Source organism: Electrona antarctica (assembly GCF_951216825.1).
Source record: "Electrona antarctica genome assembly, chromosome: 18".
Classification (NCBI taxonomy): Eukaryota; Metazoa; Chordata; class Actinopteri; order Myctophiformes; family Myctophidae; genus Electrona; species Electrona antarctica.
The window spans coordinates 10,061,232-10,133,320 of record NC_136799.1 but is presented as its reverse complement, the minus strand read 5'-3'; the positions used below and the strand labels follow the sequence as shown (position 1 = coordinate 10,133,320).

Sequence of the window (72,089 nt, the reverse complement as noted above, 5' to 3'; positions counted from 1 at the left end):
TTCATAGCTAAAATGTATTTAATATAATTTGCTTCCGTGTTGGAAATAGCGCACACAAAGTATTGACAATACATATATTGCCTTTGCATGCCTTGCCTTTCATTTATTCCGTCATTAGAAATCCAACTGTTGTCTGCTTTTGACGGAATTCTCCGTCAATTAATGTACTTTATCAATATGCAACTGTCTCGCTGAAAATCAACTTTCAACTTTGACTAGACGACTCCCAGCACAAGGAAACGTACGCACGCATCCCATAGGGTCCGGGTGAAGTAAACATTGAAGATGCTTTGTGTTGTGATATTAGCCCATGCACAGTACATCTTAGTCTATGTACTTGAAATACAGTGTACTTGATATGTATTGTGTACTGCCGGTACTGTAGCATTCTTTATAGATAGGCTACGAGAGACATCTAGGCGACAGCAAGGTCAGCCTTGCTGCAGTAGGCACGTTCTTCTGTCTCATATCTTATTGTTACGTCATTATGATCCAGCACTATATATGTTTCATGTTTGTGTAATAAACTTTGTGAACCTTAGCGTGATACTGTCTCGTGTCTCGTTAATTTGTTCTCCCGGGTACCCGCCGGCCGCCGCCGCAGTCGCCGTACCAAAGTAATACTTCAACAGGATTGTCACACACCACCCAGCCTGCACACACTACCTGTCTGTCAACCCAGACGAGGGTCCCGTATTTAGATTACAACACTTTGCTACAAGCAGAATCTGCTAGAGCTACTTACAGGTGTTGCAAGATCCTCCTCTTTGGTAATCCTCGGTGGATGGATGGTCTGAGCGTTACGAGTACCAGCTGTCAGGGTCATCAGCTGGGAGCCATCCTTCCTTGATGGAAGGATGGCTCCCAGCTGATGACCCTGCTGTCCGTGGTGATCATCATCCATCCGAGGTTCGGATGTGATTTTTTTTATCGCATCGCTCCCGACATATTAACGTTTCCGGACGAAAGATAAACATCGTGAGCTACTGCTAACACAAGCCGTTTCTTACAATGGAGGTTTGTCTCATGGCACACCAGTGCGCCTCAGCACACCGTTTCTTACAATGGAGGTTTGTCTCATGACACCAGTGCGCCTCAGCACACCGTTTCTTACAATGGAGGTTTGTCTCATGGCACCAGTGCGCCTCGGCACACCGTTTCGCAACCATACTGTATTAGAGAAAAGCTAGCAGCAGCAGCATGCACAACAGTCTTGCATTCCCAGACCATGTATTTTATGACCACCATGTAGGTAAGGTGACCTTGTTTTACTTCCCTTGTACCATGCCGTAGTTGTGCTATAGTGTGGTGCTATAGTAGTAACAAGACTGCTAAAAGAAATACGGGTGAACTGGTGCATGCCCCTACTTATCTTCATTTCAAAATCTTACAAAGAAGTGGAGTATATTTTAATTAATCCCTGGAGCGTGAGCAATCCCAGGAATCTTTTTCCTGGGATCTCTGCCAGCCCCATCTCCACACTACATTTTATCACTATTCAGTGATAAAATGTAGTGTGGAGATGGGGACAGAGAGAGAAAGAGAGAGAGAGTCAAACAGTGCTGTATAAAAGTAGCGAAGGAGAGAGAGAAACCGGTTTCCAATTCCAGCCATCTTTGTGTGAGTAGCGTTATTCTCTGACAAACTGCAACTCAGTTCACTTGGAAATGGACTGAGGTCCACCAAAGTATATGGATCAACTTACGTACGCCTTTAAGGAATAATACAAAAACGTTTTAAAAAAGGCCTACTGCTTCTTCTAGTATCAAATTTGATGGCCTCCCATTTACAGGTCAAGTCTGATACCTGAAAATGATGGCCTCCCATTTACAGGTCAAGTCTGATACCTGAAAATGATGGCCTCCCATTTACAGGTCAAGTCTGATACCTGAAAATGATGGCCTCCCATTTACAGGTCAAGTCTGATACCTGAAAATGATGGCCTCCCATTTCTGTTCATGTCTATTATATCAGAGCTCTGATAGACCCAACAGTTTTACTTTTCATTTACCTTCTATCAATAGCTCTCATAATTTATTCATGATACTAAAACAATGACAGTTGGCAGAGTTTTGATAGGTAGGAACTAGGAATATGAAAATCCCATTAAAGACATACTACTGTGGCTGTACAAAAACTGTCCTCCTGTCAGGCATAGACCTCTTTTCTCCACTTGATCATTATCATATTTCATATTACACCATCCAAGTATTCTGGTAGTAGAACACTTGAATGAACATTATTGTGATGATTGGAATGGAATGTCTGTCAGTTTAGGAGTGTGTGCTGCCCTGTCAGCCTTGACATCACATGAAAGTGTAAGGAATTACTTTATGTCTGGCTCCAGAGATATTATTATATTTTTAAAATAAATAATAATAATAATAAAATGGTAAGCAGTGCATGTGAAGTGGATAAGACCGATGTGAGTGATCAGCAGGGCTAGATCTAGTGATCATTTTCTTAGCGATTATTATATCAATTACTTTTTTGATGAATCAAATAATCTTGAAGCTTGTTCTATTGGTGTCCGTCCGTCCATCCATAATCGACTACATTGATTAGTCTGATTAAATACCTATTTTATTACTTCAGCGTTACAATGATGTTATGCAAAAATCAGATCACATTGCAACATTGGCTATCCTACATTAGGCTAATGGCAGGGCGGGAAGGAATGCGGACATAACCATAAACAAACCAGATTCGCCCATAATACCCTATTGTCCAGAGCCACAGATCCGACCGCTATGGTCATGCGCATATATGGGACCGACCGACTTCAAACTCGGCACGTGCAATGACACAATTAAGGGGCTGAAGGGAGTCCGGTATCCAGCTGTCCAGAACCTCCGATCCAACACACACACACACACACCCAGCCCTGCCAATCGAGCTCAACCCTATTGGCACGACAGGTTGCGCGTTGGTCTGGCGAGTGGGAGGCCCGGGTTCAATCCCCGCAATGCTACAATCTGGCGTAGTCGGCAGGACGTGGAGTGTGATATCCTTGCGTGAGGGACATGAGGGACATCGTGTGCGGCGGTCCGCGGTGTGAAGTGAGAAGCGCGAGGACGCGCTTCAAAGACTGGGGGTGATTATAGCCCCAAGCCAAGATCCAGCCCGCAACAGCCTTGCCAATCGGGCTCAGCCCTATTGGCACGGTAAGTTCCGCGTTGGTCTGGCGAGTGGGAGCCCCGGGTTCAATCCCCGCTTCTGCGTAATGCTACACCTGCTAACTAGACTTGCACCTCCCACAGGTTTTTTTTGGATGTGCAGGAGTCCCCTTTTTTGTCTCACACACACACACACACACACATAAACACAAAATGGACACAGGACGGGTACAATGGCGGAGTGGCGGTGCAATGTATAGTTTGTTGCTGCGTGGTGCGATGTAGATGTGAGGGCCCCATAGCCACCAAAACCTCTAACGTCATCTATTTTTAAAACAAAATTATTTATATTAAATTGATTAGTTCAATAACTGTTATACTTATACCCCTAGTGATCAGTGTATGACCCAAGCTGTCTCTTCAGGGGAAAATAACTATACGAGATCAGTCCTATTTATCATGATAGTGAGTTACGCAAGTCATTTGTTTCAGCCTGTGGTTTGGCCAGGTATTCAGTAAACTGCTGCCAAAATGTTTGGTGGCTATTAATATTGATGAGGGAGGGTGAGAAACTAGATTTCGATCGGTGCAGTCAGTGGGCCACAGCGCACACTTTCTGTGGCCTTTTTCTCTGTCCCATTAGATATTTGATTGTTGTCAGAGGAGACAGACAAAGGTGTATCTAATCTCCTTTGTTTTTGTTTAGTCTTTTCATAATGAAGTCAGTGGTTCTGCTTCGCGGACTGCTTTATGTGCTCTACCTTGCCTTTAAAGCACCCAGCGATGCATAACCAAACAAAGACAGGCGTAACGCCAGAGCCACCATTTTAATTAAATCTGCGCTGGATCTCTGTTCTTTTGTTACCACATTAAGTGAATTGCGAAATGGAGAGCCATGTAAGACAAACGTCCCGCTCGCCGTTTACGGCTGTTTACGGCCATTATCTCCCGCGCCCCCTCCAGCGTGCACCTGCAGGAACACACCGACAGATGATCTGAAAGCGATTCTCCACATGTTCCCCTCGCTGCGTGGAAATGTACAACCGCAGTGATGTGTGGATAGTAAAAAAGGAAGGAGGGAAAAAAAGCGAGTGGCTGGCTATGTAGTCACCACCCTGAAGCTTGAGTTACCCAGACATTAAAAATGATGAGGAGGCAGGTAGGGAAAGCGCAGAGGACCCATGTGCTTTCTCCCCTGTCTCCCTGATGTGTTTATCAGGTGCTGTCGTGGAGCAAAACTCTGAATCAATAAAGCAATTAGCGCATCCCGGGACCCGACTCTCACTGAGGAAAATTTATCGGTTGCGACAGTTGCCAGGACGTTACAGGGACCTCATCACTTCCAAGTGGCTGGCTGGATACTGCCATTTGGGGGGGGCTGCTTGATAGCATCAGCTGCAGCACCCAAGGGGGGTCAGGGAGCATAGGGTTTATTCTCTCTTTACATGTCAACCAATGTCTGATGTCGTGGCAGCTTATTTTTAACTATTAGTGATTTGTTGCCATCATTCCTGCAAATTTATATTCTATCTATTCCCTCTCTCTCCAGGTGATATCGGGGGTGTCCACTGCCATGAAGTGCAGTGAGTTTAATGTTCTTCGCTGATGCATGGTTTCTGTCTGGAAATACAGATTTGTGGACATCATTCTGGAGCGGAATACCTTTTTTTCCCCCACCACCTTCCCAGGCTGTGCATCATTATTGTAATGGATCAAAATTCAGACTTAGAAAAAATTATTAACTCATTTTGGGCGGGAACCCCTTTTGGTGTTAGCATTATGTTATGCTTTAGCTATTGAAAAATAGCAGATCTACAAGCTCATAGCGCGCCACCGAGTGGCGCGCTATGAACTTGTAGGTCTGCTATTTTTGAAAATCGAAGAACGACTGACATAGAAACATAGCTTTTTCAGAAAACTCTCAGGATGTAGAAGACATTTTTAGAATCTGATCTCAGGTCAAAATGTATTAAATAAATGTGTCCTTCATGAAAACAGTGGCATACAACATACATACTAATGGCACTATAGTCGCCGCCTACCAACACCTGATGATATCTAAAAGCAGTTGTGTTTATGCAATGTAGTTGCTAAAACAGTGGTGAGAACGGACGCTAACAAACATACGCCTACTGCTTTTGTATTTATTTATTTATGTATTTTATTTATTTTTTTACTCTGTAATCGTTTTGACACAAGGCTGGGATATTGTCAGCAGTCTCTATTTAATGGAAGCGATTAATAAACTTGCGAGTCTACTAAGAGGTCCCTGGTGTGTTTGCTGCATGAGAGAAGTGTACATACCGTCTCAGCACATGACAAAGAAAAAGGAGACAGGAAATTAATGGAACAAAAGAAGTCAAGCAGACCCCGAGTGAATAAAGAACTGAGAACCCAAGAAGGCTCATTGTAATTCCAATCAGACGTTATGGAGAAAAAGAAAAGGGAGAAAAACATCATCTACTGGCTTTGTTTGACAAAACTTTCTGCTTTAACGTTCATTAAACCCCTAACAGCATGCAGCACTGTACCTGGAAACCCATGCAGCCCTAAATCTCTATACTCTCCCCTGCTCCCTTATCCCACTCCTTAACTGCACCTGCCAGCAAGCCATGGGCATACAATGCCAAATTCAGGACACTCATGGACGAAGTGCAAAGGCAGCTTTGCAAAATCGTCATTAAAATGTACAGTACATGCCATAAGGCTGAATTGGCCACACTGCTGCGCAGTGCGCTTCAACATATTCATGCTTGTCTTGTTTCATGTTCAAGGGGTTATAGGCCATCAGTGGCTTGCAAGTCTTTTTTATATCATTTCATTAGAAGACCGTCGCTTCAATCAAGTTTAGATACAAAGTGCAGATGGTCTTTAATGGCTGTGAGCTTGGCAGAAGATGATGGCATGCACCTGAGGATTATTGGATGATGAATTAATGGGGAACTACACTATTGACTCCTTGGAGAAATCACCACTAATGACAAACACAGAGTCAGGCATCTTTAATTAAGGCCGCAGAACATAACACGTGTTGGCGTCTGACCCTTGAGAGATCCATGCCCATGCAGGGATCATTAATGTCATCTTTCTTTTGAAGCACTGTGCATGCGCAACTTCTCAAGGGTTCCTCAATTAACTGATATAATGCACTGCTTCATAATATTGTACATTGAATATGCAGGATGTAGGCCTGGGCCGTGGCTCAGCGGTCCAGGCACCTTGGCTGGTAATCCAGTCTGGCAGTGTGCCGCGGGTTCGACTCCCGATCCCGACGGCCTTCACTGCATGTCAACCCCCATCTCTCTCCCCATTTCCTGTCAGCCTACTGTCTGTCCCTCCATAAACAATGTAAAATAAAAGGCGAAAGCCACAAAAAAAACATTTAAAAAAGAATATGCAGGATGTTCATTGAAATGGAGGCAAGTAAAGTCACTATAGTAAATTCAGAACATTCTATATACCCATCTGGCTTCTATATGTTAGCAGGACTTGAGTATACTGACTTCTCTTTTGTTTCCTCATAGCAACAAGAGGTGGCCATCGCTCCCCTGTCTAAAGGCTGCTATTGAAAGCTTAACAACACAGTGACGAAGGCCCGTAAATACCCAGCTGCAATTGAAAAAGCCCATGACTCACTGGCTCTGTGGCGGTAAATAGGAGCACATACGCACATGCCTCTGGGCAGGGCTGTGCCCCGTTATGTTTGTACATGGTAGTGACTGCTGTTGTACAGCAAATAGCATGGCCATTTGTCCATGCCTACAAGGCTGTGACGTGCAATACTAAGTAAAGAATTCGGCTATTTTCGGTGTAGAGGACAAAAAGAAGACACTAATGGCCCCAGTCAACTAAGTATATAAGTTTTAAGTTGAACTAAAAATGTAAACATACAAATCATTTCCATATTGTAAGATATTCCTGTTTAAAAGAAATTACTGTATACTGTATCTGAGACAGTGTTTACTAACTTTGCTTGTAGCCTTACTATAGTAACAGGACTTAACTGTGTGTTCACAGCAAACGTGAAGCACATGTTTTGCCCGGTGCAAGACATGAAAAGACAATGCAAGTCAATGCAAAGACACAAAGACAATTAAAATCAATGCAAATGGGGAAACTAACTCTTCTAGAATAGACAATGTAAGTCAATGCAAAGATAATAGCACACATTGCTCGAATGGGACTAGTGTAGTTAAGTACAAAAAAATCGTTATAAATTGGTGTGTCTAACTGGAAGCACAGGACTACAGGAAAATAGTCTTAGTATCTACAAGCTCACATCGCGTCGCATTGTGAGCTAGATCTTACTGAGGGGTGCTAGCCCCTCCTATGTCCAGCTCAAACATTGTCCTAACACAAACCTTGAATGCCATTGACAATGAATGGCCAGCTTTGAACGTTTATGTTTACACAAACATTGAATGCCACTGACAATGAATGGCCAGCTTTGAGTGTTTGTGTACACAAACATTGAAGACAAAAGTGAGAACACAAATTGTGATTGGCCAGAATGAGAAGATGTACATTATGATGATGTATCCTCACTTGTTTTTTCTTTTCTTCACCATAGTCCGTTTTATGACGGAGTATAAATTCCTCTGTCATATTTTGGTTCTCATTATAATCCAAAACGCACCCATAGCCCCACCCTCCACAATTGTCCTCCATAAATCATGATAAAGTAATGCCTGCGTATTAGTGTCACCTTTATCCGATTATCTCCCAATCTTCAGACTCTGCTTCTTTGCGGGTATTTCTCAACCATTATCAAACCAAACTGGATTAAACAGGTCTCGGGGCACTGCAGAGCGGAGGAGACAGCTTGGTCCCATTTAACCAAGCCATGATTTCTAGCATTTCTTACTGCTTGTGGAACCATGAACACAGATGCAGGGAGGAGACAAATCATTACATTTCAAACAAATCCCGAGGAGCAGCATCTTTACATACATTGTAGAAGCGATCCTCACTGTTTTGTATGTCTATTTATTATTATTATTATTATCACAATTGTTGTAGCTATTTGGCATTATTGGGCATTGGTTTGATGGGTTGTAATTTAATTATTGTTTGGATAACAGGGGCACGCCTCCCCAGGCCTAATTGCTTGACAGAGGGTATAAGTAGGCCTGGGTGATTGGGGAGCAGCATGCACCTGGTGGACAAACAGTTTTTACCAGATAGACAACACAGAAGATACAATGCCAGAATGAGCTATTTGTAATGTACTATCACTGCACTTTAATGGAAGTAAATGCAACCAAAAACGACTTTCAAACTGTGGACATTGATTCCTTTATTCTGCGTACATCCAAAGTCTCTGGGTGCATCAGTGGGTTTGTTGGCTAAGGTGGAAATATTTGGAACCAACAAAAGAGCCACAACATATATAACATAACATAAATATCCAATTCCAATGTGACTTATGTGACAACTTGGCATTATGTCTATAAGATACTCAACCAACATTGTTATGAACAATTGGGCCTATAATATTTAGGGCTAACTACCAAACAGATTAAAGGCCAGACAAAAGCTCATGGTAACCTCATATTCATGAATATTTGCGTGCCAGGTTGTCTGGCAGTCCACACCATAGATATATATAAACTCTAGATAGCTCACCCGCGCTGTTGGCCAATGGAGAGCGACGTCGTTACGTGGCGGCCATCTTACCTCGGGCCACATAACATTGTGTCTATGTACTCTTAAATGACCATAACTTGCTCAATTTTCAACCGATTTTCAAACGGTTTGGTTTGTTATAAACGTCAGAGACGTCCGCATACTTATATGCTTTTATACGACGTTCATATATTTAAAAGGAAAATTAAGCAGATAAGCGTCCTGAATCATAGCCACGTTGACAACGTTTGTAATAAACCAACCCGTACTGTAGCCCCGAAGTAAGATGGCTGCCGGGTGAACGACGTCAGAAACTCCGCCTTGAGCCATCTAGAGTTTATATATATCTATGGTCCACACTGCGAAGGAGATACGATTCAATGTTCTTTACTGTGTATCATGCTACTGTAGATTACAGGGAGGCCCTCTGTCTCATATATCAAAGATTTGGTCGGCCATCCTATGACCTCTCCAGGTCCCGCGAGTGCCACACTGAATCAATTGTGAGGGGCACATAACAGATTACAGTACATGCAGGCTATAACCTCTCTGTTGTTTGTCACACAGAGCAGGCTTGAAGCTTTGCAATGGCCAGAGGAAGGGCAGAGACTGCATGACGATGTATAAAATCAATAGTGGGACATCATTGTGAGTGCTTGGCATCAGAGTCAATGCATTAAAAAACTGACCATTACCCTATTGCAGGAAGAGGGGTTCCTGTCTTGAAAGGTAAAAACCCCAAAAGGGGTTCCAGTCCTAAATAAGTTAAGGCATATTCATCACCAGCTCAGTGGCCTTGTGGTTAGAGTGTCCGCCCTGAGACTGGGAGGTCGGTGTTCAATCCCCGGCCGGGTCATACCAAAGACTGTAAAAATGGGACCCAGTGCCTCCCTGCTAGACATTTAGCATCAAGGGTTGGATTGGGGGTAAGTCCCTGCGACATACTAGCGTCATGTCCAGGGGGTGTACTTCAAGCTGCCTCACGCTACAGAAACAGGAGATAGGCTCCTGCCCTATGGGCCCCATGGCTCGGCAAGGCTACTTATATTCATCTTATTAGCCTTATTAGATCCTTTCAAGACTCGCCAGCATATTTTACCCATTCCCCCCTGCAGCCTCCGGACAACTTAAACCCAAACAACCCTCTGTAAGCCACCCGGCTTGGCGGGAAGAAAGACTGTTGGTTTTGTTAGTGCTAGTTTTGTCTTGTGGTGAGACTGAAATGAAAAGTGAAAGCTTGACATAAATGCAAACAAGATATGTTATTGCAGCACGCCTGCTGCATTTACAATGAGATATAATGAAATATCTCATTGTACAAAAGGAGGCTATGCACAATACCTCATTTTGTTATCTAGGATGGTACTGTGTTTGACCCTCTCTGTCGGAAGACAAGCGACTGTGCATCGCCATAATATTTGGTACGTGACAGTATAGACTACTTTACTTATACATTTTTCATGTGCCGGGAGAGTTTTAATGTCATGAAACAGATGGATTTTCCAACATTATGTCACTTTGCATTATTTCCTCTTTCCCTGCAACAATGTTAGGCCAGTTCTGGTCTCAAAGCAGTGGACAAGTGCAATCTTATTCCGAGCAGAACAAGGGATTTCCTGGGCCGTCGCCAAAACAGAATAAGTGTTCAAGGCATTTTACGACCCATTTTAATTGGAAGGTAATGGACTGCAGGGACCTCATCTGCTCATGTCCAGAGAAGCATGAGATGAATAATATGTCTGGAATCGGGCACCCATGAATCGTCCACAAAACGCATGCAGTGATTGAAAGCAGCGTGACACTGATCTGTGAAGCACTGCCTCTCATTTAACCCTGTGATGAGCTGCCATGGCTTTCATTCACATTCCAGGTTCCTGGTGTCAATAATAAACTTATGCCTGATTTATACTGTACATCAGGGGTCTTCAATGTTTCTCAGGCCAAGGAGGAGTGCTTATAGGCGAATGTAAATTAAGAAATCCTCCATAAAGATGTGTTGCCCCTAGGAACTCTGAGTACCCCTAGGGGTCCTGGACCCCCTGTTGAAGACCCCTGCTGTAGGCCTACATTATATCATGCACCGAAAATAGATGATCCACTGCAAGCTCACATTGTCTACTTTCTGGTCTACTTTTTTCACAAGACTGAAATGAAAATTATGTCAATGCATTGATTTTTACTGGGATCAATTAAGCCTTGGTATAACACAAAGGGCTAAGTACAGCACAGAGGAGATGATACATTTAGCCTACTAAATATGTCATACTACAACCAAGCAAGGTTTTAAATAAGTTTGTAAACTAAAATGTCCCACTCCTGGGAAATCTTGCAACTCCAAATTGAGCTGGCCTGACGACCATTCCATTGTGATCAGCCACCCGGCTCACCCACCAAATTGACTTTGTCTGAAACACATCAGTGGCTCGAACTGTGGAAATTGGGGCTTAAGCAGACCAAATAGCCATGTTATTACGACGGGGACCGTTTCCCCGTCCTCCCCAAAATGCATATCATCCTGTCTTCCAGGTTCGAACACCTCTCTCTCCGCCTGCCATTCCCCGCAGGCCAGGAATCCAATTTAATGGATGTATTCACACAAACCCATTTGCCAGATCTGGGGATGGGGTGGCAGTGATGTAAGGAAAAGGAGGCCCTCTCCCCATTTTAATGAAGATCTCAAATTCCTTCAGGTGCAGGTGGGAGGGGACGGCACTGCCTGCCAACAATCTTGAGCACAACAACGCGGATCAGCATCGAGTGCGGAGGCAATTATTGCGGTCTTCACTGGAGCATAACCCATGGATCTCATTTAACGAGTCCAAATCTCCACGTTTGTGAAATCAGCACGGCAAATTCCAAGCATGTAACAGGTACGATGTTTCTCCTGTTGGATCAAGGGGTTGCATTCCCCTGAGATGGCTACTGAGTGCAGCGAAGACGGTGTCAACTGGAACCGAAACTGGTTCTTCAGAGAAATGTTTTTGCCAAAACACTAGGCAGTATTATGCGTGTCTTAAGTACCAGGACCTGGAGGCATGATCAATGCCATTTGGCTATTCTGAGTGGCCAAACAGCATTGACCACGCCTCCAGGTCTTAAGTTAAGTCATAAGACCTGGTACTTAAGACACGCATAATACTGCCCTAGGGCAGTATTTGCGACCATAGGTCGCATTTACTATGAAAACCTGCATCTCCCCTCCATCTGTCCGTTAGTCACCCACGCCTCCATATAATATATGGAGGCGTGGGTGACTTGACATGATGTCATCATGTCATCATATATGGAGACATCATGTCTCCATATATGGTCACGCCTCGTGACATCACATCTCCATATATGGTCATGCCTCGTGACATCAAGTGACATCACGAAGACCCTTAGATCTCCATATATGGTTGTCAGTCCATCACGCCTCGTGACATCACGCCTCGTGACACGCTCCATATCATGTCAATCTGACATCATTAAACCCTCTACTGGATAACCATACATGCATAGCGAAGACTGGATCATCACCTAGATCTGCATATATGGAGCCGGCCAGCAACTCTACCTCTGACCTCAAACCCTTAGATCTCCATATATGGAACTGACCTGTTCTAACATTCCATATGTTGATCCACCCCCACCCGTCCTTCCTGTTCTGACATTCCATATGATGATCTGACCTCATCAAACCATGTACACTCAAGAAACGCTCCATATGGCCAGTACAGAATTCCATATGTTGATCTGACCCCTCATGCCAAAGTGCCAGCGCTCGGCCAGCATTCTGCCGTCACCCAGGCGGATGCGTGCACGCAACCTTGTCACTTCTCTCCCTCAGGGCGTCTTACTGGTAGTCTAATCGAAAAGAAACAACCTACAAACTCACAACGCATTCATCGTGACATATTGTGAGCTCGTAGATCTGCTACCCCCATTAAAAAATAAAAAATAAAAAAAAACATTTAAGATTTTTGACATATTATTAAACATCTTTAAAAATGTTCCAATGGCATTTTTGATTCTTCCCAATTGACCGACCTTGACCAGCTGTGACACACACGGCACAATCCCTCCCCCCCCCCCACACACACACACACACACACAACACACAAGTTTGTAGCCTCCTCAGGCTCCTTTTCATTAAGGTGGGGACTGGGGAGAAGCATGTTGATTGGGATTAGGGGTGAAGGGTGGGGGGGGGGGGGGGAGGGAAGGGGTGAATGGCAGCCATGCAAAAAGAAGAAATAATGACGCTGTCATTTTAGCACCACGGTCAGCGACAATGGAGAGGATGAGCATTGGAATTGACTGTGCATAAAATCTCACACATCTCCCTGCCTCAGTGCACAACCCTTCAGTGATTAGAAGTGACAAGAGGACTTTTTAGGGAACCTTCTGCCTGGGCTCTCTCTCTTTCTTCTGGGATCTGAACAAATGGCTGTTGTCCCCCTAAGGAGGAGTTATGTCCGTGGTGATCACAGAATGTCCCTTCAAATGTAGCTTGATTTGTCACTTTTAACAAGGCACAAAGTTGTTCATCTCTCGCAAATGAATGAGCGACCGTTGACAGCAGCATGCAGGACACTCTACAGACAGGCTGGTAGAAGAAAGAGAAAGGCAGCCAACCTTGTTGTGTTGTGGCTCTCAAGTTGAATGATGCCTTTAACTGTGTTGTTGTGTAATGCCAGCGGCAACATTAAAGCACAACTCCCGCGCGAGGCGCGAGCATACGACAGCAGTCGAAGGAGAGAGAGAGAGAGAGAGAGAGAGAGAGAGAGCGCCAACAGCTATAACATTGCCCACCATAGACGTAAAATAAAAGTCGTAATGAAAAGTAAAACCTGCAGTTCTCTAGCCCTATAGCAGAGCTCATTCAGAATCATAATAAAACATGTAGGCCCGCCTAAACACAACAATAGCAACAGAGGAGGGGTTGTTAGGGTAGCTCTGGTCCATATCCTTACTGCTCTTGCTGGCGTTGCATTAAGCATTAGAGCTATGGACCAGAGCTAGGGTTAGGGGTAGATAAACAAAAAAATACACAAAGCCAGCTGAATAAACGAAAATGTATTCCTACCAATTTGAAGTTCATTGAAGTTCATTCTGCGTCTGCGTCTCCAAACTCTTGCAGAAAGGCCTCCGCAAATGCAACCATTTATACCCTTCCTTCAGCCGTCCACTAGTCTCTCTGTCGTGGTTTGGTTTTGTCATTGTTTGGACCCAATGTTTTATACATTTGTGTCAATAAAGTAACTAACTAACTAAAGGTCACATTTTAGGCACACGTGACGCAACATACCGAACTATTTACATCACTGTCAAGCGGAAAATAAAATAACTTTTGTTTTATTTAAAGTTTACGCCTTGCGGTACCAAAATTAACAGACTTAATTGGTCGCAGCTGAGCTGTTTCTTTTGCACAGCAGTGTCGCGGCATTGTGTGGCATTTTCGAGCCAACGTCGTTTAAGCATGCAATTAAGCGCCCGGGAAATTTGAACCTGTCCTGCAACAATGATGACATAATAATTAAAGGTTGTGGTTTAAATTGATAGGTATTTGTCAGGACCCCCACCAAGCATTTAGACAAATGGATAAATTAATCTTCTCTGAGTTATCATAATGTGGGTCCTGGAAATGTCAAACCACTTAAAGTAAACCCTGGCTAATTGATTGGTTCACAAAATGCTTACTTATTTTTGAAAACAATGTATTTTTAAATTAATTATTTAATTAAACATTTTCACATATAATGATAATCTACTTAATGTTATACCCAAAAATATATGCTTCATGCTATACATTATACAGATCTACATCGATCTACAGCGAGCTTGTAGATCTTTTGAATCCCCCAAGGATCGCAACATGAGCAATGACGTGACAATCTAAGGACCCTTGAAAATAGCTCAAAAAAGAAGGGGGGAAAAGAAAAGAAAAGAAATTACTGCATTAAAAAGTAATCAACAAACTATAGCCTACTATAAAATACTGGTCAAACATTAGCCAAATTGTGAAATAATATAAGAAAGAGGCAAACATTGTGAATCAACTGCTACTCCTCCAAGTGATATGATTACATTGGGCGGTATGTATGTATGTATGTATGTATGTATGTATGTATGTATGTATGTATGTATGTATGTATGTATGTATGTATGTATGTATGTATGTATGTATGTATGTATCAGATACAGTAGGCTAATATAGGCTAATGAAATCCTAATGTCAACTGAACTCCAAGCTGCATGGGCCCAGGATATTGAGCTGCCACCAAAAGATACATTAACACAATATTTTACATTATTTTCGGTTCTTTATAGTGCTCTGTCACCAACAAGACAAAACAAGCCTTCAACAGTGCTTCTCGGAAAGCACCCCTCGCTTCAAACCCAATAACGTGTGAACCATTAAGTGGGTTATCATTCCTAATTTACGGGTTGTTATGGTTTAATATGTTTTGCCGCCTCAAGACATGTTTTATAGCTTTTATGATCTATGGACTTCTCCACCGTTGTGTTGGCCTCCATGCTGCTGGAATAGAATTTAAACTATTGTGGATTTTGTATTGACCTCGAATTATGGTACATGCTTGTATATCATTTGGAGAATCGGAAATACATGTTGTACTAATCAATTCTTTCTGCCACAGGCCTGGTGTATTTTCTTCACCATAATCATTGATTTTTGTAAGGCATTCATAACCTTAGTGTTGCCATAATTGTCATTTGTCACAAGTAGTGTGCATCTTAATGATAACCCTTAATACAATTCATTTTCATTAAAGTGTTTTCATGACGCAGCATAGGTTACATATCTGCAAGCCTGTGGATTGCCTGAAAGTGAGTTGGAGAGAGAGAGAGAGTGTGTGTGCGTGCATGCGTGCGTGCGTGCGTGCACAAATTATTTTCTGTGAAAGCCTTAAGGATGCAGGGTTTAAGTCGCTAATAAAATGAGCCTCTGCCTCAAGCTCTCATATGGCAAAATGAGTTTAAATGACATGTTGTCTGTTGCCGCATGCATGCACTTGAGACAAATATTTGACCTCTCAAATTGAAGGCTACATTCTAGTATCCAAACTCTAGACAGACCTTTTTCCCATAATGCCCAAAATAGGGAAGTCAACAGGTTGAAAGTGGTTATAATCATGGTCACCCATACCCACGCTCCCCACTGTGGTAACGTTCTATTGTCCAGCACAAGATAACTCTAACTGACTTTGGCTGAACGGCTTTTGCAAGGAACTGCATCCCTGCAAAACGTACCTAAACCGATTGGTATAGGTGCACTTAAACCACAGTATGGAAAATCTCCCCCTACCACTATTATGTCAGTCAGTTACTACGCAACTGTACGCAAATGTTCCTTCATACATTGCATACAGTTGGCTAAAAACTATAATATAATTAAGGCCCAATCTGGGAGCCCATTCTGTGTAAAAAAAGCCTCTGGGTGTGTGCCTCGAAACCAAACAAATCTGCCGTTGCAAAAATGGCCCTCGGCATATTTTGGGTGCGTTCGGATATACTGTAGTCACACTGAGCGCACTGCCAATACAAATTAACTAATAGGCGAGTGTGCTCCCGGAGTAGCCTGGCTAATAAGACAGACTAATATCACACTTTGCCAAAGGCTGATTCGGTCTGGCTTATAGACGCTTATCAGACGACGTCACACTGATAAGAAACAGCATGCGCGCATAAAGGCAGCAGAAGAACACCACCTCTCATATAAAAGATGCAATGGAAAAGTTCTAACTGCACTAAAAAATGCCCCATCAAACTTTCAGATGCTGTTTTTCTCCCAGTGTGGAAGAAGAATGATTAGGATTTTTATTGTGATCTCTCGCCCTTGAAATATATAAGCCTTGGTTTCTGTTGTGTTTGAACAATAATAGCAATTCAAAACAGTTGTCCTCAAAACCACACCTCCAGTCGCTGTCATAAGAACGGGAGGTGCGCTCATGAACACAGCAGAGCCTGTTTGTGCACGACTGCACAAGCACCTGCAGTCCATCAAGTATAATTTATGCTTCGTCCCGCGATGGTGTCGCGCACGCAGACCTCTACGCTCACAACAGTCGCATCTGCGATGCGATGTGAGCTTGTATATCAGCTGTTCTCTGTGCGCAATACTGTTGGGCTTTGAAGTATAAATGTCTCCTAGGGTGCACCTCACTAGCCAACTCACAAGAGGAGGTTGAATGGACTGAAACCAGCGCTCCCCAAAACAACAGGTTTGGAGATCTGTTGGGAATTGATTACATGAAACAGTCACCCGTGCGCCCAGTCCCAATGTTTGTAAACAAATAATTGGTCTATTAGCCAGGCTACTCCCGGAGCGCATTTCCGAACGCACCCTTGGTCTGGCAGCACAGTTGTGATTGGATTTCACTCCCTCCAAAGTAGTGAGGGACCAATCAGGAACCAGCATGCAAATATGGGGCATGCAGGTTTATCACCATTTTTTTAATTCACCCCTATTGGAAATGCAGGTTCCACTCAGAGATTTTCCAGACTAATATCTAGTACGGAGTGGTCTGGCCATGCCAGGCAATAGGCACCACATGTCCTAAACACTACATGTTTATAGGGCAGTGGTGCTTAGTTTTAACCTGCCACGGGTTAGTTTTAACCTGCCGCCCATGTCGGGAGCGACGGTGTTGTCGGACTAATGCCTGTCGGAATGTTAGTATGTCTAACAAACGCATGCACCCCATTTCGCACCACTTTATTGAAATGAGTTGTATAGGCCAATAAATCACACCCGGGCAGAGTTAGAAAGCTAGAACTGCTTGATGCACACACAGGCTACAGTTAGGCTGTTAATTGGAATGTCAGGTGATTGTTTCGGGCAAAGTTTAATGGGATAAATTCTATGGTATGGTATGGTATGGTATGGTATGGTATGGTATGGTATGGTATGGTATGGTATGGTATGGTATTTGTATGGTATGGTATGGTATGGTATGGTATGGTATGGTATGGTATGGTATGTGGTATGGTATGGTATGGTATGGTATGGTATATGGTATGGTATGGTATGGTATGGTATGGTATGGTATGGTATGTGGTATGGTATGGTATGGTATGGTATGGTATGGTATGGTATGGTATGGTATGGTATTGGTATTGGTGTGGTATGGTATGGTATGGTATGGTATGGTATGGTATGGTATGGTATTGGTATTGGTGTGGTATGGTATGGTATATGGTATGGTATGGTATGGTATGGTATGGTATGGTATGGTATGGTATGGTATGTGGTATGGTATGGTATGGTATGGTATGGTATGGTATTGGTATTGGTGTGGTATGGTATGGTATATGGTATGGTATGGTATGGTATGGTATGGTATGGTATGGTATGGTATGGTATGGTATGGTATGTGGTATGGTATGGTATGGTATGTGGTATGGTATGGTATGGTATGGTATGGTATGGTATGGTATGTGGTATGGTATGGTATGGTATGGTATGGTATGGTATGGTATGTGGTATGGTATGGTATGGTATGGTATGGTATGGTATGGTATGGTATGGTATGGTATGGTATGCATAGAGCGTCAAATAATTTCCCATGCATATTTCCCATAGACATTTCAAAAAAGTATTTATTTAAAGATATGTAAGCTTCGAACAAAGCCAACTCCGATCGTGAACAAAGAAGAACAAAGAAGAAAAACAACAACAAAAGTGTTGTACCCTGCCCTTTTTTTCTTCCAATTTTGTGTTCGGCCCAAAACGTTGTGTTTGTTGTCATGATTTGTCACGATCCGAGTTGGCTTTGTCCGAGGCTTGAAAGGTCTTTAAATAAATACTTTTTGAAATGTCTATGGGAAAAAGGCATGGAGAATTATTTCCTGGGCCTGTCGTTGTCATGAAAGGGGGCGGGACTGCGACGCTCTACATGCATGCATATATAGGCCTACAGTATACATTGCATACATTATATACATTGCATTTATTTATTTACTTACAGTACTCGTGTTTTGCCCATTCCTCCTTTACATGGTGACCTATAGCGGTTTATATACCTGTGTGTGTGTGTGTGTGTGTGTGTGTGTGTGTGTGTGTGTGTGTGTGTGTGTGTGTGTGTGTGTGTGTGTGTGTGTGTGTGTGTGTGTGTGTGTGAGAGAGAGAGAGAGAGAGAGACAGAGAGAGAGAGAGAGAGAAACGGTATATACAGTACTACAGTGAATTTCCCCCTCTATTGGTACCCCTTGCAAATGCATGTAGCATATCCCCCATAGCTTTAGCCCATTAGGGTAAATGGGCACAGTAAGACACACTGCTCACTCAGGGCCAATACCATTTAGCCAAAAGCCCCTTGAAGGCATGCCATGCACCTTATTAAGCTGATACCTTTTGATTTGCATGCCACATCTGGCACGCACGCACGCACGCACGCACGCACGCACGCACACACACACACACACACACACACACACACACACACACACACACACACACACACACACCATTTCTTCCCGAGGGGTTTGGTGTATTAGAGATCCACTCACAGAGAGCGGGGCTCAGTCAGGGGGTATACACTGATATGCATAATCCTCATGGCAGTGGTTTATTGTAGTTGAGGTATTTTCCCTCAGAGAAGAGGTGTCTAATGGCACGTTAACATGGGCTTTGTGATACAATGTTTTAATGATACCTCATTTGCCTTTCATCAAAGACAAATGAGCAGTATATCCCTGAGATTAACCAGTTGTGCAGCTTTGCTTGAGTTTCAGTAAATAACAGGTTAGTTAGTTGAAGTGAAGCTTTCACTGATTTAATTTTAAACCTCTGATGATTTTATATATAATATATATATTATTGTTTTGCACTAAATGCTGCAAGTTGTAGCAGCAATGGCGTGGCTCCATGTGGAATCTAAGACTTCATGTGGCCAGTCTACGATGTCAGTCATATACTGTATGACATGATGTATGACTACATATTTGGGCAAACTTCCATTTAGTAAACAGACTGCCGGGCCAATTATTTCACTTTTTAATCATCCTAAGTAACAGCCCTCTGCTTTGTTCATTTCCCTCGAGTCGCACATGCAAATTAATTTATTATCCCTACTGGTTAGGCTTGTTATAGCCGGGCATCAGTTGTGATGCTACTTCAGCATCTTTGCAATGAGTCAGACCGTTCAAAATGTTCTCTTGGCCAGATGTAGTAAAAGTGGCTTGTTTTGAGTGACTGTAGAGGTACAGTCTAAAGAGATGATACACAAGCATGCACTAAAAATGATGCCAGTATCCTAAAGGTCCTGCAGCAAACATGCATTCACAAAGCTCTGCATGGGCACAGGTAACATGTGGGCCATGTTAATCACTTGAACCCTATATACCAGGGGTGCCCAAAAGGTAGATCGTGATCTACCAGTAGATCACAAAGGCTGTGCAGGTAGATTACATGACATGCCCCTAAAAATATATATAATTTAAGTATAAAAATGTATTTTTGCACCTGCCACTTGAATTAAGGTGACTTGATTGATTGACATCAAAAAGTGCCTGTCAGCTCAAACCCACAATGCAAGTCTTTGTTTCCAAGTGTGTTGCGCACAGATGTCTGTAGCAATATACAGTTATATATTTTTAAACCCTACCAGTTACTACAACCTATCTCAAACCCTCACCCTAAACCTATCCTCCCACGGGGCAGCACACCTAAACCTAACCTTAACCCATGTCTAACCAATGACTAGTCTAAACTAAGTATGCACCCCGTTCCATTTCCTCCCCTCCTCCCCTCTATTCCTCAAGTGCGCCGCTAGGTACATTTAAAAAAGAAGTCAGCAATGGGATAATACTGTTTTTTGGCGGCTAGATCTTGTTGAGCTCGTCATTTTGAAAGTAGCTCGCAAGTCAAAAAAAGTGTGGGCACCCCTGCTATATACTAAGGATCCCTATTCTAAGGGCAATGAATAGTATGCAACATGTTCCTTTCCTGCAAGTAATAGCCTTTCTCATATCCTAAAATTAAAAGAGAGGTTTAAAAAGGGCTTTCAAACAGCACAGTGACTTAATCACACCCAGAACACCTGCTTATTTTCTAGTTAGAGCCAAAGTGAAGAGCCAAGTTCCCTTCATCTCATTGACACTTCCACTTGAGCAGCACCCATAACAGCACCCTAACAGTGGCAGGCTTGGCAACACTGCAAAGCCCTGAAGCATCAAGCATCTGTCTGTGACAAACTGAGGCCTGAACAGAATACCTGACCAGGGGAGAGAGAGAGAGAGAGAGAGAGAGACAGAGAGACACAGAGAGACAGAGAGAGAGAGACGTGAAGCACAATGAGCCTCCAGTGGATGATCATTGGTGTGTAAATGGTGTCTGAGCCTGTGTCTCTGGGTCTGGGTCCAGATTCAGAAGACCGTCACAAACTTTCTGTCGAGGTGTGACCTCCTTACCAGGGCCAGTGTTGACTATGCTGAGCGAGTTTCAAGCGCCACAGAACACACAAGGACAAGTTTGTGAAATGCATGCATGTATGAACACAACACACAGACACGGTAAAGCCCAAACAAATACACTACAGTATACTATACAGTATGCACTGTGCACAGATACATATCTACAGACACATTTTGACAGAAGTGTGTTGCACCCCAAAACACACACATGCTCACACTCACGCATGGCACGCACGCACGCACGCACGCACGCACGCACGCACGCACGCGCACACACACACACACACACACACACACACTGCATAACCATTATAAAACATGTATGCACATATATATTTTCAGTTTGAGAGCAACACAATATTTCTTGTCTGTACCATTGTGTAAACGGAAGGGAGTATAGGCTGGACCTATTGGTGTTCTGTATCATACTGTAGAGCTTCTGTCATTTACTGTAAGAAACGTTCCTAGTTCTACAGTACTTATCTCACCTACACCTACAGCAATGTCAGATTCGTGAGGAAAAAACAACAACATTAACATACATACAACATTAAGGCTAATGCTAACTCGAACGCCGGACAGACTTCTTCTAAACCCCCAAAATTACTGTAATCTACTGTAACAATTATTTACCTCCTTCAAAGCTATCCGAGGAACAAACAAGACATTTCACAGACATTTGAAAGAACTGTCAGAAACACGGAAAGAACACAGAGAGCCGTTTTTGCTGAGAAGCTGCCAAATTGGCTGAATACGCGGACAGGGATAGACAGTTGAATTTATGCACAATGACATAAATGGGGATCCTCCAAGTGGAATTTCCAGGAGGTGACGATGTCTGGATTTGTACTAGTGAGCTCACATGGGTTGCTGGCACCATTCAATACTTGTATCATTATGTTTCCTGAGATGTTAGCAAAAATGCATGGGAGAACCTTAAATTGGAGATGCGAGTTGAAAGGGTAATAAAGCTTCTACCAGAATTTCTCAAAGGCTATACAAAAGGTCAACGCCAGTCCTTCCTGGAGTGAAAAGGATTGCTTCATTCAGCAAAGGTCTTGTTGGCATTGGGTAGCCTGCTGAGCTATCCTTCACTGTGCTTGGAGGTTACTGTAATCATGTTTTTGTTGTTTTTGTTGAGCCGAGGAAGGCCTTGCAGTGTATCAAAAACATTTCCTTGGATCGGGGTCTGTTTATATATGGTTAGTGAACCAGTTTTAAACCTCCACCTGCGGTGAATACTGAATTACACTGTAAGACAATTGGGCAGTGGCTGTATTGATTTACAAGCTGCTTCACCGGTAGAGTTTTTTTTAGTTCAAGCCAATTGATCTTTGTTTTCTTTCTTTTGCCTGTGAACTGTGATGTTGGGGAGGGAGGGGTTTTTGTTACCGGTAATTTCATTTAGCTTATTCACTGTGGTCTGTATGTGTAATATGTATGCACCTCTACACCTCTACCTCTTCCCGAGGCTCTCACCCAGCCTGCGTGCTTATCGCGTGTGTGTGTGTGTGTGTGTGTGTGTGCGTGATGCGTGCGTGCGTGCGTGCGTGCGTGCGTGCGTGCCTGCCTGCCTGCCTGCCTGCCTGTCTGGCTGTCTGGCTGTCTGTCTGTCTGTCTGTCTGTCTGTCTGTCTGTCTGTCTGTCTGTCTGTCTGTCTGTCTGTCTGTCTGGTCACAATGTACTTATGCACTGGTATCATAATAAGTAAGTAAGTATATGGTTTCAGTGCCACAGCTGAGAGTGCTGCAGACATAGTCATGTTCACTAAGTGATATGCCTGAGTAGCGGTCATTGCAGCAGGACTTGGCGCTTGTTCAGCAGTCTAATTAGGAGCATAACAAAATGCAGCGTCCTTCGGGTTTTGTCTGAGTAGCCTAGCAGTGGAATGTTGAATTAGTTGGAGCCACTCTATCTATAGACCTCTTGCGGAGGCAAGTAAAGAGTGCAATTGCAGTAATAAAAGCATGAATTGAACGTTTCTAGTGTAACAGGGTGGTATGGGGAGGACTGGTAGCCAACTATACACCATATAGGGCGTTTGTACGATGACATGACCACAACATATTATGTGCAGGTGATGCCGGAAGGAGCGAGTGCATTCTCCGGCAGCGGCGTCAGGCGCGGCACAACTGCCGATAACTCCCGTCATGCGTGGCCGGTTAAGACACATACGTGGCCGGTTAAGACTCACCCGTGGCTTCCGCATGCGATTAGCGTACTCGCTCTTCCTCTGTGATGATGCTTAAACAGCAATATGGAGATGCATTCATTTAAACAAGAAAGCAACAAAGAAGCACATCCGAAAGTTTAGGTGTAGCATTATTAAAGATTCCACTGGAGACATTCAAGCTGCTAATACGTGCAGTAGCTTAGCTTGGCTAATCAAATCCATAAATATCAATTCAGCCTTCATAACTTCAAGGTAATGTGTACAGATTATACCACTAGAGAAAACACATTTCTATAGAAAGATCCTGATGTGTTGATGAAATAAGGGCCACAAACAAAAACCGCACGAATGATGAACTGTTCAGCTCATTGCCAAACAGGGATTTAGTCATTAGTATGCATGTTCCATGTCGCTGTGCATTTGGGAGGGAAATGTCTGCTAATGACCAGAAATAAACTTCAGGGGACTCTGTGGTGATTTATAATGGCTTCCTGTTCCTAAACACAAAATGTGCCTTCAATTTACAAGCACATGGGATACTTTCAGAATAATGAATATAGAATTACAGGTTTTAGTAGGCTATGAAATGGACTGGTAGGCACTAGGCAGGAGGGGGGAGGGGGGTGTAATGTTATGGGTTTTGTGAGCAAAAAATCTAAATAATAAGACTGACTGCAACTTAAGTAAAAAAAAAAAGAAAGAAAAAAAAAGAAAAGAAAGAAAGTTTGAAAGACCTCAAGGCAACAGTTAGCATTCTCCAGTCTCCTCATTTAAGTCAGTGCACCTTTTAAATTGTTCAGGGAGGATAACATGTTAGCACGGCTTTGTTCATGAAACAGTCCTTTGGGCATTTCATGTGAAGGTTCCTCTCTCTCTCTCTCTCTCTCTCTCTCTCTCTCTCTCTCTCTCTCTCTCTCTCTCCCTCTCTCTCTCTCCCCCTCTCTCTCTCTCCCCCCCCCCTCTCTCTCTCTCTCTCTCCCTCCCTCTCCTCCAACATGGGAGACGGTTAGTATTTTATTTTGGTTATTATTTCTCCTCCAGCTTACTCATCCAAAGCACCTGCAGCATAATGCGGGAGCTGGTGAACCCCTCTGGGAGCTCAGATTACCTGCAGCAGTATGATGGAGCAGGCTGGGGGACGAAGTGAAGGAGAGCGATGCATGCAGCCCTAGAGCAGTGGTTCTCAAACTTTTCAGGTCACGACCCCCCAAAACAATCTGAACTGGGGACCCTGACAAACACTTGGACTCAGGGGTTGAGGCATTTAATTTAGGTTGACTCGGTTCCACAGATAAATATTGTGAAAATAGCCGATTGAAAAGAGAATTTTCACAATTTGTAGTCTGAAAAATAGCTCGACTAATGCTGGTTATTTAGTTAGGACCCATTACAGTGGTGTTCGATACGAACTTAACCGGGATATGGAAACCTCCAATGAAAAGCTCTATAATTTGCTTGGCCAGATATTCCGTCCTATCCAACTGACTCAGGCCAAAGATATTAGAAGATATTCTGCCCCCTTAAGTCTCTGACTGTAATCCCTTTATACCTCTTAGTTATATGTGTGTCATAATGACAATGCTATCCAATCGCATATGACGATGACACACGTGTATATCCCTATATGGGGTTCCCATATTAATCTGATGTCAGCATTGGATATTTCCATTATCTCCACATATGGGCTATAAATTATCCTCATATGTTTGAGAGCCTTCGCAACAGCCACCCCCCGATTTCCCATGGAAATATGTAAAATATCAAGAAGGCTTGAACAGTTCGCCCATTGCAAGCGTACCTGGCCCTTGGGCCACCCCATCGAAAGCGTACCTGGCCTTTGGGCCACCCCATCGAAGGCGTACCTGGCTGGCCCTTGGGCCACCCCATCGAAAGCGTACCTGGCCCTTGGGCCACCCCATCGAAGGCGTACGTGGCTCTTCGAGCCACCGCATCAAGAGCGTACCTGGCCCTTGGGCCACCCCATCGAAGGCGTACCTGACTCTTCGAGCCACCGCATCAAGATCGTACCTGGCCCTTGGGCCACCCCATCGAAGGCGTACCTGGCTCTTCGAGCCACCGCATCAAGGCCCTTGCGGTGCTACTACCGTACCATGCCTGATGACTGTTCGTCTCCGGTTATGCTCATGGTCATTTCTGCAAGAGTTACCGTCCAGCCTCCTTGCTGGACTACTTCGGTCCCTATGAACCTGGACTTCTGGTCTGTCAGCTTGCACTTTCATCTCGATATCCTATCGGTGAACAAAGCCTCTGCCGTCCTCCGACTGCTCCAACATCTATGGGAAGGTTGATATAGCTCCAATGCCCTTGCATCATCATGCTGTCCATACAATGCTCTCATGATGTCCACTAGAGCGTTCCGCCTCGTTACATTGCCATCATCTATGGGAGGGTTGATATAGCTCCGATGCCCTTGCATCATCATGCTGTCCAGACGATGCTCTCATGATATCCACCAGAGCCTTCTGGCCCTAATGACACATGAAGCTCTAGGTGAAAGCCTTCGTTAAGCTCTAGGTGAAAGCCTTCGTTACATTCATTGCCACCCCCAGATTTCCCATGGAAATCTGTACCATATCAAGAAGGCTTGAACAGTAGACCCCTCAGGCCACCCCAATACAAGCATACTGAGGCTTGAACAGCAAACGTCAGCCATTCTTCTTCTTCTTCTTCTTCTTGTAGGTTTCCAGCAGACTGGATGCCTTATTGGCACATTGCTGCCCCCCGTGCTCATCACAGCGTGTTCCCATTTCCCACACCACAGTCAATTATTCTTTTACTGTCCGTTCTCGTTTTCTATGTCTGAGTCGGTGCAACGCCCTCTCTGAGCATGACATCTAGTTCCTCTTCCGTAATTTCATCAACATCCAGGAACCTCCTAGCAGCATCTAGCACCATTTTGATGCGTTCCGATTTCCTCGGGATTTCAACGGCACAGTTTATGACCATCGCAATAAATGCGAGGAATCGTTTCTTGTCAATGCAGATGCTATTTTGCCCCGTTTTCTCCACCACATCCTCTTTCTCTGCCCCGCTTTCTTTCTTCTCCAGGTTCTTGACCACGTCCGCATATGACAGACCTCCCTGCGGTCCTCAACTGCTTCACCTCCCCTTCCTTCTTCCTTCTTGCACATTTTGCCGACCCTGCGTTATGTTCTCCTCCGCAGAGTATTCACACTTTGGTTCGATTCCCTCTTCTTCACATTTCCTCTCTTCTTCACACTCCGCCCTGCACACAGCAGCAACGTGTCCATAGCCTTGACAGCGGTAGCACCTGAGCGGTGCTACTTCGAACGGCCGGACTTTGTAGCTCACGTAGTCTAGGTACACCCTCTCTGGTAGTTCACCCAGAATGTCGAATGTCAGACAAATTGACCCACTTCCCTCGAAATTTCCGTCTCTCCGCCTCATCATCCTCTTTGCCTCGCACACCCCTTCAACCTTCTCAAACAATCCTGGAAAAACTGACTTTGGTACGCTGCTGATCACTCCCTTCTTCCTTGTTTTCTCTCCGAGTTGAAAACACTTCACCCTTGTCGTTGCCGTTCCGTCATCCCACTCGTCCATTCTCAAAAGCTTCTTAATTTGCCCCTTCGTTCTGCACTCAATTATGACCATTCCACTCCGTGTTACCCTCACTGATCCGATTTCCCCAACTTTTCCCACCAATATCTTCCCCACTTCATGTGGGTCGCTGAACACTCCGTCTCTCCAAGATACCGTTATCATGCCAACCACATTATCTTTCGTTAGCGTTTCACTTCCCGAGCTGGATTCATCCCTTCTCCTCCTTTTGTTCTTGTCTGTTCCTCTCTTATCTTCTTCCATTCGTATCTCGCGCTCCGTCTCCGACTCCGTCCTCCGACTCGTCGCCATCTCAGCTGTCCCCGTTTCAACGTCAGCCATTCAGGCCACCCCATTGAGGGCATCCAAGCTTCCCGCTTTCTTCCTTTGAGGTTACGGTGGGTCATAAAAACCTCAAGATCAAATCACATGCCACCCATTAAGGGCGTTCCCTGTCAATGGGTCAGCCAACACATGCAGTTCCAGTTTGAAGTAACGCCCTCTTGACCGTATCAAGGGTGGTCCACAACTTCGGACCCATGCTTCTACAGCACCACGCCACCACCTCGACCCTGGCGTCTACAACACGACACCATCACGTCAACCCTGGCGTCTACAACACGACGCCATCACGTCAACCCTGGCGTCTACAACACGACGCCATCACTTCAACCCTGGCGTCTACAACACGACACCATCACGTCAACCCTGGCGTCTTTCAGGGAGGTGATCATGTCCAGTGCTCTCTCTCTCTCTCCTGCACATCACCAGTGCTCTCTCTCTCCTGCACATCACCAGTGCTCTCTCTCTCCTGCACATCACCAGTGCTCTCTCTCTCCTGCACATCACCAGTGCTCTCTCTCTCCAGCACATCACCAGTGCTCTCTGGCACTTGGGCCACCCCATTGAAAGCGTCTCGCCAGACCTTCACCAACTGTGTCTTCCTGGTGAACGAGACCCTCGTCGGATGTTGTATCTTGCTGGTGAACGAGACCCTCGTCGGATGTTGTATCTTCCTGGTGAACGAGACCCTCGTCGGGTGTTGTATCTTGCTGGTGAACGAGACCCTCGTCGGATGCTGTGTCTTCCTGGTGAGCTGGATCCTTGTTGGATGCTGTGTCTTCCTGGTGAGCTGGACCCTCGTCGGATGCTGTGTCTTCCTGGTGAGCTGGACCCTCGTCGGATGCTGTGTCTTCCTGGTGAGCTGGACCCTCGTCGGATGCTGTGTCTTCCTGGTGAGCTGGACCCTCGTCGGATGCTGTGTCTTCCTCGTGAGCTGGACCCTCGTCGGATGCTGTGTCTTCCTGGTGAGCTGGACCCTCGTCGGATGCTGTGTCTTCCTGGTGAGCTGGACCCTCGTCGGATGCTGTATCTTCATGCTCCTCGTCGGCTGCTGTATCTTCCTGCTCCTCGTCGGCTGCTGTATCTTCCTGCTCCTCTTCGGCTGCTGTATCTTCCTGCTCCTCGTCGGCTGCTGTATCTTCCTGCTCCTCTTCGTCCTCGGTAGATTCTGCCATCGGTGGTATATCCATCGTAGTCTTGATGTCCGAGCCTGCTCTGCTGTCCAAAGAATCGATTCCCATGCCGTTTTGAAGATGAACTCTCCTGTCTTACGCCGGGTCCTTCAATCTCTGCTGGACATGGAAATCCCACAACGTCGGGTCCCTGGCATCCAACCAACTGATGCCCAGAACCTCCGGAGCCCACCTGCTCCGAAGGCGAAGTGTGTCCCACCACTTCGGATCCCTGCCATCTAACCAACTGATGTCCAGAACCTCCGGAGCCCACCTGCTCCGAAGGCGAAGTGTGTCCCACCACTTCGGGTCCCTGGCATCTAACCAACTGATGTCCAGAACCTCCGGAGCCCACCTGCTCCGAAGGCGAAGTGTGTCCCACCACTTCGGATCCAAGGCGAAGTGTGTCCCACCACTTCGGATCCCTGGCATCTAACCAACTGATGTCCAGAACCTCCGGAGCCCACCTGCTCCGAAGGCGAAGTGTGTCCCACCACTTCGGTTCCCGGACATCTAACCAACTGTTGTCCAGAACCTCCGGAGCCCACCTGCTCCGAAGGCGAAGTGTGTCCCACCACTTCGGGTCCATGGCATCTAACCAACTGATGCCCAGGACCTCCGGAGCCCACCTGCTCCAAAGGCGAAGTGTGTCCCACCACTTCGGATCCCTGGCATCTAACCAACTGATGCCCAGAACCTCCGGAGCCCACCTGCTCCGAATGCGAAGTGTGTCCCACCACTTCGGGTCCCTGGCATCTAACCAACTGAGGTCCAGGACCTTCAGAGCCCACCTGCTCCGAAGGCGAAGTGTGTCCCACCACTTCGGATCCAAGGCGAAGTGTGTCCCACCACTTCGGATCCCTGGCATCTAACCAACTGATGTCCAGAACCTCCGGAGCCCACCTGCTCCGAAGGCGAAGTGTGTCCCACCACTTCGGTTCCCGGACATCTAACCAACTGTTGTCCAGAACCTCCGGAGCCCACCTGCTCCGAAGGCGAAGTGTGTCCCACCACTTCGGGTCCATGGCATCTAACCAACTGATGCCCAGGACCTCCGGAGCCCACCTGCTCCAAAGACGAAGTGTGTCCCACCACTTCGGATCCCTGGCATCTAACCAACTGATGCCCAGAACCTCCGGAGCCCACCTGCTCCGAATGCGAAGTGTGTCCCACCACTTCGGGTCCCTGGCATCTAACCAACTGAGGTCCAGGACCTTCAGAGCCCACCTGCTCCGAAGGTGAATTTCCCGAGCCCGTAGGCCCTGGGGCTAAATGATGATTGTTGAAGCGCACCTGCTCCACAAGTTCTTCCACCTGGTGCCGTAACCTCCTGGATCCTGGGGAAGCCGTCCCATCACCATCCTCCCCAAGTTCTTCCAACTGGTGTCGTAAACTCCTGTATCCTGGGGAAGCCGTCCCATCACCATCCTCTAGGGCCTCCGACATCCTGTTACTGCAATACGCCCTAATCCGTTCTCGAATGGACCATGAAAAATAGCTCGACTAATGCTGGTTATTTAGTTAGGACCCATTACAGTGGTGTTCGATACGAACTTAACCGGGATATGGAAACCTCCAATGAAAAGCTCTATAATTTGCTTGGCCAGATATTCCGTCCTATCCAACTGACTCAGGCCAAAGATATTAGAAGATATTCTGCCCCCTTAAGTCTCTGACTGTAATCCCTTTATACCTCTTAGTTATATGTGTGTCATAATGACAATGCTATCCAATCGCATATGACGATGACACACGTGTATATCCCTATATGGGGTTCCCATATTAATCTGATGTCAGCATTGGATATTTCCATTATCTCCACATATGGGCTATAAATTATCCTCATATGTTTGAGAGCCTTCGCAACATAGTCATTTATAGTAGTGTATATATAGTACAGTGACAGTCCTTAATTGTCACTTTAGAAATGTGCAGATACCCTGTACTCTATTACTGTTTGTTGGTTTGTTTACAGTTGAGTGAGAAAACAATGTTGCACCCCAGTTGAACTGAGCAATGATGTGATCCATCCCTGCACCCCAGTTGGTTGTCAGCCTCACATCTGTTCAATCTAAAAATGGAGCAGGTTGGAGCACTTCAACTCCTTATGGAATGCAATAGCACATGCCTGTAAGTTTCAATGGAATCGGTGCATTGTGTCAGATAGCACAGTGCATGGTTGGTTCTATATAGGTCTGACATTGAAGGTATTTGACGTTCCACCCTTCTTGTCTGAGAAATATGGCTTTGCTTATCCACCAATACCCACAATGCAGTGGGTTCCATGAAATATTCCCTTTAATTGTAGGTGAAGTGGAAATGCTGGTTCTTTCTCTTTGGAATTCAAGAGATTTATTATGCCTTGACTCAGTCAGATCACATGGCCGGATGGCCGCCAATACATCACAGCAGATAGACACTCATGCAATTCATATCTTGTTTTAGTGTTTTGCTTTCCCATGAATTGTTTTACAAAAACATCTCAAGAGGATTTACCTGGATAGATATATACCCATGCAGGTAAATCCTGGATAGATATACCCATGCAGGTAAATCCTGGATAGATATATACCCATGCAGGTAAATCCTGGATATCTATCCAGACGACCCGAGAAAGTGCTGTGCACGGTGTTGTTGAGTCGGTCGGATTGGTGGTTGTCCAGAACCGGCAGAAAGGTCTCTTCTCTGGCCAAGGCCCTAAAGTCAGCCAGTCCAATGCCATGGAAACCCCAGCCTACGCTGCATTTGCCAAGCTTTATACGAGTATAAGAGTGCACTGCCACAGATGTAATCAAATGCACCTTTAGGGGACATTTGGTTACATTTGATGTTACTGTGCATGTGTCCGTGTGTGTGTGACACTGATTTAATCCAATTAGGCCTGACCTCGAAATTTAAAAAAAATCTTCTAAATCCTCCAGTTTTCTGAAATAAATATTTTCACGATTTTTCAAAAATAGCAGACCTACAAGCTCGTAGCGCGCCACTCGCTATGAGCTTGTAGATCAGCTATTTTTCAATAGCTAAACTATAACATAATGTTTAAAACACCAAAACGGGGTTCCCGCCCAAAATGGGTTAAATTAACCCCTTTGGTTATGAACAAAGGGGTGCTTGTGATTGCCGTCAACTAGAAAGGTGCATAAACTCCCACCTGTGAATAATTCCATTGTCTCTGTGTGCAATCACGTCTCTCAGTGCATTGAAATAAATTACAGCCATTCTTTTATCACGTCTTTACTGCCATTGACATGAGTACTGACTATAAATGTTAATTTCATTCATTCTTGTAGAATGCCACTAGGCAGACCGCTGGTCTGCACTCTGCAGTGCACAACATAGATAGCTTTGAGAGACAGTTATGCGAAAGTAGTTGCATTTGTTTCAAAGGGGTAAAACAAGAAGAAAAGTAGCATGAGCCTCATTAGAGACAAACAGATATACAACAAGACAGTGCTGAAATACAAAGTAAACAAGAAAAAGTGCCCTTCTGGGCACAGGTCTCCCCCAGGAGGATAGGATTGTGTGTGATGTTTGGCAAAATGTTTAGGAGTAATATAAACATGTTTATTTGTTTGTGTGTGTGTGTGTGTGTGTGTGTGTGTGTGTGTGTGTGTGTGTGTGTGACGCGACTTGGCCTGTTGTAGCGCCACCATGAGGCTGATTTGAAAACTGTCAAGTGGCATTTCTTCCTCAGCCTAGTAGTGGGAATAGGCATGCACAGTTTCACCGCAATCGGACGCTGCGTTGCGGAGTTGTGGCAATTTGTACAAAACGGGTACAAAACGGGCTACTCCTGAAAACTTTAGAAGCCAATCATAGCCAATCAGGATGGATAATTATGAGAAATCAAACAAATCACATGATCACATGACATGGAGAGCATGTGTACCGATTTGCGTGAAATTTGGATAGTAATATTAGTAATATTAGAAAATGTGTTTTACATATGTCGGCCTCCTGGTGGCGCTATAAAGAGCAGATGTGAAAAATTCCAGGTAAAGGATTTTCCTTGGCCTCTAGGGAGTGTGCATACATGGTTTTACACAGATCGGTGCAGTTATAGGTAAAAACACAAATCGGCCAGTTATAGCGCCACCATGAGGCTGAGTTGAAAATATTCAAGTGGCATTTCTTCCTCGACCTAGTGGGAATGTGCGTGCAAAATTTCACGGAAATCACACCATGTGTTCATGATTTGCAGCATTTTGTTTGAAACGGAGCACTCCTGCGAACTTTGGAAGCCAATCTTAGCCAATCAGGATGGAGTCTGAAAAATCTGAAAGACATGTTTCGTTGAATGGCTCTAGAGAGACTGTGTACCAATTTGCGTAATGTTTGGACAAAATCTGTAGGTGTACTGTCAAAACATTTGTTTTGCACAAAGCGGCCTCCTGGTGGCGCTAGGCCAATGTGAAAAATTTGGGGCAGAGGTTCAGCTCTGGCATTCAGGGAGTGTGTATGCAGAGTATGGCTGCGATCAAGCCAACGGTGCCAGAGATTAGCTGTTCACAGACGGACGGACGGACGGACGGACGGACGGACACACGGACGGACGGAGTGCAAAACATACTCTCTCCCCATGCCTTCGGCCTGGTGGAGACAATAATCCTCAATCCAGCTCAGCTCCAGAGTGTACAAATGGACCATTTGTACACTCTGGGAGGCAAAACTACACTATGGATTTGACAGTACACACACACACACACACACACACACACACACACACACACACACACACACACACACACACACACACAAAGATACATTTTAGTTCTCTGCAGAGATCAAGTATGGAAAGTATTGATAGTGTGCACGTGTGTGTTTCTCCATGTCTCCACGTGTGTCCATGTGCAATTGTGCATGTGTGAATTTGATGTATTGCCATGTGGAGTTGTTCTTGCTTACTGTAAATCGATCTGGATTAAGAGCTTCTGCGTGTGTGTTTGTGAGAAGGAGAATACAAGAAGAATACAAGAGCCATGCAGCACATCTGTATGGTCTACATGTGTATTATGTCTTTTTATCAATGTGTGGGCGACTGTGGACTGTGGACGCTGTCTTAGATCTTCAGATGCACAGATTGATTGCACGTTGCCATCTGTCCTTTGCACCATCTGCTGTACCCTCCTCTCTGTTCTTGAATGTTGTTAGCTTGCTGCTATAGCCCAGTCTTTCTGTCTCCCCACGAGTCGACACCTAGTTTTCCAGCTATTGCTGCTCTATAATCGGACCAAACCCGTGTATATCCACCAAGCCTGCAGCTATACTGTGTAGGGTCCATGACCTTTGGAGTGACACCCACTCTGGATCACCGATGGCGAGTATAGCAACTTGCCTTGGAGGATCAGAGTCCAGGAATGAAGGATCTAATTTCCAGCAGTGGTCGAAATGGAAAGTAACTAAGTACATTTACTCAATTACTGTACTTAAATAAAATGTTTTTATTTTATTTTTTTTTACTTATTTGAATATTTACAATGGTGATTATTTTACTTCTACTTCACTACACCCTAGAGGCAAATATTGTACTTTTTATTCCACTACAATTATATGTTGCTTTATGTTGCTTTATAGTTGCTTTATGGATTTTTATTATTAATTCAAAATATGCATTAACCACTTCAGCCCTATATTCTGGCTATTTGAAAATAGCAGATCTGCAAGCTCACAATGTGTCGCATCGTGAGTATATGTTGGATGCCAATACTTTTGCACATGTACTTTGACTCAAGTCCATTTTTAATACAGGATTTTTACTTGCAACAGAGGTAATCTATAGATTGCAGTACTGATACGTAAAACATGTGAGTACTTCTTCCATCACTGCTCATTTCCAGGAGAGAGAGGGGGGGGGTTTCCATGGCAACTGCTCATCTCTTCCCGTCTTGTCTGTACAATCTGATCTTGTTTATCGAGTCCTTCCAGAAGCAGCTGGATGGATGGAAACACCCCCCCCCCCCCCCCCCCCTCCGCTGTCCCCCTCCCTTAAAGAACCGTCTATACTTTCTTTCACATCGGTCATATTTCATGCCGCGTCTTTCTTTCTTAAAAAAAAAAAAAAATGTCTTAGTTGATAAGTAAGTAACTTGTGTTAAAGGGGCATTCCACTCATTTTCAACATTTTACTATGTCATTAATATACCTTAGAGCTGCTGTGTGGAAAAAGTCCCCCCATTCTGTGTTTCCTAGAACTGTAAGTATGAAAGAAATCATTAACATGGTGAAACACATCTTGATGATGTCGTCATCAAGATGCGTTTCACCATGTTAATGCTTTTTTTTCAGATCTCTAGTTTTGTGTAACACATTGAGAATGTAATGTTCTCTTTTTTTGTATATTGTTGTCTTGGGTGACTAGCTGCCATTTAGGCGGCAATCAATCTGGGAACCCATCTGCAAAACAAAGGGAACAGAGCCGCCCGTCAACAGTGGCAATTCCAAAAATTCCAAAAATGTAAAATAAATAAACTAATGAACCGCAGACAGATCTGAATAAAACATTTATCACAAAGAGGTCCTCAATTATTATTATTTTTGGCAATTCATTGGAAAATGGGGGCCCTACCTACAGTATGAAGGGTTTCACACATGCTTTCTCGTGGGATTCCGTATTGGGCAAAGCAGATAAATGTTTTGCTCTGTTCGTCATTGTTGTCGCCCTGCCAGGCATTAGCTACAGCTTTTTTTTCCACCTGTGTCTGGCAACGCATTCCCTCAGCTCTCCTCTACCGCTTCTGTAAGCAGTATTCACCTCAGGGCTCCCCAACCCTTACGCTGGACAGGGAGATTGTAATGATTTTCTGTCTCGGTGCATCGATAACACATCATATTTGGATGGTCAGAAGATACCAATGCTCTGGCGTTTGACCAGCAAAATGCGGAGAACTATTGGCTCCCATGACAGGAGCAAGGTTAGGTTAAGCCTCGCTTTGTCTCTCCACTTCCACTGGTCCGGGTAGGATGCTGCTCTGCATACCAAGCTTTTACCAAACTACACACCTCACATGCACGCACAAAACACATCCATTTATATTTGTCATGGCACATTACTGTATTAAATCCGATAAATGCATGAATGACTGTGAGTGGAAAATAACAAGCTATTTTCTGTAACAGGCCTGTTAATGCAGGCCATTTCCACTGTGTAAATCTGTGTTCCCATGTTATCAAACTGTCATTGACACCATTGCTCAAGATATCAAACTGTCATTTTACAGGGTCTGTTTCCCATACTTTAACACATTAAAACCGAGATTTTATTTTATTTTTTATAATTTTGAAAAATCTTGAAAATGTTTCCCAAATGTTGAATCATATTGAATTGCGAAATAGTTTGAGAAAAAAGAAACTGTCCAACTTGATGGTAATTGTCATGCCAGTGGCTGGCTTGACTGGCGTAATTGCCTCTATTTTACACCCAGAGTCCAATGTAAACACAGGGCTTTCATAGCAATCAGTGTCATGCTGTCAGTAATTCCCTCACTGTACGCTAACACCTGGAACACAAACAAAAATGAGTTTGCGGACATGCTGCTAAGGGCTGAATTCATTATGGGAGAGATATGGGGCATTAATGGAAATTCATAATGTAAGTGTCGAGGGCATACAAAGTTATAGCTGAGGTTAATTTCATTCTCTCCCCCCTCTCTGGCAGCAAAATGCTATCTCCGCTTGCACACTTAAAAGGTGGAGTAATTGAATCATTTGTGTAGCAAAGGCATTTGAAGGCCACAAATCTGAAATCCAAAGCGCTTAGTAACTTCTGCAAGAGTCTCAGGAGTTTGCTTCGGCTGCATTGAACTGAGAAGTTTATTGACCATAATGTTAATTACTATTTTCTCCTGGAAGTGCGGACCAAACAGTCTGTTTTGTATATTTGGATTTAAGTATTTTTTGACAATTGTCTATGAGGACTTGGGCAAATTGATTGAAGGGAGAAGAAGATTGCCACTACAAACATTACTGATATATGTACAAGTCACACCTTTGACACCTTTAACTTCTTCAAATACTACAAAAATAAGAATTGATGGGCTTTCTGCAGTGCACAATATGGCTTTGACACATCGTTTAAGCCCAAACCACACCAGTTTCAACTTGCAACAAAACAGCTAGTTTTAAGGTCAACCACACCAATGCAACTCCTTGCAACTGCATGCCATTGGGAATGTTGCAAGGAGTTGTGAGTAGTTGCATGTTGCAAGGAATTGCATGGCGAATCACTGGTGCGAAACCACACCAAAGGGTCGGGTTGGGACAAAACCACACCAACTCATTGCAACTCAATATTACCATAGTACCACTGCAGCAAATTGTAGTGTCTTCCTTGGCCTACTGGGAGTGTGCATGCAATGTTTAAAGGCACTGATAAGTCCAGCAGTGTGTCTCTCTCTCACACACACATGCACACACACCTCCTTGGCAGTCCATCGTAGTCGAAGATGACGTAGCTTTCTTGTGCTGTGAGTTTGGCAGTGGTTGTCGTTGCTGGCGACGATGCCACTGTAGGTGACTATGAAACCCGATTCTGGAAGCACATATCCTGCCCACAGTTAGGACATGTGAGGCCTGGATCAGGAGGCTGAGGTGGTACTGGGTCAGCATGGAGGTGTCTTTGCTGGCACCGCACCATCCTTTGCTGTGTGCTGTGTTTCTCCTCAAGGTGTGTGACCCCCCTTCTTGGTAGCATAAGGAACGCCAGAGTGGCCGATTAGCTGCGGCCGACTCCAGATCATTGGGCTTGATGTTACACCTCTTCAGACACACACAGACATGTACAAAACTGTAGTCTTCGCCTCTTGTTGGCTTGCCGAAGACAACAAATTGCTTTTTAAGATGAAAGCAAAATAGAATGTAAAGTAAATCTTCTTCCCATGTTCAATGTGCAGACATACATACCATCCAATTTGACCCTTGTGTTTTAGAACTATGGAAAATATTGTGTTTCCAAAGGTGCTTCTAAGGGATTTTACCAAAAACTACTTAAGTTAGCAAAAGCATGCAATCCTCCGTTTGCCATCAGTTCTTGCATTTGAATACAGCAGTTTTGCACCACCCTAACATTTTGTTCGACAGTTTTGGAGAAAATACACACATAGTACTACAAATAACAGGCATGATAGAATAGTGTCACGGATATCAAACAGTGAACACGGAGGCCTAGAGCCACCGTTCACTGCCAGCCATCCCTCCGCACACTCAAGTTTTCACATGCTCACAGTGCTTTGACAGTTTGTGTAAAATTGCCAACAGGCGAGACACAATGGTGTCATGTACACTGTATAAACAAAGCAACATGGTAGCCTACTAGCCATATCAAACAACCATGTCACCAACACTGCTTATAAACAGTGGTGGATAAAGTCACAAGGCTTTGTGAGCTTGTAGATTGGCTATTTTCACAACATTTATCTGTGGAACAGGAGTGAAACAAAATGTAATGCTGCAACTCCTATACAGTACAATTCCAAGTGTTTGTCAGGATGGGGGATCCCCAGTTCAAATGTTTTGGTGGTCATGAGGACCTAAAAAGGTTGAGAACCACTGTCCCAAGAAGGTCATCTCTTCCTTTGCTGCAACCTCAAAGTCAGGGACATGCAGAGCGTGTTAGAGGGGCAGTGGCTGAAATCCTGTAAGAGGGCACTTTTGGACAAAAATAGCAGATCTACAAGCTCACAACGCGTCACGCTGCGACATGTTGTGAGCTTGTAGATCAGCTATTTTCGGGGCGCAACCCAGAACTCTTTAGCTAGTGGAGATGCGGTGTACGACATGGATTTCTAAACAAATTTGTTCAACGCAAAATGCTGTGTTCTTCGGAAATACGGTAAACGCAATTCTCCTGAATGCTGCCTTCCAGAATGGCATAGCATGGAAAGGAGAGGAGGGCATTTACCACAGTAAATGCTGCATTCATGGTCTGGAGAGGGCAGTTGTTTTACAGACGGGTAAAAGGGCAGGGGCTGAAGCCCCCTTTGATGTCTATGTGTGCACGTCCCTGCTCAAGTCCCCCACCATGTTGCCCATCTTTAACATCAGTATCACGTCAGTCAGTCGATCATCTCCATATTTGGAGTTTCTGCCAATCCGACCTCCATTAACTAACAGACAGTAGGCTATTAACATTTTTGTTTAAAAAAGTTAAATCCTTTCAAATTATATACACTTTATACAGTATGTGAAAATTATATTTGTTTGTCCTTTTGACAAGACATTTGGCCTGCTGATCGGTCCAGTGGTTTGCAAGATTAGCCCTGGACAGTCAGACCTATATAGACAGACAGACAGACAGACAGACAGACAGACAGACAGACAGACAGACAGACAGACAGACAGACAGACATTGCATACGTTGAATAAACTAATGGTTTATCAGTATGATTTGGATGTTTGTGAAAACTCCTCATACTGTTTGTTCTGACAGTACTTTGTACTTTGAAGAAGAATTACCCTTTCTCTTGTGGATATGTGTGTCTCTCTCTGTCTTACTTTCCTTCAGTAGGACTTGTCATGCTACAAGCAGGGCAGGCAGTAGCGTTTTGGTCTAGTTTTGGTCTAGTCCATTTAAAAGCCAATTTCAGGCACATTTCAATTTTAATTGGCTAAATGAACAAGGACGCTAAGAGCATGTACTGTTGATGGGGTGAGGAGGGATTGAGGGGCACCATATGAATAGATACTGATACCATTAGCCAAAGTGCTTTCAGCACCTTGATGTGAATACATCAAGAATAGGATGCTATTTTTATGTATTCATGCCAGCACTTGAGGCATAATCCTAAATTGATTATCCTATCCCTTTGCTGCAATGACAAATACGAGACAAACCACATTCTCAAAGACTCCACCAAGGCTATAGAGAGAGAGAGAGAGAGAGAGAGAGAGAGAGAGAGAGAGAGAGAGAGCGCATGTGTATGTGTTATTATGTTTTTGTAATGATGACAGATGATCTGTCATCATTACAGTACAGTAAGTCTGTCTGACTTACTGTACATTGTACTGTACGTTGTAATCACCAAACATGCAGTGTCTTAGTAACCATTAAATTAACCTTAAATGAATGCATGAACATTGACTTTGACGAGGGCACGAATTTGTTATGAACCCTGTATGTGAGTGCTTTTTTCCTTTTTACTGTCGTTTTGTTTCTTGGACCAGCTGGCTGTTTTGTAATATTGTTAGACTGTGCTGCATTCTACCAGAGTTGTATTTTGTACCACTTTGAATTTCAATTACAAAATAAAAAAATGCATTCAGGATCCATAACATTCAATGTTACGGGTGCTCGTGGTTTTGATGATTTGTGGAATACCCCACAGCTTTGTCAATCTGTAAATCTGATGCTTGCTCAGGGGATATAGGATCGAGGAGTATCTCTGTCTACTGAAAATACATAATTTAATGTGCTTGGCCCGCTGTCACAGCATGTGTGAAGCACAATACTGCCATCTGATGGAAAAAAGGATGTACTGTATGGACACTGGGGGAAATGAAATGAGCTAATCATTCTGATTGTTGTTGCTGGATTGGGAATGGATCAGCTTTCAGTATATCCACCGTTATTTAGTCCACAGGGAGTTGTTTGATATGAAATCTTTCTGGGGTGGCCTGGTACATTACCTTACAAAAAGCAGTTTCATTTGAAGGCTATACAATCCCCTCTTTTAGTTTGGTTTTGAACTCAAGCCTTCTCAAAATGCTTTTAGATGGTTTCCCAATTGGAATATTCATGGGGAATATACCCATATTAATAAGACATGCCGGTATGTTGTAATAGGCCTATCTCACAGCCCGCTTTCCACGCCCACTTCCGGTAAATAGTGGTGTCATTTAACATTAGAATTTACACCTTTTTTTCTCTGGAGAATCTAAGTACATTTTCTAATGTAAAAATGTGACAGACAAATATTATTATGAAGCAAACAAGATGGTAAATCAGCTCGAACAGATAGAACAAACCTTACCTTGAGAAAACAAAAGTTGTAGACTTCTTAAATTACCTCTGTTAATATGTAGCGTCTATGGAGTGACGTCACGCTATCACCACTAACCCCGAAAGGGGGCGTATTAAGGGGGCGGGGAAATTCTGTGAGATAGGCTTACTGTATGATGAAATGCCAGCAGGACACCGATATCCAATAAGCTGGCAACATTAGATTATGCCAGTGCATTGTCATGCTTCATCTTCTGTGCCTGCAATGCCCTGCATGTCATGACATAGCCGAAGATTTAGACAGAATAGATCAAATCACATCTACGAGAGTCTAAATTTCACTAGGCCACGATAAATCTTCCCTAGCTTTACCCATATATATATATTCATAATAGTTTGTTAATTAGTTAGACATTTTCAGATACACAAAACTTCAGAAAAACAAATCAGGAATGATGACATTTAGGTTTTTCATTGGGTGCATACCTTATTCATATGCATGCTATAAACTTAACTAAATCTCAGCAGAACAGGGACTAAAATTAAAGCCTGGTTTTAGACCTTCCATATTGCAACGTTATTTAATTTGTCAGTCATTTTTCTCCCACCATCCCATTGTCCCAATCGTATTAAGTTTGTCATGTCAAATAAAACACATCTTGACATTTCTGTAATTACACTCTTCTCTCCAGCACAGAGCACCTGGAAGGCTGTTGAGAGAGGTTCACATTACACTCTTCTCTCCAGCACAGAGCACCTGGAAGGCTGTTGAGAGAGGTTCACATTGTTCCCCTCGACACGTCGCAGCATGATTACACAGCTAAGTTGTGTGACACAAAATTTGAAATTTCAGGTCAGGCAGCTGGGATTCATGGACTCAACACTTTTGAGTAAGACTCAAAGAGGCACCAGAGCAAATTGGCTTGTGAAGATTACGACGATTACGTCTATGGACTTTTAATTTTTAATGTTTGTTTAGCACACATTAAATCGTTTGCCAGCCAAGTCTATGGACTTTAATGGGTTTCTTTTTAGCACTTCTGACGTAAATCATTTGCCAGCCAAGTAATGTTTGTTTGACAACATAAGATGTCAGGAGGCCGATATACATAAAGTGCTCACTTCAATTTTGTTTTATCGTACATGGTGCAGTGAGAAAATAGAGGGGGGGGGGGGGGGGGGTCCTATAATGCGAGTCCAAATGCGAGGTTGAAAGTGGAAGATAATCAAGCTGGCAGGTGACAATTTTAATCTTAATGCATGGCAAACCTGAGTAGCGGAACAGTTTTTCCAGTGATATTATTCATATTATACAGCTGTGGCCACTTCCACATGGGACATAACCATAGAATGTAAGGACATAACAGTAAAAATCAAGTTTAGGCCTACTTGTTCAGGGTGTGTGCGTGTGGTTTGTGCGTGTATGTGGGGTGGGGGGGGGATGCTGTACCTGAAAGCAAGCGTCTGGTGTAAACCGAATATCAGTTCGTTTCCAGGTGGCATATGGACAATTGCCTGACTATTTGCGGAAACAAGAGGTGTGGAAGAAACTGTAGAAAATGTATTCAACTTGCTCATTTAGCATGCAAATGTATGCGTACTGTAATTAATTTGCCATTAAGTCTGGATTGATGTCCCCTTTCTGATGCAGACAGCCGAGCTATAATTGCCATGGACTTGCACTCACAGCTCTGCTTCATTACAGCAACAGATGCTCATTCAGCAGCGTCAGGTTGACAGGTGTGTCAAGTGCGTTTCCTAAAGTGGCAGCCTGGTGTCCTCCTGTTGTGATGATGTAAAGATTAGTGCAGGGATTGTTGTGTCATCGTCAGTAGACGACCACAACGGGAATAAACTGTTGGTGATGCACATTCATAGAATACTGTAATTGTATTTTATTTTTATCTTTTAATATCATACTATGGGGATAACCATGTTATACATGTGATACCCATGCTATACATGTGATATCCATGTTATAAACAAAGCAATCTGTTCAAATATTAAGTAAAATAATAAGTAATTGAATGTTTTTGATTTCCCATGGCAGCAATACTTTTAGTTCTAAAAGATGAAGTGTAACCACACGTACGAAAATTACCATTACCTCAAATATGAGAAACAAATTTGGGGGAAAAAAAGAGGATATTTTTATTCTTTTGGCATTGAATCATATGCATATCTTCAGTGAAAACATTTAAACTAAGGAAACTACAAATTGTTGCTCTTTTATATATATAGGCTAATCAAAAACAGAACAAAATGCATTCATTCAGTTCTTTCGTCTAATTAACGGCCCTGTTCAGCTTATTGTATAGTACCTGTAGCCAAATTACAATACTTCTCAAGCCCATCTGCAGGAGGACTAGGATACAGTTATGCACAGCTATGTAACCCATTAAAACCGGGAAAGCATCTGTGTAACCACTTTAACAACAGTGTTCAATGTTGTGGTCAATCAGCATTGATTTATTAGGTTAGGTGGTTTCCTCCCGACAGCGACAAATCGATAAAACATTTTTAACTCAAATCTTTGCTTCTGGGGGTCCTTAGTTGGAACTAAATATTTTGAGATGGGGCTCCACGCCCAAATACAAATAATGTTGGGGTCCTTGACATGGAAAAAGTTTCAGAATCACCGATATATATATAGCAACATAGGTTTTTCAGAAACCGGATTTAGAAGACATTTAGAATCGCCCCTCGCCTTAATGCGGGGCCAGTGGATGAGTCTCCTTGAACGATGAGCAACTCGAAGCAGAGACTTCGGGGAAAACAAAAACAAATGCTTGATATTTCATGGAGTCCATTGTCTCTCCTCCACTGAAAGGACTGGATCCGACGCTAGACATAATGACCATCTGGCCGTCTTCCTCACAAAAGCTCGTATAAAATGGGATTTCACATTTTCTTCACGCGTTTCCTGGGTCTCTGGTTGAAGACGGGCGAGGTGCCTATCAGGGAATCGGGCGAGTGCGACTCGGCATAGCTGGCGTCTGACGCCGCGCCTCCGGGAGACGACGCCATGGCTCCTCCAGACTCGCTCATGGTGGACATGGGACCCCCTTCCTCGAACACATCGCCCCCAAGGACCCCGTGCGGGTGGTGGGGGTGCCCGGAGCCTTGGCCCTCCTCCCCATCTTGAGGCTCCATTTTCACATGTGGCCACAAGGGAGAATTAGTACCCGCGCCGCCACCTTGACGGGAGTGGGGAAAATAGAGACAGTCGAATTTTAATGTGAATATGACGTGTGAAATTAAATCAGTACCAACTTATCAATGGGCCACTTAATATTGAATAATATATATTAAATTATTGGTCAGGCAAAAAAAAAACCCTCTTGTATAATTAGTGTAACTTATTAATGCATTTTAATATAAAGGCAAGTCTAACCAGAAGCATGTGGAGATTGGTCACCCTCCAGTCTCTCGCCGTGGGCCCCCAGCACCCCCATAGGAAGGGCCTGATCCCCGGAGGCCGGGTCCGCTTCGGGCTCCTCGCTGATGGGAAAGGAGATGTCACTCATGGGCTCCTCTTTGATCTTCGGTGGCTTCGAGTCCTCCAGGGACTTCTCTGGGTTCACCAGACGCTCGTACTCTTCTGACAGATCCTTGCTGACCTGAAGATAGACAATTACTGCGGTATTATTTACAGTCTCAGTCTCTCTAGGTCGTTCTCAGACGTGTCCTCCATCTTCGCTTCCAGTCATCCCGGGTTATCCATACATCTGTCCAGTTCGTTGGTGCTTTGCACTCCTGCGTCTTTCTTGAGTACATCCACATATGTTAACACCCTGAACACCCAGGACGAAGTTCTTTGTCCTTTCTATTAATAACGCCCGACGCCCAGGACGAAGTATTGTCCAAAAGACCGCAAGATTGCATGGCTGTATAGCCCAGGTGCGCCTCCTGGGCTCTCCTCGGTGACGCGCAAGAGTGAGACGTCATCGAAAAACTCCCTCCTCCGTTTAGCTGATGAAAACGAAAATCTTAAAACGTTCATAACACGCGATCTAAATCATCCCGTCTTTTTATGAAAAAAGATCCTGTGTTAGACGGCGCTCCGCGGTCCAGTCGCTAGTCTCGATAGATTTATTCTTGTCTCCCGTTGTTGTCGATCGACTCTAGAGTGGTGTGGCTATTGTTAGCTGCTACACACACATCATCAACTTCCGCCGGTCCGTCCGGAAAAGGCGTCCGTGTTTATAAATCGACTGGGCGCATGAATGTAATGGATTAAATAGTTCCGGGCAATTAATGTGTTAATGTGGGACGTCCTCGTGACCGGGGCCCTTGTGTTGTTTCCAACAGCACTAGTTTGCTGGCTATCTGATTTTGGAGAGTCCTAACCTAGACCACTGATTACGGATGTTTTGATCGATATTTAGTCAATAGTAATTTTATTTTATTTAACCACTTAAACATAATTTAAACTAATTCTAAAATAGCCCATCTACAAGCTCACCAATAACCTCACGTTGTGAGCTCATAGAAGATTTTCAAGAACGTTTGCTAATTTTCACCTATAACAACATGCCCAACATACAGACACCAAGTTAAAAGTTGTTCAACCGAACCTATCGGCTGCATAATTGCCAATAACGACCAAAAGGGCAATATGTATGGGTGAGCTCCAGTATCATTGTACCCGTCTCGTAGGTAGGTATGGTCTCGTGAACACAGAAAGGTTGATTCCTAGCTGATTAACTCAATGCTGTGTTTGTTGTCTTTTTTGATTATTATGTGCTTTCCAGTACACAAGGTGTGTCGGTTCCATTTTCAACGTAAGGAATACTGCTTATGTATTATTATTGCATTTTATTGTTATATTATTAGCGTGTTAAATGAATTCAGAACATTTGCTTTCTTTCCGAATACAATAAGATATTTGGGAGCAGGAACAACTACAAGACAGAAGTAAAACCAGAGATTGATAATCTGAGAAGAAACTCTGTTTCGGGGCATGTATTTCTATTCAAATGAATATTCACATAGAACAGTGGTTTTCAACCCTTTTCATATCAAGGCCATTACTTATTCTGCATTTGAGCCACGGACCACCATTTGATGAGATTTAGCCTTGCAGACCCAAAACTAAAGAGTATGTCCACATTTCCATGCTGTATTGATGTTGGTAACATAGGAGAGATAACGTTGTTCAAAGTAACAATTCTTCCACATTCTCTATTTGCGTAGACTTCTTGTAAATTAACTAAGTAATGAAGATGTTTAACAATAATTTAACTCTTGAGAGTGTAAAATGAAACCAAATGGCCCCTTACGGGTTCAGATCTATAAGGGTCCATTTGGTTACCAACTCTCCATCATTTCGCTGGCGACCACCTGGACCACGTGGTCCCCGGACCACTGGTTTCAATCAGAACCACTGACATAAAAGAAATCAAACGTAAACCCAAACACACAAATAAAGATCCCCTCACCTGGACCATGTAACTGTGGTAGTCCTTGATGCGGACCTGCCAGAAGCGCTGCAGGGCCAGCACACTGCCGATGCCCACCTCGTGGAACACCTGCTCTATCACGTCCGGAAAGGGCGTGGCGCCGATGCGCGCCTCCCGGTCCACGGCCACGCGCATCAGGCGGCTCAGGCGCAGGTAGTGCTCGTGCACCAGGTCGGTCAGGGTCTCCAGCACGCTCTCCTGGGCCGACTGGAAGCCGGCATGGGCCAGGACGGTGGCCACCGACTGGTAGAGGAGCTGCCGGCAGGACGGCCAGCTCAGCTCTGTGACCGGCTCCCCTTTGCCCCTTTGGGAGTGAGGAGCGATAAGGGCATAACATTAACTTAAACAGAAATTATAGCAGTGACATTAAAGGGTCAACTATATGCGTGTTACGGTAAATAGTACAACCTGACATTATGTGACTTTTTGACGACATCAATATCGGCAATAGTTTTTCAATATGTAGTTAAAGAAAATTAAATCAGCGTTTTACACACGTTTTACGTGGGTAATTGGTTGTGGTTTAGGACTGCAAAATTGGGATCGGCATTGGACCCAAAAACATGGCATTGGTCAGGCTCTAGTAATTACGGTAGTCAAAATTTGTGATTTACAAAGTGAAACGAGTGTTTCATGAGCCCATATTTGAGGCAACTCAGATCTATTACATTATCATTACAATCAACAATTCTAGCATATAGTCGCTGTTAGGCAGAACTCTTAGCAACAAAGCTAAGGCCTGTGTTGCTATTGGTCCAGTGTAGATATTATTTAGTCCCAAGCCATACTTACTTTATTAGTTAAATATTTATAAAACCCACAGACCGCCTCATCGACTTTAATGTTTTGTAAATACAAATAAATGAAATCAAGGTATTAAAAAAAAAAAAAAAAAAAGCTTATGTGCAAGCTCTCAACCCTGCTTTTGCCTAACGATGTCATACAACAAAGTATTATATAAATGTATGGGCGGGGGGAAATCACAAAAAATATTAAATATTATGGAGATAGCAGGTTTCTGCCTTAAAGCCAGTCCACACACAGAGAGAGATAGAGATAGAGAGAGAGAGAGCGAGAGCGAGAGCGAGAGAGAGGGGTACCATTCTCAGCAACTCACTTATAGAAGTCACTCTCAGGGTCACTGTGGCGAAGCTGAAAGGGCTGCCGGGGAGCTTTGCTGTCCAAGGGCAACAGGTCGTCCGGCATGGCGGGCGGCGTGGGGGGTCGTAAGGGCAGGCTGGCGTCTGCACCCTCCTCCATCTTGCTGCCCCCCTCGGAGGGCGCGGCAGAAGAGCCCTGACTCTGGGCGGCGGCCAGCAGGCCGCGGAGGCGGCGGGCATGCTGGCACAGCTGGACCGTGTGGATGGTGAGGCTGCAGGGCTCCGAGGGGATGTCCAGCATGGTGGTGGGCCGCGGCCGCTGGGCAGAGGGCTGGTGCAGGGGTGGGTCCTGCATCTCCACGGAGCGGAACTCCCGCTGGAGCAGGTCGAAGGAGCTGCGGCTCGGAGGGGCTCCCGCTGGGCCAGGGATCTCACCCCAGTATCGCATCATGTTGACTGGCAGGCAGGCGGCTGCCCAAACAGGTACTTTGGTCTGGATATGAGGATGGTAGTGTGTGAGGGGAAAAAGTGGCAGGAAAATACCCGACCGCAGTATAAACTGATATGGGAAGATTCCTTAGACGGAGACTTAATGAAAAACAAATATATAATGTATTTGAATTTTGGAACGCTCAATTTGAGTGATCAAAGTGAGTTAAAATGAGCAAAGGAAGTGTGAGCACATACACTCCCTAATATGATGTGTATAACATACATTTTATAGGAGACAAAAGTACAAGCGTTAATTGTAAATTAATACAAAACCAATAATCTATATATATCCTCAATGGCTCTTCCACGAGAGACAGCTTATAGCATTATTTTTGACATTCAACTCAACTGTATTTTTATTTTCTTGCAATCTGTGGGACACGTCCCATGGCTGCTTAATTGTATTTGTACCTCAGTGACACAACACAAATACAAACTTCTTGAATCTTGAAAAGCATTTAATAGCACATGACTTTGCATAATTTCAAATATCACTACCTTTTTATGTTTTGATCAGCCAGCATTTAGTAAACGTTATTCAATTGAATATAAAGTTTAATCATGTTATAACTGTCGGATAGTGCGGGCTGTCAACGTGTGAATACGTCGAGGCGGTCGAGCAATTCGGCGGCGTTATTACACAAAACAAGGTTTATGCTAAACCAGACGGAATTATATATCAGCTGGACAATCTCCAGGTTATAAATATACCCCAAGCTATAATATATACTTTACAAAATGCAAATATAACCGTGGAAGAACAGAACTCACATTATTGCAGTCAGAGCCAAATCAAACGATATGCATCCATCCATAAGCTCGAGCTGTCCTGTCACAAAGAGGCTCCGTAGTGACACCTGCACGACTTGTAATCGTTCCGCAGCAAAGCACACGAAGGTGGTTGAATTCGGTTGAATTATTAGAACAATGTGCGTTTTATTTTAAGGAATGTTTAATCACACTCGTCTGACATATATATAATGTAAAATGCATGTGTGTCTGGGTCTGGCCACAGTGGTGGAAAGTAAGTACAATTATTTTAGTAATTTGATATATTTTCAAAATGTCAGTACTTCTACAACGCAGTGTGAGCTTGTAGAGAGATAAATAATGAGTACTTGTACTTATAATTGTATTTCTACATTGCAGTATTGATACTTTTACTTAAAGTTAAAAAAGAAAATAAATGAGAAAAAAAAGTGAGTCGTTTTTCCACCGCTGGAGTTCTGGTAAGATCCCGGTCAGATTTAACAGTTGCACCAAAATAAACATGGCAGCTTCCTCGCCAGCATCGGCGGCGGAGTCTGAGAAGATAAACACGGATCAAGATATGGACACAGACGACATCATGAATTCTGGCGACTCTGATCGCAGCGGCGAACAACACGAAAACAAAGAAGACGCGCCGCCGAACAACAGCGAGGATTCTGGAGAAAAGGAAGAAGATCCTTTCAAGAAACCAGCGCTGTTCGCAGCTCCTTCCCTCGCGGTGATCAGACAACGCGGTGGTGGTCCGTCCAAGAACAAGAAGACACCGGTACCTGCAGTCACGGTGGACTCTGCTGCGGCAGCGGAACCACCGAGCCGCGGCGCGACAACAGAGCCACCAGCACCACCACACGCACCTCAGTCTCTGGAGGAGGCCTCTTCCGAGGAGCCTGCTGCGAGTTCAGACGAGAAGGTCACTTCTTCTTCTGAAGAGGCCAACGATGGAGAGGAACATCCCGACAAGGCGGTGGTGTGTTTTTTGATTGATTGATTGAATGTGATGCATTTTTTAACCTTACTGTAGCTGTAGCTCATATGAGCTATGGGATATCTGAATCTGCCTTCAGCAGGGACCAATAAAGTATATCTATCTATCTATCTATCTATCTATTTTTCTTTTTGCATAGAAGTGTATATTTGTATGTCTTTACATGTTTTGATGAATTGAAAATGGAGAACTCTGGATGTAGACAAGTCTTAGTGTTTTTTCTGGTTTTATTCTCTTAGCAGATTTTCTATTGACCTGTGCCTTCCTTGAACTGTACCCATCCTGCAAACATACAAATTTCAATCTGTCTGTCTAGGTCGGAGCTGTCAAGAAGACCCACCAAGAGGCCAAAGCGAGAGCCTGCCTTCCCGTCAGAGGACCCCCCGCCGCTGCAGGGTTCAAGGCCCAGTTAGCCCACCCCCCTGTGCCGTACACGGAGCCTCCCTGGGGCGGGGTGGCGGCAGAGATGCCCTATGCTCTGGAGATCCTCAAGAACGGCACCATAGTAGACACGGTCCCGCTCGCGCAGAAGAGCTACTTCGTGGTGGGACGGCTGCCCGTGTGCGACGTCCCCTTGGAGCATCCCTCCATCTCCAGGTATCACGCGGTGATACAGTACCGCGGGCAGTCCGGCGAGGAGGAGAGCGTCGGCGAGGAGAGAGGGTTTTATCTCCACGACTTGGGGAGCACACACGGCACCGTTGTGAATAAAAACAAGATCCCCCCCAAAACCTATATACGACTCCGAGTTGGGCATGTTGTGAAGTTTGGAGGGAGCACTAGACTTTTTATTCTACAGGTAAAAAACATATTATTGTAATTTGTACTATACTACCGGGAATCAAAATAAACACACACCTCAACAACACTCAGTTTTAGGCTGGGCATCACTCCCATTTACTATTGCATCTGCATCTATTTCTTCACAGGGTCCAGAATTTGACGAGGAGGAGGAGTCTGAGCTGACGGTCACACAGCTGAGGGAACGTTCCCAGGCGCAGAGAGCAGATCTGGAGAAGAGGATGATGGGAGAAGAGGGCTCTGATGGCGAGGATGACGACACTGTTGATGGAGAGGGGAGCGGTGACAAGAAGGGCCACAAGAAGACTACAAGCGTAGACTCTGGCTGCTCTTGGGGAATGGGTAAGCTTTATGTCCATGAATGGAAATGGTGTCAGTCTGGCAGACATTAAGAATCGTATACAACTCACGGTATTTAGCTAGTTAGAATATCAGTAAGCTTGCCCCAGTCCATGTGATTTCTGGTATAGAGGGGCGGGTGCCGGCGAAAACAGCCGGTGGATCCTATTGGTTCACCGATCTGAGCGCCCGCCACCCTCCTCCCTTCCCCGGTAGAAAACAGCAGAGAATGCTGACATCACCAAATTTGGAGTGATGCCCCAATGCACTGTTATTGGTTGGCGAAATATACGTTTACTTCCACTTCCTATGCTAGATTTTCCAATGGGTTTCCCTAGGCTTTTCTTTTTGAGCCGAATGCGAACAATATAATTTAAGCCTGGGTACCGAGGCTAGAATATCAGTGGTTCTCAGATAAAGGCTAAGTGACAATTTAAGGATTTTGAAGATCTTTTAATACCTCAAAAAAAGAAAAAGACCATTACTGCATCAAAAGTAATCATCAAACAAATCTATACTGTAAAACTGGTCAAACATTGTCCAAATTGTCAAATAATATAAGAAAGAGGCAAATATTGGGAAAATAGCTGATCTACAAGCTTAGTCTTTTCAAGCTAAATGTAATGCCTCAACTCCTACAATTCCAAGTGCTTGCCAGCGTGGGACGGTCCCAATCATTTTGGGGGGGTCGTGGCCTGAATAGGTTGAGAACCACTTTGTCAGATGATAGAATCAACAGGAAACGACTTCTGCTGGGCTATCTTTTGGAAGTCCACAAACAAGAGTAAGTGATCTCACTTCTCTCATTTCCCTCCATTTGTCTCCACAACTCCTCCTAACTGCCCTGTACTGTAGGTGAAGAAACAGTTCCAGAGGAGGACGAGAACGAGGAGAACCCCTTCGCCACAGAGTTTCGTGAAGACCAGGAGGCTGCTTACCTGAAAGACCCCAAGAAGGCCCTGCAGGGCTTCTACGACAGAGAAGGTGAACTGCCGAGTTGTGCTAAAGGGATGGATGGATGGATTTTATTGGATGGATTTTTTTAATCTGTTGGCATCAATCCAATGTAATACAAAAGAAGCAATCATAATAATGCAAAGGTATTAGTAGTGGCATCCAGTAGGTGCCAACACTGCCAAGATAGATACCGATAGGTAGGTAGATAGATAGATTGATTGATTGATTGATTAAAGGCAGAAAAAGTATTAAAAAAAACAAAACACTGTTTTCCTTACAAATTGTCATGGATAATGTAAAAGTAAAGTAAAAATGGTCTCTGACTACAGTACACATCTTTGTTTCTCCTCAGGAGAGGAGCTGGAATTCGAGTATGAAGACCAAAACCATGGCACTTGGCTCTGCAGAGTAAAGTAAGTGGCAAAAACTGCCTCTTGACGTAATATAAAGGTTAAACACGTCACATACATACACACTGTTGTACTAACAGTTGGGATGTCAAGCAGCATTTTGTAGATACTGTGATTTTGAATTCAGAATGAATGGTCAGGTGATATCCTTTAACTTTGTGAACCAAGGACCACCACCCTGACTAAGAATCAACCTGGGGACCACTTAACTGTTGTGTTGGGAGGGGATATGGGCTAATATTTGTCGTAACACTTGCTAATGCAATGCATCCCATGTCTATACACTGTTTCTCAACCGATGGTCCACTGACTACTAGTAGTCTGTGGCATAATAGGCCTGCAGGTGGTCCTTGGGAAAATGTTTTTAAATGCCTTTTGTTAAATGTATTAAAATATGTTGAAATAATACAGTATTTCAAAAGTCTGTCAAATGTAAGAAAATATTTGAATTAATAGCTAATAAAAAAAGATTGAAATTAAATCATCACTGTTAAGGGCTTGATTTCATTAATTGCACGATATTACATGCAACAAATTATATCAAGCCCAGGCATATTACCACTGATATACAGTACTGATAGAGCAGACACATGATGACATGATTATATTGGCACATTTCCTAATAATGATGACAATCAGGCAAGCTGGTACACTTACCCTTCTTGAGATTCTAACTCCCTTTTCTGTGGAATTTCTTAAACTCAGACTTCTCAGTAACCGACAACATTGATGCACTTCCATTGCACAAAGGCTTTGTGCACTGTTCCGTGAAAGAAAATACAAAATCTTCACTTTGCTACATTACCGTATTAAATTCATGGCCAGGGACCACATTTGTGTCACACGATGTCGTGATACGGAACCTTTTTCTTCTCAGGCTCCCAGTGGACGATGCTCTGGGCAGGCAGCTGGTCGCCGAGGTGACCCACACGGGGAAGAAGAAAGACGCAGCCGTGCAGTGTTCCCTGGAGGCCTGTCGGATCCTGGAGGCCCGAGGGCTGCTGCGCCAGGAAGCAGGTGTGTGTCTCCAACCCAAAGGGAGGGTTTCTTAGCAGAAAGGCTTGACCTGCTGCTTGAACACGTTGTACATGCCATGGTAATGTCAGAGTGTACAAATGGGAACCAAATGGACCATTTGTACACTCTTCTGAGTTAAATTAACAGTACTGTATGGCTAGTGATGTGAGTTGTTTCTTGCATATTAACTTTTTGTGCTTTCCAATGCCTCCACCCACAGTTAAATTCTAGGTACTCTATTACTGTTTCCAACACTAGTTGAATTTTAGTGACTCTATTCCCGCGTCCAATATACCTCCACCCTAGTGTCCCGTAAGCGCAAAAAGAAGAACTGGGAAGATGAAGACTATTATGACAGTGACGATGACACCTTCCTGGACCGGACCGGCGTCGTGGAGAAGAAGAGGCAGGAGCGTATGAAGAAGGCAGGCAAGATTGAGGAGCGTCCCGAAACCTACGACTCACTGGTAATAACCAGACTTTAAATATTCTAATTCATATGAGTATTAAAGAAACTGAGATCTTCTCTTTGCACTGTGTTAGAGTACTTATTTGCATGTCTACTGAATGGAAAGCACTAGCATTGACACAGCAAATATCATTTCAATGTAAAAAGTACATTGGCAGCCTGACTCTACTAGGCTTATTCTATGACACTAATGCTGTTTGCATTTTGTATTTGTTTAAACTAATAAGGTGGCTAAACTGGCAGGGGTGGAGAAGGAGCTGGCAGAGACCCAGAAAAAGCTGAATCCCGGAGGCAGAGGTGAGCCGAGTTTAACTGGTGCTATGCGTGCACACACATCGCTATGTTTTAAAACGTCTTGTCTCGTCGTGCCGGTCAAAATGTCTCGGTTTGTCCCAATGCGCCCCCAGATTCCTCCAGCTCGTCCACAGAGGACACCCTGGACGCCTTCATGAGCGCTGTTCGAAGCGAGGTGGAGATGGACGCCGTGGAGCGCAGGAAGCTGCACGTGCACGTGGCCGACCTGCGCAAGGAAGCCCAGCGGCTGCGGAAGCTGGTGGAGCTCACGCGGCCAGCCCAGATGCCCTCACTGCAGCCAAGGTGAGGCCACACAAGTTAACACACGGCCAGCCCAGATGCCCTCACTGCAGCCAAGGTGAGGTCAGATGCTCTCACTGCAGCCATGGTGAGGCCAGGCCACAACACGACAACAGGCAGGGATTTTACCAAAATGGATTGCCTTGAAGCAGGTATATAAGAAATATGGGTCGGGAGTCGGCGATATGGAAAAATAATATCACAATCTTTTTTATGCAGTATCACGATATTATCACGATATTTTTTTATGGTTATTTTTCAAGTTACAACCACCTACAAGGTAACAAAAACTAAAAGAAAAAAAGGAGTAACGGATCATTTAGGCAAAAATACATAACTAAACTGTAAAGAAGTATAAATTAACTGCAAATCAAAGAATGTGCAATCAGTGTATCACGATACGAAAATATATGTCTCTGAAAAGGCATATCGTTGAGACATGGTATCGTCTCGGTGATATTTATCACGATATCTCCCACCCATAAGTCCAGTGTGGCGTCACGGAGGTGACGGCAGTGTAACAGCTGAAAAAAATACAAATGTACCCTTCTTGTTACATCCGTTTTATTTGCTTTCACAAAGCATAGTTGTCTCCACCAGGCCGAAGGCATGGGGAGAGAGTATGTTTTGCACTCCGTCCGTCCGTCCGTCCGTCTGTGATCAGCTAATCTCCGGCACCGTTAACCCGGTCGATGCCAAATTTTGCACACACACTCCCTGGATGCCAACGATGAACCTCTGCCGCAAAATTTCCAGAGCGGCCTGTTATAGCGCCACCAGGAGGCCGCTTTGTGCAAAACAAGTTTTTGGACAGTACACCTACAGATTTTGTCCAAACATCACGCAAATTGGTACACAGTCTCTCTAGAGCCATTCAACGAAACGGGTCTTTCAGATTTCTCAGACTCCATCCTGATTGGCTAAGATTGGCTTCCAAAGCAAGCAGGAGTGCTCAGTTTCAAACAAAATGCTGCAAATCATGAACACATCGTGTGATTTCCGTGAAATTGTGCACGCACATTCCCACTAGGCCGAGGAAGAAATGCCACATGAACATTTTCAAGTCAGCCTCATGGTGGCGCTATAACTGGCAGAAAAGTGTTTTTACCTCTAACTGCACGGATCTGTGGATAACTTTGTATGCCCACTCCCTAGAGGCCAAGGAAAAACCTTTGCCTGGAATTTTTCACATCTGCTCTTTATAGCGCCACCAGGAGGCCGACATATGTAAAACACATTTTCTAATATTACTCCTTCAGATTTTATCCAAATTTCACGTAAATCGGTACACATGCTCTCCATAGTCATGTGATCAAGACGGGTTTGTTTGATTTCTCATAATCCACCCTCATTGGCTACGATTGGCTTCTAAACTTTTCAGGAGTAGCCCGCTTTGTACCCGTTTTGTACAAATCGCCACAACTACTCAACGCAGCGTCCGATTATGGTGAAACTGTGCATGCATATTCCCACTAGGCTTTGGAAGAAATGCCACTTGACGGTTTTCAAATCAGCCTCATGGTGGCGCTACAACAGGCCAAGCCACGTCACACACACGCACGCATGTACGCACGCGCACACGCACACACACGTTTATATTGCTCCTAAACATTTTGCCAAACATCACACTCACACTCCTATCCTCCTGGTGGAGACCTGTGCCCAGAAGGGCACTTTTTCTAGTTTTCTTTGTTTTTGAGTGGTGCAACCACTCCAAGGAACAGCAATGTCCCCATGTCCCTATGTCCGTCCCTATGTTTAGAGTACCAACAGGGGGTGCTGTTGCACCACTCACTTCAGACTGGTCTGATTTTTTATTAAGGTTCTGTCAACAGGTAGAGACTATGCTTTCATTTACAAATGTGTAGACTGTAGTGTAGAGAAACACTTTTCTGTAACTTTTAAACTACATTGAAAAGACAAAATCAATTGCCCAAACATTTCCCCCATAAAATGTTTTTATATCCAATAGAAATTGGATATACATACATATAGATAGATAGATAACATTGCAGTACTACTGATAAATGGAACTTAAACTGTTATTTGTTTAAGCTGTAGTGGCACCGCAAATGAACAGAAGCCTAAGAAGTCCTTGCCATTGTTCGGGGCCATGAAAGGCGGCAGCAAGTTCAAACTGAAGACTGGTACTATCGGGGTAGGTACCACCCTCTGGTATAATAACATGGTATAAGACTCTGTCCCTCATCTTAAATTTCATGTTTGACTCTTCTGAAATCACTCACATCCTTCACTTACTCCCTGCTGACAAGAGTTACCCTTTCATCTTTCCTTCTGTGTTAAGTCTGCGTATTATAAGTGACTTTGCGTGTTTTTATGTACAAATTGTTAGTTGCAGGTTGCATTTTTGTTTGGGGGAGGGGCTTGTTTCTAAAGTGTAGTTGCTCTTGTGTAAGCTGATGTTAAACCAGTGGTCAAGGACCCCCAAATAAATTATGTATTTGGCCGCAAACCTCTATTGGAAAATATTTTGGGACCCCTAACCATATTATATTTGTGTTGTAAAAATGTTTCATATATTGTTGGGTTTTTTCAGGATTTTCTTTTTAAATAGCCAATGTATATAGGGTTAAAGTGGTTAAACTGATTTGTGATTTTGATGCTGTGTGATCAAGCGGCATCGTCGCCTCTTTTCGGGCTCATTTTACGTAGAGCTGGGCCTCTCGTTTCTCTGGTGAAATGTGTCAACAAACACTGCGTTCCTTCTCTCCACCTCCCCTTACAGAAGTTGCCCCCCAAGCGTCCCGACTTGCCCGCAGAGCTCTTCAACATGAAAGGAGAAGAAGAGGAGGAGGACGACGACGATGAAGAGGAGGAGGAAGCGGAGGAGAAGGAAGAGGAGGAGAGAACCACAGAGGACGAAAGCAGAAACGGTGAAGGTGCCGCTGAACTGGACGGTGGGCATCCTGAGGCGTCCACATCGCCAGAGAGCGCCCCCTTAGGGCAGCTGAGAATACGGCAGACACTGCATACACCTAAAGGTAAGGACAACGCATCTGTGTCACCTTAGCTTTTAACTATTATTTTAAACTTTAGCTTAAGATCTTGTATATCTGCAATTTTTGAAAAATCGTAAAAATGTATGCAAATCTTTGAATATATGTATTTTTAAAGCGAACGTCCCTGGAACAAAATATTTTAAGATATGGGTCGGCAGCCAAATACACATATTTTTGGGGGTCCTTGACATGAAACTGTTTGAGAACCACTGACATAGAAACATCGTTTTTTCAGAAAACTGCCACAATTTGGTGGTATGGTATTTTGTGATATGTACGTGTGGTGTGTGTGTTGTCTACCGGTATTTCTTCTTTCTCTGCCCTCATCATGTCAACATTTCAAATGTATTAAACCAGGATTCGGCAACCTTTTTGACATTTTATAAATTTGTGCTATATCAATAAGTTTAATTATGAATATTATTAATTATAAAAAAAAAAAATCCAAATTCCAGACTTCTAAATCTAACTCTGAGAACACACAAAGAGTTCCTTGACATTAAAATGTTTAGAGAATCACTGATCTATTATATTTCACCCAGAAACCACTAGGTGTCAGTATTTCTACAACATACTGTATTAAATTGAGACATGCCTTTCTTTTTCCCTTGGCAAGAAGCCTATCTCACAGAATTTCCCCGCCCCCTTAATACGCCCCCTTTCGGTGTTAGTGGTGATAGCGTGACGTCACTCCATAGACGCTACATGTTAACAGAGGTAATTTAAGAAGTCTACAACTTTTGTTTTCTCAAGGTAAGGTTTGTTCTATCTGTTCGAGCTGATTTACCATCTTGTTTGCTTCATAATAATATTGGTCTGTCACATTTTTACATTAGAAAATGTACTTAGATTCTCCAGAGAGAAAAATGTGTAAATGCTAATGTTAAAGACACCACTATTTACCGGAAGTGGGCGTGGAAAGCGGGCTGTGAGATAGGCCTAGTTGGCAGCACAGCTGAGGGCATGAAATGGTAGATTCAGGTTAGGCAGGGAGGGAGACACGTGACAAATCTTTGAAAGAGCTTTGCAAGTGAAGTGGCTGGCCGTGCCAGCTGAGCGCATTAATTACCCTATCGTTGCTGTCCGGCAGAAACCAACTAACTCCATTTTTCAGGTTTTTGATTTGTGTTTCCATAAATCTATGCTATTGAACACCCTTTGCATCTGTGTGTTGGTTATACAAATGTGGAACCAATGAAAAGTATTAAAAAGTGCTTTCGGACAAAACCACCTAACTCCATTGGACCATCAAACTGTCTGCTAAAGCAGCTAACTCCACCACCTCTCTCCCCCTATCATGCAAGTAATTGACTGAATTATGAAGTCACAATACCAACTTTGTTTGATGAGGCAGTATTGCTCCCTGACAGCAGAGATATATAACCAAGGAAGATGAAACCTTGTTTTTCAAATGTTAATTGGCAAATGTATTGACAATTACAAGAATATCATTCTTCTAGTTTCACCTAGCCACTAGACCTTTGCCCACACCCCATTGAGACATTGAAGTGAAGACCATTATTTAACCCATTCAGGCCTGACGTCGAAATCTAAATCATGACAATTTTCGGAAAGATTTGAGGCACATTTGAACGATTTTTCAAAAATAGCAGACCTACAAGTTCATAGCGCGCCACTCGGTGGCGCGCTATGAGCTTGTAGATCTGCTATTTTTCAATAGCTAAATTATAACATAATGTTTAAAACACCAAAAGGGGTTCCCGCCCCAAAATGGGTTAATGGTTAATGTGGTTAAACGCTAACGTGACATGGATGCGTTCCAGGTCTCAATGGATTAAAAACCCAGGTTAATGTTGTATTTACCCTTCACACTGGCTCTTATTACATTGCATTTCCTTGTGGTTTCTCATCAGCGCAAAGTGTCAAACCAACGAGAGATAAGGTGCCGACCGAAGCAATGCAGGTACCTGACCACAGCATCCTGAAGTCCACGGCCTCCTCTGGTCTGGTCTGGTCTGGTCTGGGTGGGTGTCACGTTTTAAATTGTTTATTTTTATCGTAATGAAAATGCTCTCAATAATCATGAAACTGTGAAATTGTCCTCTGTTATACACACTAGACCTGCTGTTGGCTCTGTACGTGGACAGCTTTTTTCCGTTGACATCATATCTCTTAAAATAGCAGCTCTACAAGCTCACAATGCTCACTAGAAATGGATCTGACTGTGTGAGTCTGTGTGTCTATGAGGGATTCCAGGGCTTGTGCACACTGCCAGTAGATCAGGGTTGTCCAAAGTGCGGCCCACGGGCAAAATGCAACCCAGGGAGCAGATTCATACCTGAATAGAGGGTATGCGTATGCATAAAGTGAGTGGCAAAGTGAGTTCATGTCGTTTAATGTCAACCAGATAGGACTTTTCTGTTTGGATGTATGGGCTGTCAAGGCCAGAGAGTAGTTTTTTGCCACTTAGTAGGCGTTCCCGCATAACTTGCAGGTACGATGATGATGTCATGCACATACCCCCCTAGTCTATTGTATTATGAACGGCTTGAATTTTTGTATTCAAATTTATTAACCTGGGCATTTCCCAGTATAATTTGTCAGTGTTCCTTGTTCCTTGTATTATTATTTTTGAGTGGTGCAAACCACTCCAACAACTGGCTTTGTACCCGTGTTTGTTTGTTCGTACCAAAACAACGAGCATGGTTGCTATGGTTAGTGTGTGACGTCACTGCACCACTCAGTTCACACGGTTTTATTATTACCTTGCTGGTCTGGTTAACCTGGGCATTTCCCAGAGTATAATTTGTCAGTGTTGTTCCTTGTATTTCTTTTTTTGTTACCTTGCTGGTCTGGTTACATTTGGTAATGTGAAAAAGTTGCACTTTTTGTTCACAGCATACACCTGACAAAAGACCATTGATATTAAATATTGATGATGATAGTTAAATAGAATCGTTTAAATGTGATGCATATGTATGCAACTTTGTTATAGTAGATGTAGATCAAGGCAGTATCTCCACATACAGTACTAGGGCTTTCAGTTTTAGTGATACCAGTTGCCTAGTTTACTAGTCGACTAGTTGTAATTAACTACCTATTATGAAAAAAAATATTTTATTTTTTTATGATATTTGTACATTTAAAAAAAACTGTACATTGGTGACTATAATCTAGCATTCTAGCTGATATTGAGGCCTTCAAAAACAAAAAAAAATCAACCGATCTCCAGTAGGTTACTTATCACTCGAATGCAATCGAGCCAGCAGGCTCGCCTGGAGCCGACTGGCTGCGATTAGGAAACGCAGAGACGTCCGACAGGAGACGTTGGTTGCGTTGTCCGACTATTAGGTAGGCTCCAGACGAGCCTGCTGGCTCGATTGCATTCGAGTGATAGGTAACCTACATGTGATTATCGGTTGATGACATTCGAAGGGGCTTTTGTCACACCGAAAACTGAGGTTCTCATTGGCCTGGCTCTGCAGATCCCACGGCTGGAGGAGAGGACACAGAACCACAGACCAAACGCAGTGCAAAGAAGAGTGTGAGAAAGAAAGCCATTGGCCCTGCCGCCAGGGTAAGCCCTCACACACGGCAAAATGTGTAGAAATGGAATCATACACTCTCGGAATTAAATGAACTATGAGCATTTTTCCATGTAAACAAGGAAAATGTGGTGTGAGTGAGAGAGCCGTGTTTTCCACACACACACCCACCACTACTAGGAGGCAGTAGTAGCTCCTACTGGTGATGTGTCAACATTTCACTCTTCTGTTCCACAGCCTCCAGTGTCCCTTTCTGGTCAATACCCTGAAGATGACCCTGATTACTGTGTCTGGGTGCCTCCTTCAGGTACAACTGAACCCATTCTATTGTTTATTTGCTTATATGGTGCATGCATTGCTTAGCATCTAGCTCAGGGGTGTCAAACTGGCGATCCACGGGCCGCATGCGGCCCGCGGAGCCGCCCAATGCGGCCCGCCGGCCATTTATTAAAAAGGGGTGTCAAACTGGTGATCCGTGGGCCGGTGCGGAATGTTGTCACTGATGGGCTCGTTAACAGTCTATTCAACTACTAGTTGAGTTGTTGTGGATTACTCTCCTCACACTCTGATACAGCAGGACATGGAGAGGCTAACCATAGTTGTTACAGCTCAGTAGAGTTTCATTTCCCTTACCAAGTGAGGAATATAGTCTACTTACACACGATAGTCAAAGCAAAGAGATGCAAAGTGTCAGATTTCATGATGGCTACATGTCAATTTGCCATTTTGGATATTTTTGATAAAATAATGATTGCATTTTTAACTATTTTCGAGTGGTTTATTGGGTATTTTTTCCACATCTCATACCAAACGTCTTGTAGCCTACAACTGTAATACAAATAAAGTCAATTTATGTCAATAAACAGTCTAGAAAACAAAGCCAAGTATCAAGTAGTGTAAGTCAACCCATGTGAGCTGCAACTGGCCGCGGCCCTCATCAAGTCACCTTTTGCGCAATGTGGCCCTTGCCCCAAAATTAGTTTGACACCCCTGATCTAGCTGTTAATGCTTTGTATCCAATCCAAGACTGCTCACATATATATCATAGCCCAGGTCAAAAGTCAAAACCAACTAGCAAGGTAGAAGTAGATTTTTTTTTTAAAGCTGCAATACAGAACTGAAATAAAATGAATAAAACTTTATTTTTAATCACCCTGTAAGGTGGATTGTGCTAATATGATATAACAAGCACATCTGCAGTGGTTGGAGGTGAAATCTGACCCCTGGTGTGGAGTTGGAAACCTATTGATTGGTTTTACTGCAGGGTTCCCACGGTCATGAAATGTCTGGAATTATTTTGAAATTAGAAAAAAAATATTTTCCAGTCCTGGAAAAGGTTTGAAATTTATCAAGGGTCCTGTAATTTATAGAGTCGTTGAAATATATTTGGCTATGTATTGTTTTTGGCTATTTATTTTGTTCATAAGTAGTTTTTGGACAAACGGCCTGTGTGATTGCAGCCTGTGTGATTGCAGCCTGTCGTGTACCGGACGTGACACAAAGATCAGACACAGATCTACAAGCTCACAACATGCTGCAGCGTGATCCTGTGCCCTAGGATAGGTGGTGTAGCAAAGATTTGGCTCGAAATTTGGAATGGAATTTTACCATTCTAATGCTTTATTCTTGCTACACTGCCTGTCTTTGGGCATTGCACATACTGTAGGAGTACGAGACTCATTGCGCTGAATGATTGTTATATTAGGTCTGGAAATTGGGTTAAATATTCTGGAAATGTTTTGGAAATTAATTGGTAAATATGTGTGGGAACCCTGTTACTTACTGGGGCATGATCTCCCCTGGCCAAGCAGGGACTTTGTCTTGGCAGAGACTGATAGAAGTTTGTTACGCCACACGGGACGGGACACCCACGTTCGAATCCCGAGAAAGACCTGAAATTACGGTTTTGCGGCTTTAAACCTCAAACACACACTGTGTTTGAGGTTTAAAGTATATTTCTGATACCAAGAGATGACCTTTTGCAGCAGGGCAAACATTCCTGTTTGGGAAAACAGGGACAGTCCTCAGAGCGGCTTTACAGGCCTCTGTGTGTGTTGTGTTCCAATGCGGTACTGTCAGTACTGTAGGTAGATTACTTGTAAATGTCAACTTGAAGTTTATCCTGTTGCATCTATAGGGCATCTTGCCTTTTAGGCTTCATAATCACAAATTGCAAAGGGCAGATATACCAAATAACGTAAATATACAAAGAAATCACTGACACGATTAATATATATATATTTTACATTTTTACTTTCCAAAACATTTACAAAATAGCAAATCGCTATTTCTGCTATTTGTGAAAAACCTTTCAATATACAAGTATATCATTTTTCAACTATCAATATGCAAACATAATTGCGATTATCTAACTATAAATGCAATCTTTGTGTGTGTGTGTGTTAGGGCTGACCTTCGATCACGCTTTTGATGATCGACGCTTCGAAACGAATCACGATCGATCGTCGCGCTTCGTCATCTTGACGGGGGGGGGGGGGGGGGGGGGGCGAGCAGTGACGCACAATTAATTACGCCAGGGCTCCACCGGACGCGTTGCGTCTCCGTCGCGTGCGTCAAAAAACGCACCGGTTCAATTTTAATGCACGCGTTAATGTTTAATGCAGTGGAGCCATCCTTCATTGATTAAAAAGGGAACATTCCCTGACGGTGACGGAGACGCGACGCTGACGCGCCCGGTGGAGCCCCGGTGTTAGGCTTAAAATAAATAAAACAACGATATAGCAGAGAGAAACGCATGCTTGGATTGGTCTCAATTATTTTATTTAACAATAAGCAACAATTGTTGCTTTCACCCAATCCGCCCAATTGTAGCAGCCTTCATGAAAGCAGTGACGCACAAATAATTAGGCTTACAATAAAACATCCGACCGTAACAAGTCAACAGCAACGGAATTTTGCATTTATAACTGAAATAAACTCAGAGGCTTCGTGGAAACAGCACACGCAAGTGTAAAGGAAAGGCATTTTCCTTATCTTGCCGTAAAATTAACTGAAATAAAGCGTCATTTAATCAAGGCTTTATGACAGCAGCGAGACGAGTGCTTGCTGCCAGGCACACGCAATCAGAGCTGCCTGGGAGAAATGCGAGGCCCTGTGCTTTAATAATTAATTCATTAATATCCAAAACTATACAAAAATGATCACATTTCTATCTATAAGGACAAACCTTATTAGAAAAAATATTAATAGCATATGAAAGCCTTTTGAAATGTGTAAACCTGTAGGTTACTGAAATGCAGGTGCTGCCAAATAAGTATAATTACTAGGCTACCAAATTCCAGTCAGTTGCGCAAATATAGGTCAGATCAATTAGCAGAACGGAGCAGCTCTGACCAGCTCTTCTTAAAGTTTACTTAGCCTACTTTAATAATATGACATAGTGTTGGATCTCCATCCTCCAGACAAACAAACCTTGGATTATCATTGGATTATGCCTATAATTCTTCTTTCTTCAAACCAGCACGAGCCACAAGGTAAGATTCACTGTTCGCACAGCACCCAGGCAGGTGTTCTTAATAATCGCGTCGCATTCCCATCAAAGTAGCACACTAACTTTGTGATCAACCTTAATTTGCTTATTTTATTTGTAAAAAGCAACACTGTATTAAGACATGGCAGTATAATATTGATGCAAAATGGAAATATATGAGAGAGAGAGAGAGAATTGCTTTGAGAGAGAGAGAGAGAGAGAGAGAGAGAATTGCTTTGAGAGAGAGAGAGAGAGAGAGAGAGAGAGAGAGAGAATTGCTTAGAGAGAGAGAGAGACACGTAAAGCCGTTCCATTTCAACGAATAAAAAACCGTCAGCCACACCGTTCGCACAACCAAAAATGAATGCAGGCTGCAGCTGTTCTTGTTGACTTCCTTGTTGTTACCACGAGTGAAGGGGGAGAGGGGAGGCGGCGTTGCGAGGTCTGCGAGGCGCCAGCATGCAGCATGGCTCGCGGACCAAATGGGGCCGGCTCGCGGACCAAAAGCGGCCGCTTTTTTAATGACTATTCGATTTTTTATTTCAAGATCGATTCCCGTGCATATCGATCGATCGTCGATTAATCGTGTGTGTATGTCTGTACATATGTCTGTAATCCACGTAACTGGAGAACCTTTCGCCCCACGTACATCAAATTCGCCACACGCGTTCCACACCCACAGGGAGTGCAGTGCCCGGTGTCGAGTCGGTCGGACCCACGGTTGTCCAGAACCGCCACAAAAGGCCTCTGCCCGGGCCACAGCTGACATCACAAGGCCTCTGCCCGGGCCACACTCCATATTTGGGCATGCCTAAATACGGGTTCATGGGCCCCTGCCCAGGCTCCCACAGGCACTGGCCCGCCGGGCATCACTCAAGTCTGAACTAATTGCGATTAGGCGATTATGTAATAATTGTGACAGGCCTAGTTGCATCCAGGACCAGGTGCTTGCATGTCGCCTTATTTTTTCCATCCAGGTGCATGTTTTTCCTCTCCAAAAAGACTCACTCACTGACGCAGTTGTTGTGACTGCATGTTTCTGCTGTTCAGGGAAAAAAGGAGTGATGAGAAATGGAGGGAGGCGGTGAAATAAACAGGCTTTTACTAGGTCTCATTTGTACAAGGAGAATTGCAGCATTTTTGTAAACCGCCAAAGGATCTAAATCAAAGTCAAAGCAATGGGGTGCCATATGCAGCTTGGATTCATTACATTGGGAAAGTATCTATCCCAGTACTTTATATGTACTAGCCCTTACCTGTTGTGGCCGTGGGGGGGTACTGCGCCCTGGGTGCGTTTTCGCATTTTTTATTCACTAATAAATTCATTATTAATTTGTTAAATTGGAAAAAGGGCTTCGTTAAGACCTCTATATTATTATGGTCAATGCCTGTGTGGAAAGTGGGAGTGATTGGTGCAAGCGGTGAGGAGATACGGCGGTGTTTCTGACAGACAGACACACATTCAGACAGACAGCCATTGACTGAATTATAGTATGATGATGATGATGATAGTATGATGATGATGATATAGTATGATATAGGATGATGATGATGATGATATAATCGAAACCACTGTATAGATATAATGTGATTTCTTTTGAAAACAACGTTTGCTCTTCTACATCACAGATCAGTCTGGAGATGGTCGCACTCATCTAAACGACAAGTTTGGCTACTAAAGGGAACTAACTGCCCGTTCACCAAACTTCCATACTGCCGGGGGGAATGGCTGCAGCAACACAAAGCCTTCAAGTCTCCATACCAGTGACGTTCTCTCTCCAAACCTTCAGCCCATCTCATATCTATGTATATTATGAACTTTTCCTTGAGCCCCCATTGCTGCCAGCTCCTGTAATATTGTGCTATCATGATGCACCGACGCGTTACGAGACCTTAGGAGATGTCACATTTGCTCATGTGGATGGTCTCGGAATCGCAATGGGAACGGTGTGGCTCAAGCTGTGGATCTGGGACATCATGTGGCCAGCCTGTGACATCAGTCGTCTGTGACATATGATATCCATGACATATGACTCACTGCCATTGACTTCCATTTAAAAAAAGATATATATTTAAAAAATATATATTGTAGCTGTCAGGAAGAAACCTCTTATCTCCGTATTCTAACTTGTTTTTGTGTGTTTTTTTTGTTTTTTCGTAATTTAATGTCCTACTTGATCAAACTACAGCGTCACACAAAAGCATCAAAAGTAGCAGATCACACAAGCTCGTTTGGCTTGTCGGTCTGCTTCTTTTGATGAAATTGAATCCTGAAAAGTAACAGTTTTGGACATATGAGGTTTCCCACCCGACAGAAACTATGTAAAAAACGATAATTGTGTGAAACAAAATTGTGACTAAATTTGACTGAGGGACTGCCATTGGATTTTTTTGAATTTTCGTTTTTTTCGGTTGTTCAGTTTGACCCACCAGTTTAGGAGATATGGCTTATAGAGTAATTTCTTGCAGAAAACAGCGAGTTGAGAAAACAGGCTTGAAAGGTTCACTTCTGTGGACTCTAACATTACTCCTAGCTACATGTTTAAGCATTTATTTCATATGTACATGTCGATTTCAGCTCTGACACTTATTTCAGACATGCTCTAGTATGTGATGAGTCTGCCTGTGCTATAAACTCATTTTGGAAAAAAAAAAAAAAAAAAGTTTTTCTCCTCTGGTGAAAAGCTGGAATTTGCGCAATGGCAGTCTCTCAGTCAAATCTGGTCACAATTGGTGGAGGTACTACATTAGCGTGCCGGCAGTGTGCACATTTCAAGAAACCTTGGCGGTGAGGGGTTCAGCGGTTTGTGAGATTAGCTCCGGACAAAACGGACACAGACGCAAAACCAATCTTACAGACATTACGGCTAGCCTGGAGGGCCACACCGTGAAAAGGGAATTCTGGAGACTTGAACACAATGTCCCTATAATAAATACTGTTGTTAAAGGACCACTTCACCACTTTTCAACTTCTCTTCCTATAATTGGTCCTAACTAATGTTCATGATAAAATACCACCATTTTTTCCTACTCGGTCTGTGTCTCATAGGAAGGCTGTGGGCAGTTCAGAAACCCGTCCACCAGTGACATCGATGGTGAATCCAAGCTAGTAGAAACGGCAGGCTTTCTTTTCCTGAAAAGTTGCAATGCAAAAGTTGAAGCTATCGTTCTCACGATAATAAAAATATATTATATTTTAAAACAAATCTTGTTTTAAAAAAAATCTGCCTAATAATGATGTCACTGGTGGATGGGTGTCCGAACTGCCCAAAGCCCTCCTATGAGACACAGACTGAGTAGGAAGAAATTGGGGTGTTTTATCATGAACATTAGTGAGGACCAATTATATGAAGAAATGTTGAAAAGTGGTGAAGTAGTCCTTTAATGTGGTCTGCGTGGGATTCTGAGATGGAGAAGCAGAGATGAGTGTTCACCGTCCTCTTATCGTTTCTCACTTTAAACCAGTTCTCAGAGAGGTGTTTGTGCTCTCCGGCTGCGTAATAAACATAGACCCAAATCTCATCAATTCACATTAGCTCAAATTGGCAATGGTTGAAGAATAGTACTCCTCGTCGTTTTGTGCAGTCACTGGGCAACAGGCCCGCTGGCACTTCCACTGATCTGTGGAAATAAAGGAAGAAAGGATGGCACTTCAATTTTGTCACCTTATTTGACCCGGCTGTCAGCCAAAGCACATGGAAAATAGTCGAGGACCACACAGAAGTGTTCAATGTAACTGCTGTGACCTCAAATCAGCCTTTCATTGCTGGCTCTGCAGCTATAGATCCACCAATATCCAATCTGTAATCTGTATCACATCCTTAGTTGGCCTCAGTTGACGGCTGGCATAACCTTTCTGGTGTCTGTATGTGTGTTGGCGAAAGAGAGAGAGAGCAGTGAAGCAGCTTTTCTGACCATCTGGTCAGTTGGATAGCTTAATGGTTGAAACACAAGCTGATAATGAGTCAAGGCAAGCTAAGTGTAGTTTGTGTGCATGTGCGCGCACACGCGCGTGTGTGTGTGTACACGTACGCACGCATGTCCCTCTTCAAAGTTCTCCTTTTAACAAGATTTGTGTTTACGGGTGACTCAGCTATTGGGGGTGTACGGGTGGCGTGTTTGCCAAGGGCAGGATTACTCTGCGTGTGAAATCCCACACAGACAGCAGCGATGTTCATGTTGGTGTCGTACCATCTCCGTTTAAAAGCCTTCTCTCTAGTCCTCACAGCTCAGCCTCTGTTCATGTTGGTGTCATACCATCTCCGTTTCAAATCCTTCTCTCTAGTCCTCACATCTCAGCCTCTTCAACTGTTCATGTTGGTGTCATACCATCTCCGTTTCAGCACCGATGTTCATGTTGGTGTCATACCATCTCCGTTTCAAATCCTTCTCTCTAGTCCTCACATCTCAGCCTCTCGATGTTCATGTTGGTGTCGTACCATCTCCGTTTCAAATCCTTCTCTCTAGTCCTCACATCTCAGCTGTGTTCATGTTGGTGTCGTACCATCTCCGTTTAGAATCCTTCTCTCTAGTCCTCACATCTCAGCCTCTCGATGTTCATGTTGGTGTCATACCATCTCCGTTTCAGCACCGATGTTCATGTTGGTGTCATACCATCTCTGTTTCAAATCCTTCTCTCTAGTCTAGATGTTCATGTTGGTGTCATACCATCTCCGTTTCAATGTTCATGTTGGTGTCATACCATCTCCGTTTCAAATCCTTCTCTCTAGTCTAGATGTTCATGTTGGTGTCATACCATCTCCGTTTCAATGTTCATGTTGGTGTCATACCATCTCCGTTTCAAATCCTTCTCTCTAGTCTAGATGTTCATGTTGGTGTCATACCATCTCCGTTTCAATGTTCATGTTGGTGTCATACCATCTCCGTTTCAAATCCTTCTCTCTAGTCCTCACATCGCAGCCTCTTAAACTTAGATGTAAAAAAAAAGGATGTATTTGGTTTCATATGTTTGTATTAAAAATGCAACTGTCTGTACATAGCATTTAGGTTGCAATCAGTTCTTTGTTTAGCACTGCCTGTTGTTGACTAGGGCTGCAACTGTTGGTTATTTTCTTGCGGAAAAAAACTTCAATAATAATGTGAACTGAAGCGGGTTGTTTTTGCGACTAACCCATTTAGTCTGATTCACCGCTTTTATGTACGGTAGTAGTGCAATGGCATTACACAAACATAGCCAATCTACCAAGTTAACGCATTGTGAACTTGTAGATCACCTATTTTTATAAATAATAAAAAATGCAATTACTTTTATTAAAATCGATAATTTGTTATAATTTATTAAATTGTATAGTTTGTTGCAGCCCTACAGATGTCTACCTCTCAGGCTGTTCATAAGATAAGGGCCCTGTTTCTTCCAGCAGATTCAACCGTTATCATACCATTAAATCGGCGTTATCAGACATCCGTTATCAAATCGAATGGGGCCAGTATGGCCATACTGGCCGACATTTCCAACTCTTGTCGGCGCATGGAAACTAGGGGCTACTAATATATACTATTCTCTGCCTATCGGGACGTAACTCGGACGGCGCTGAGTCGGGTCTGGTGGCCGTCGCAACGCTCGGCACAGCGACTCGCTTGGCTAGCGCCTCGCTCGGCGGTGCCTCACGTGGCTCAAGGCCACCAGACACGGCGCGCCTCCGTCAGGACATCAGTGACATTATCACCCGTCAAAATCGGTGATAATGACATACTGAAACTGAGTATGCCAGTATGGCCATACTGGCCCCATTCGATGGTGATGATAACGGATGATTTCGCCGATTTAAGTATGATAACGGTCGACTGGGGTGGTTTCTTCAAGAATGCATCACTGCAAAGTAGTGTTGATCCGATCACGTGATCGGAAATCGGGGCCGATCACGTCATTTTTAAATGATCGGGAAAAAACATCCCTAGTATCCATATTATATCCATATGATATTGGACTGGATATTGTCTGTGATTTTGGATATAGGGGTGCATTCGGTGCATACATAGGTTAGTTAGACATATCCAACAGTCCTATAGTCAGACAAACCCGTGCTGCGGGTTGAAAATCACCTGTGGCTTCCTGTGAGATGGCAGATACTCAAAATCAAATGATCGGGATCAGGAGCAAAAAAAACATGATCGGGACATCCCTAGTTTCCCTACTGCAAAGTCTTTAGTTTTGCTCAGCATATCACCCACAACATTTGATTTCTGTGTTTGATCTAGCTTTAATTTAACCCATTAAGGACCTTAGGCCATTTCTACAAATGCCTTCTAAATACTGAAAACCTTATGTAACTTTTTCATGTCAAGGACCCCCCAAAATGATATGTATTTGCTGCTGATCACCATCTCAAATTGTTTTTTGTTCCAGTGACTCCCAGAAGCAGATTTGAACTCTTCCAAAAATATAAAATATATATTCAAAGATTTGCACAAAATGTTAAATATTTTTCATAAATGGCACATCTACACCACGCTATGAGCTTATATAGCCTATCTGCTTTTTTCCCTTTTTTTTAAAAAAATAGCCAAAGTATAAAATAATGGTTAAAGTGTTTAAATTGACAGATGCTTGCCTGGTTGTAATGTGTTAAGAAATGTGATCTTCGGTAGGTTATTCTGGTGTGTGACCTAGTAGTGAGGGCTGGGAAGCAACCAGTCGAACCAGACCAGCCAAGTCCTGTGCCAATTCACCAGGCAGATTGTACACACACACACACACACACACACACACACACACACACACACACACACACACACACACACACACAAACAAACGTCAATGTCCCAGATACAAATCATGAGCTCTCTAAGGCCAGTCCCTGAGACGGAAGATTAAATCTACATACAGTGCACAGTCTTCTTTTTTCTTCAGTGGTTAATCTCGATGAAATAAAATAAAATCGCATTAGTCTAAGCTTATCCAGGAAATTGGCCCTTAATGTATTACATCATACTGAAATAAAACAATGGGACGGTTTAGCAGAGGCTCAATTCATATCCGTGAAGCAAATTGATTTAACCCATTTTGGGCGGGAACCCCTTTTGGTGTTAGCATTATGTTATGCTTAGCTATTGAAAAATAGCAGATCTACAAGCTCATAGCGCGCCACCGAGTGGCGCGCTACGAGCTTCTAGGTCTGCTATTTTTGAAAAATTAAAGAACGACTGGCATAGAAACATGGCTTTTTCAGAAAACTGTCAGGATGTAGAAGACATTTTTAGAATCTGATCTCAGGTCAAATTGATTTAAGGAGCTGACTGGTGTGTAGTGTACTGTGGCACAACGGTTGGCACCCACTGACAGATCCTTTTAAATCTGGTGTGCACTCTGGCACAACGGTTAGCACCCAAGGACCTTGAGATCCTTTTAAATCTCCTACATTTGACCCACACCATTAGCAGCTGCCTGGGTATCCTGCTGTCCTGGACACCTTGACCCACACCCTTAGCAGCTGCCTGGGTATCCTGCTGTCCTGGACACCTTGACCCACACCCTTAGCAGCTGCCTGGGTATCCTGCTGTCCTGGACACCTGCTGCACTGTCTGTGGCTCTGTGGGCTCTTGGAAGTAGGGCTGGGCGATATGGTGACTGATAAATATCGTCGAGACGATACAATGTCTCCATTTTCAGAGATATCGTATATATTGTGATACAGTGAATGCACATTCTATGATTTGCAATTCTACCTACTGTATACCTTATTATTACTTAAATGTTAAATGGTGCATTTATATAGCGCTTTTATCCCAGGCGCTTCACATAGATTGTGTATTACATTCACCCATTCACACACATTCATACCACCGATGGCGGCGGAAACCATGCAAGGCACCAACCTACACATCAGGAGCAATTAGGGGTTCAGTGTCTTGCTCAAGGACACTTCGACACTATCTCTGGGGGAGCCCGGGTTCGAACCCGGTTACCACCGCCGCCACTTAGTATTTTGGTCTTTATTTTAGTTTTAGTTACCTTGTAGGTGGTTGTAATGTTAAAGGACCACTTCACCACTTTTCAACCTATCTTCACTTTTCATCTGTCCTCACTAATAATCATGATAAAATGGCACGATTTCTTTCTACTCAGCCTGTGTCTCATAGGAGGGCTGTTGGCAGTTTAGAAACCGTCCTCCAGTGACATCATTAGGCAGGTTTTTTTTAAACAAGATTTTTTTTACAAAAATGTTTAGATTTTCATTATCGTGAGAACGATGGCTTCCATTTTCACATTGCAACTTTTCAGGACTAGAAAGCCTGCAGTTTCTATTAGCTTGTATTCCCCATCGATGATGTCACTGGAGGACGGTTTCTGAAC

The 72,089-nt window shown here is 43.8% G+C and overlaps 2 protein-coding genes across 4 annotated transcripts; one reads left to right on the top strand and one right to left on the bottom strand.

Annotated features, from left to right (window-relative positions):
• Window positions 1-42,456: 42,456 nt before the first annotated feature.
• On the bottom strand, window positions 42,457-48,340 carry supt7l (SPT7 like, STAGA complex subunit gamma). Its single transcript, XM_079528751.1, has 5 exons — window positions 48,188-48,340; window positions 46,942-47,417; window positions 45,804-46,128; window positions 43,757-43,982; window positions 42,457-43,559 (listed from the first exon to the last, which is right to left on the bottom strand). The coding sequence occupies exons 2-5, from the start codon at window positions 47,373-47,375 to the stop codon at window positions 43,264-43,266; spliced, it is 1,281 nt and encodes a 426-aa protein (XP_079384877.1). The 5' UTR covers window positions 47,376-47,417; window positions 48,188-48,340; the 3' UTR covers window positions 42,457-43,263.
• slc4a1ap (solute carrier family 4 member 1 adaptor protein) lies at window positions 48,258-68,777 on the top strand. Of its 3 annotated transcripts, XM_079528750.1 has the most exons (16): window positions 48,258-48,440; window positions 48,706-49,154; window positions 49,489-49,971; window positions 50,102-50,315; window positions 51,168-51,296; window positions 51,622-51,682; window positions 52,557-52,696; window positions 53,003-53,163; window positions 53,393-53,462; window positions 53,573-53,762; window positions 55,815-55,917; window positions 56,506-56,761; window positions 58,654-58,764; window positions 60,226-60,317; window positions 60,523-60,592; window positions 65,405-68,777. In XM_079528750.1, the coding sequence occupies exons 1-16, from the start codon at window positions 48,404-48,406 to the stop codon at window positions 65,452-65,454; spliced, it is 2,616 nt and encodes an 871-aa protein (XP_079384876.1). In that variant the 5' UTR covers window positions 48,258-48,403; the 3' UTR covers window positions 65,455-68,777. The 3 variants fall into 3 exon arrangements, with proteins under 3 accessions (XP_079384876.1, XP_079384874.1, XP_079384875.1); XM_079528748.1 differs by lacking the exon at window positions 48,258-48,440 and having other exon boundaries at window positions 48,492-49,154; XM_079528749.1 differs by lacking the exon at window positions 48,258-48,440 and having other exon boundaries at window positions 48,493-49,154; window positions 55,821-55,917.
• The last annotated feature ends 3,312 nt before the right edge of the window (window positions 68,778-72,089 follow it).

Bases quoted from the DNA above. Each gene is read 5' to 3' on its own strand.
- supt7l (XM_079528751.1), bottom strand. From the start codon at position 47,375: ATGATGCGATACTGGGGTGAGATCCCTGGCCCAGCGGGAGCCCCTCCG. The intron at 46,129-46,941 runs GTGAGTTGCTGA...TCACTCCCAAAG, and splicing joins CCTGAGAGTGACTTCTATAA to GGGCAAAGGGGAGCCGGTCA. The intron at 43,983-45,803 runs GTGAGGGGATCT...GTCTATCTTCAG, and splicing joins ACCACAGTTACATGGTCCAG to GTCAGCAAGGATCTGTCAGA.
- slc4a1ap (XM_079528748.1), top strand. From the start codon at position 48,603: ATGAGAAAAAAAAGTGAGTCGTTTTTCCACCGCTGGAGTTCTGGTAAG. The intron at 53,463-53,572 runs GTGAGCCGAGTT...ATGCGCCCCCAG, and splicing joins GCTGAATCCCGGAGGCAGAG to ATTCCTCCAGCTCGTCCACA. The intron at 56,762-58,653 runs GTAAGGACAACG...GTTTCTCATCAG, and splicing joins GACACTGCATACACCTAAAG to CGCAAAGTGTCAAACCAACG.